Raw genomic sequence first — 72,089 nt, 5'->3', positions numbered from 1 at the left:
TATTCCATGACTGAAAAGGAATGCCTCGCCATCATTTGGCTACAGCATAATTCCGCGCATACCTATATAGGAGGCCATTCAATGTGGTCAGCGACGATCACGCGTTGTGTTGGCTAGCTAACTTAAAGGACCCTTGAGGACGGCTGGCACGGTGGAGCCTCAGACTACAAGAATACAACATCAGTGTTACCTACAAGACCGGCCGAAAATACTCAGATGCCGATTGCCTATCGAGCGCCCCCATGGACCCACCGCAGCAAGATGAGGAGGATGACGACGCCTTCCTTGGAATAATAAGCGCGGAAGACTTCGCCGAACAGCAACGAGGAGACCCCGGGCTAAAAGCCTTAGTCGAGTATTTGGAAGGGCACACCGACTTTGTTCCTAGGCCATTTAAGCGTGGTTTCTCTTCAAAATAACCTACTCGTGAAGAACTTCTCACCAGTCCGCGCCAACTACCTTCTTGTTGTTTCGTAGGCGCCGCGTCCAGAAATACTGCACGCCCTACATGACGATGCGACCGCTGGGCACCTCGGTTTCTCACGGACGCTATCGAGGATACAAGAAAGTATTTCTGGCCGCATCTAACCGCCGATATCGCCCGTTACGTCAGGACATGCTGAGACTGTCAGCAACGCAAGACACCACCGACAAGGCCAGCGGAATTACTACAGCCGATCAAGCCTCATCACCGACCTTTTCAGCAGATCGGGATGGACTTGTTCGGACGGTTTCCGACATCAACTTTCGGAAATAAGGGGATCGTCGTGGCGATGGACTATCTCACCCCCTTCGATGAAACTAAAGCTCCTCTGAAACGCAGCGCAGCCGAAGTGGCTACATTTTTCGTCGAGAACATCCTACTGCGACATGGTGCTCAAGAAGTCCTCATCACCGACAGAGGAACGGCTTTTACAGCAGAGCTCACCCAAGCCATTCTGCAATACAGCCAGACATGCCACAGGAGGACAACTGCCTACCATCCGCAAACGAATGGTCTCACGGAGCGCCTGAACAAGACCCTCGCCGACATGCTAGCAATGTAAGTCGACGTCGAACACAAGACGTGGCATGCGGTTCTGCCGTACGTAACATTCGCTTACAACACGGCAGTGCAAGAAACAACGCAGATTACGCCATTTAAGCTGGTTTAAGGCAGGAACCCGACGACGACGCTCCACGCCATGCTGGCGCACGTCAGTGACGAGGAAAATCTTGACGTGGCTACCTATCTCCAGCGCACCGAAGAAGCTCGACAGCTCGCCCGCCTACGGATCAAGAACCAGCAGCGTACCGACAGCCGACACTACAACCTCCGACGACGCTTCGTCGAGTACCAGCCCGGCGACCTTGTTTGGGTATGGACCCCGATACGCCGACGAGGACTGAGAGAGAAACTATTGCGACGCTATTTCGGACCCTACAAGGTCTTCCGACGTATTGGCGTGCTCGACTATGAGGTCGTGCCAGACGGCATTTCGCATTCACAGCGGCGCCGCGCACGATCTGAAGTGGTCCACGTGGTGCGCCTTAAACCATTTTACGGACGTTGACGAACTTCCTTATTTTTTTGTTTTCTTTGCTACGACTGCTTTTCTTCATTACTTTCGTTTGTTTGCAGCATCGGGTGGATGCTTGTTAAGAGGGGGGTATTGACAGATGTACTTGTATGTATCAGGCGACCACGTTTCGCCGCCTAACAGGTGTTGTCGCACAGCGCGGGACGTGCCTACATGTATCCGAAGTTTCTAGAAAGTTATCCATGCTTCTATCTGCTGTCTGTTGTCGCCGATCCTTGTGTTATCTGATTTCATCGCGTGACGCGAATGGTGTAGAACTTTGTGGAAAGTACGCGGGTGCCAACGATTAGTCTGGAACATTCGACGACTGCTGTATAAAGGCCGGCGCGCTTGACCCGCTGATCAGATTTTCGACGATCAGCGACCGTGATCGTCGCTGTCGTTGTGCTATAAGTGTAGCCTCTTTTGTGGGCATAGGTTCGCCCAACAAAAGTTAGTTTTGTCGTTCACAATATTGCTACTGTGTTCTTCAATGTCACCTCCACGTGACAATATTGTACGAGCGCGTCAGTAAGCACCACAGGTGGGATGAGACGCTAATGCTCGTCAACATCATTTTCTATTTACGGGGCACAGTTCACGTGTGGTTGAACACGCACCAGGAGGAACTGATGAGTTGGGACGTATGCAAAGGGAAGATGCGCGAATTGTTTGGCCGATGGGTCGTGCGACAAATGACAGCCAGGTCCGAACTCGCGGCCAGTGCACAGACGACGACGGAATCGTACGTCGCATATATCCAAGACGTGCTAGTCTTGTGCTGCACCATTGACAAATACATGCCAGAGGCGGACAAGGTTGGCCACGTGTTGAAAGGCATAGCTTACGATGCCTTCAACATACTCATGTGTAAGTACTGCGGCACGGTTGACCCTATCATCAACAAAAGGCCGTCATTTCGAACAAGCGAAAAGCAGACGCATTACTCACTGCTTTGCCAGACTCCCGAGAGCTGCTGCGACATCCGCATGCGAAGATCCCGTGAAGCCCCCTCCGTTCTCGACGCCTACCAAGCAAAACAGGGTTGTTCGCCAGGAGCTCGAAGCCATGGCTCCAGCCGCTGATGAGGCATCTGCTCACGATCATTTGGCAACAATATCTCTCATTCAAGCCACCGTCAGTCAAGAGCTTGCGAATATGGGCATCCCACAAGCCACCTGTCACGCATCTCAGCCCTTGCGCGCTTCCGGTCCTCAGACTGAATACCGCCCCACTTGTTTCTGCTGCCGCTTCCGCTCCCCGATTCACACCCCGCTACAGAAACTCATCTGAGTGGAGGACGCCAGACGATTGAGCAAACTGTTTTTCTTGCTCTCGCGTCTACGACATTTCACCCCACTGCCGCAATCGTCGGTATTACGGACCCAGGTTCCCCGGTGACCGCCGCCAGGATCGTGGCCCGTCTTCTAGCAGATCGCTTCTCGACTACTACCTTCCGGTCCGTGAACCTCACCGTCTGTCTTCGCACTCTGCACTGACGTACGCCAATATTGCCGCTCCAGGACACTGGTCTAGCCGATCGCCGTCACCTCGGAGTCGCCAGTCGCGCTCTGCTCAGCGCCATCGCTCTACACCTCCCCCGCTTACTTTGGCGATCACCCGGGAAACTAGCCACTGCAGCTCCGGTAGGTGAGGCTGCATTGACGACAAGGACCGAAAAACCTATATTGACACCCACCCTTCAAGACGCGATTTGCTCGGTGATCTCGTCGACGGCGAGACCTTTACTGCTCTTATTGATACTGGCGCCCACATATCTGTTATGTGTTCTACGCTGGCTCTGACGCCGCCTACGAAAAGTGCTGACACCTGCCGTCTCTCCTACTGTGCGAGTAGCTGGCGGCACCCGAACACAGGTTCTTGGTATGTGCACTGCCCGCGTTACTGTTGCCGGCCACCACACTTCAGTTCTCTTCGCAGTTCTCGAAGCTTGCCCACATGTCATTCTTGGCATTGGCTTCTTGACCACGCACTCTGCTCTCATCGATTGTTCTACTGGCATTTTGCCGTGCGAACTGCCATTGCGTTCTCATGACGCCGCATAACGCAACACTCGCCGACGTTCTGTGGAGTTTCTGTGACTGCCTGTTCAGGCTGCTACTTACGTCCCTCTGTCACCGCTTCCCCCAGTACAGGATGGTGTCTATGTGGTCGCTCCAGTCACAGATCTTATCCTCTCGTGCAACATCGCACTTACTCACACTATAGTGGTTGTTGCCAACAATATAAATATGCTTCCAGTCCTCAACCTTTCTACTTGGACCCATATTCTTTCACAAGAAATTTTTCCAGCCGAACTGATCCGCATGAAGAATGTACACAATAAAGGGAAAATCAGACATACACCCATTCGTAGCAACTGCTGCAAAGGAAACCCATAAGGGTTCCTCAAAAGAGAAGCCTCGCAATTGGAGAAAAATCCTTCCTGGTGCGGGACTCGAACCCGGGACCACCGCCTTTCCGGGGCAGCCGCTCAACCATCTGAACTAACCAGGCGGCTAGCACCGCCCCAGAAAGGCGCTGGTCCCGGGTTCGAGTCGTGGACCAGGACAAATTTTTCTACACCTGCGAGGCTTCTCGTTCGAGGAACCCGTATAGGTTTCCTTTGTAGCAATTGCTACGAACGGCTGGATGTCTGATTTTCTCTTTATTGATTAATTCTCTCCACCTTGCGGGTTTCAGCAGAACTATTGCGTCAAACTGTTGCCTTTGCGTCGAGTTGTTGACAAATTGTATTTCGTCCTACCATCTGCTAGCGGTCTGGTTACTCAGATGGTAGAGCGGCTGCCCCGGAAAGGCGGTGGTCTCGGAATCGAGTCCCGGACCAGGACAAATTTGCCTTCAGCTGCTAGGCTTCTCGTTCGAGGAACCCATATGGGTTTTCGTTGTAGCAGTTGCTACTAACGGGCGGATGTCTGATTTTCTCTTTATTGATTACTTCTCTCCACCTTGCGGGTTTCCGCAGAGCTATTTCGTCAATGTAGTACACAGTTTCCGAATTTGCTACTAACGATGAGACTATGCCCCAACCTGTCAAACTGGCGCCAACGAAGGCTGTTCTGAACAAAAAGATATCCCCGGACCTCTTACCTTCCCAAAGTGAAGCATTACATGCTGTCCTCTTTTCTTACCTTGACGTGTTTGATTTTATGAACAGTCCACTAGGCCGTACACATGTCGTGGCCTACGGCATCGACACTGGAGACGCCAGCCCCTTTACAAGCATCCTTACCGAGTGTCTCACTCTGAGCGCCTAGTCATCCAAAAGAACGTAAAAAAATGCTTCACAAAGATGTGATAGAGCCTTCGTGTAGCCCTTGGGCATCCCCTGTAGTGCTTGTGAAAAAGAAGGACAACTGGTGGTTTTGCGTCGGTTATCGCCATCTCAATCGGGTAACGAGGAAGGATGTGCATCCTCTCCCTCGAATTGATAATGCGCTTGACTGCCTCCATGATGCCAGATATTTCTCATCGCTAGATCTCCACTCGGGATACTGGCAAATTGCCGTCAATGACCGCGACCGCGAGAAGACCGCTTACATCACACCCGACGGCCTCTACCAATTTGCGATCATGTCTTTTCGGTTGTGTAGCGCGCCTGCACCTGAACGCAAGATGGATACTCTTCTTCGTGGTCTTAAGTGGTTGACCGGCTTATCTGGACGATGTCATCGTTTTCTCGCCTGGTTTTGAAAGCTATCTACCTCGTCTGTCGGCCCTTTCCGACATATTTCGCCGGGCTCGCTTTTCAATTTCTCAACGCTCAATTTCTCTAAGTGCACCTTTGGGCGCCGCCAAAGCAAATTATTGGACACCTAGTTGATGCTACGGGTGACCCACCAGACCCTGACAAACTCTGTGCCGTCCGCGAGTTCCCGGTTCCGCGGTCGCATCAAGTACGTAGCTTTCTTGGGCTTTGCTCTTACTTTCGCCACTTTGTTCTCCACGTCGCGGACATTGCTCGACCCCTCATGGACCTCCTCAAGAAGGATGCGACCTTTTCTTGAGGCGCAGACCAAGCGACTTGCTTTGCATCAATGATTTCTGCCCTCACATCAGCAGCAGTGCTGCTCATTTTGACCAAGCTGCTAGACCAGGGCTTCGCACCGACGCAAGTGGCCATGGCATAGGTGCTATCCTCGCCTTAGCATAGAACGGAGCTAACCGTGTGATAGCGTATGCTAGCTGCCTCTTGCCACAGTCGGAAAAGAATTACATTGTTACGGAGCGGGAGTGCCTAGCTCTCGTCTGGGCTGTTGCCAAATTCCCTCCGTACCTATATGGGCGGCTGTTCGTGGTCGCACCAGGCCATCAAGCACTCTGCTGGCTCTCAACACTTAAAGACCCCACAGGGTGGCGCAGCCGTTGGACATTACTACTACAGGAGCAAACGTTGTTGGTTGTGTACAAATCTGGCAAGTTACACACTGACGTTGACTACCTATGTCGTCACCCCGTTGAACCATCCGACTCCACTGAAACAGACCTCGACATCTACTTTTCAGCAATCACAGACTTCACCCATGTGGCCAACGAGCAACGAAGAGATCCATCGTCGCTTTCTCTTATTAACAGTCTGCAATCCGGCACCCTCGACTCCTCCCTAAACATGTTCTTGCTTCAGGATAACATTCTTCACCGGCGCAACATGCACCCCGACAGCGCAGCACTCCTGCTAGTTGTCCCGCATCATCAACGCAGAGATGTACTCGTCGAGTTTCACGAAGCCCCAACTTCCGGGAGCTTAGGCGTCTCCAGAAAATAAGATCGCATACGACGAGGTTTATTCTGGAAGGGCCTTTATTGTTCCGTTCGCGGCTACGTTACATTTTGTGGCCTGTGTCAGCGCCACAAGAAACCTGTGGCTCAACCTGCTGGTCTCCTTCAGCCAATTGACTTTCCAACCAAGCTGTTTTATTGAGTGGGCCTGAACTTGATCGGTCCCTTTCCAATTTCAACGAAGGGCAACAAATGGATTGCAGTCGCTACAGATTATAACACATGATATGCACTTAACCAAGCGTTGCCAACCAGCTGCACCACGGCCGTAGCCGGCTTCCTACTGTATGACGTAATCCTCAACATGGTGCTTCACGTCACCTACTCACAGATTGCGGTCGGTACTTCCTGTTTAATGTGGTTGACGATCTACTTCGATCATGTGCATCACAACTTCACCACCTCATATGAACATCAAGCCAATGAGCTGATCGAACGCCTCAACCGTACATTGACCGACATGCTTTCCATCTACGTTTCTGATGATCACCACGATTGGGAAGTGGCCTTCCATTCGTCACATTTGCATACAACTCATCGAGTCATGACACTGCCGGCTACTCATCCTTCTATCTTTTCTTTGGTCGCCATCCCTCGACGCCTTGCTCCCTTCGGATCCGGCGTCCACCTCCACGACTTCCTATGTGCAAGATGTCATCACGCGTGCGCTCCTCGCGCGCACAGTAGCCCTCGTCATCGCAAACCCCTAAAAAGCCCTTTTATGATCGTCGACACTAGGATACTGCTTTTCCACCGGGCTCTCTCGTCCTTCTCTGGCTGCCATCTCGTCGTGTCGGCCTCTGTAAGAAGTTAATGTCGCGGTACGTCGGGCCCTACCGCGTGATGCGCCAGGTGACTCCTGTCAGCTATGAGATAACGCCCATGGCATCCACTTCATGGAAGACCGCACCGCGAGATGACATCGTACACATTTCCGGCCTCAAGCGTTACCACTCTGACAACCCATTTTGAACACTACCAGCACTGAGGCGGTGTTTCACCTGCCGGGGATAATGCCACAAACAGTGGCGAATACAAAGACGTTGTAGTGGGGCTGGGTCAGAGTCTCTCCTGTCGGACTGAAAGACATGCTAAAGCCAGTGTGCCCTGTACAGTCTTGACTGGCCAAGTGCTAGCCATTTACTGTTTAGTGAGTACACCCCGTAACATTATTATTGTTAACAGGAGGGATGACTATAACTAAGGACGTCGATCAAAGCGACCTTTCACGATTGTGAGCTCACCTGCGAGGTGGGAGTAGAGTAGGTGTATTCTGTAAGTTTCCACCTAGCGAATTTCGGTTGCCGCCTAAGCGCTCATTGGCTGGGCTGCGGTACCAGCAAGCTGGAGGCATGCGACCCCATCCTGTCTCTTAACGATTATAGGGTTTTACGTGCCGAAATCACAATCTGCATTATGAGGCAAGCCGTAGTAGGGTACTCCGGTTTAATTTGGGCCACCTGTGGTTCTTCGACACGCACCTATATTTAGGTACCCCCCCGGGTGTTCTTGCATTCAGCCGCTATATAAATGCGGCCGTCATGGCCTGAATTCGATCCCCCGACCTCGTGCTTAGCAATCCGACCATTGAGTCGTTAAGCAACCACCGCAGCTGCCCATCCTGTCTGCTTCTTTCTGCTACAGCTGCAGCCTATCAGCAGTGGCCATACCGTACAGTCCACTAGGCGGACATTTGCAGAAAACTGCTCCTTGTCATACGCATGTAAACATAGTTTATCCGCAGAAAGCTTGGAAGCAACACTTGTGTGCGCACATACGCAGGTCACCCCGACTATTACTAGTTTATTAAGACGAAAACCTTAAGTGGCTCATGGTTTCGAAAATTCGTTGTGCGCGGCGTTATAGAAAAATTTACCGTCCGGTGTTCTGCATCCAAAATTCAATGGCACCAAAACTGATGAGAGTCGAACTCACGACCATTGGTGGCAGTCGAAGCCACGACCTACAACCTTTGGGGGGAGTCGAATGCATGACCTTAGTTGTTAATTAAGAGAAAGGCAAGTAAGGTGGTAGGACACCTTCAAAAGGTAATTTCTTCTCCCAAAACCTATTCTTTAGTGTTTTTACATCAGGTATTTGTGAATATTCAGCAACATGTTGCAAAATATTACTTTCCTGTCATTTCTAGTTTGGGAGCTACAGTAAGTTTTCTGACCCATGCCCTCTTATTGCTAAGGCGTAAATCGGTACCGTTTCTTTTATACAAATATTCTAAATGCTTTTGTAATATTATGTTGTCCCCATGTAGCCACAAGAAGATAAGGAGACTCTAGTACATCTCGTGGGGGCTCCAGCTGTAAAGTTTCTGCATATAAGCCTCTGTGCAGTTTCTGACATCTTTCTCATGGTTTGAAGATTTGTCTGTTTTTCTAAAACAAGATTTTCGTCCCGCTCTTGTTATTCAAGCTTTGATAAATTTTTGAATTAAGATTCTGATATGAAATTTTTCCCGCTCATTGCAGACAGAGATTTGTGCAACGAACTACAAAAGAATTTATTCAATATTTTTCAATTTACTGTTCATTTTGTAAACAAATTTGGTCCAAAAGGGCATTTTTTTTCCTTTGCTTAGTTTTTCGAACGTTACTTTCCTAACATTTATAACGTTGCGTTTAGGCTAGTTCATAGCGCAGGTCTCCCGCTTAGCCCAATAAATACCGAAGCTTTATTCTATACAGTAATTCTTTAGATACTTCTTACTGCTGGCGTGACTAGCACTTTACGCACATTTTATGACAAAAATTACCTGCCGAGAAATATAATGAACAATTTTCTGCACTTTAAATAGATGAATGAGCTAAATAAGACATGCTTATACAGTAAAAAGAAGTTTAAATCGTGGCTTCCATTAAATTATTTTGTGTGTGGCCTACCATATTAAGGCACTCGAACCCACGAGCTATGGCGGGACTAAAATTAAATGGCACTAAAATTGATAGTACCACCATTAGTGGTTGAACCCACGACCATTGGTGGGAGTCGAACCCACGACCTTTGTTGTTAAGACAACTTTAATTAACAGCTAATTAAGATGATGTTAATTAAGGCATTCAAACCCACGAACTATGGTGTGAGAGAACAACTAATAAGAAGTAACAATTAATGCTTTCGGGTGAGAATGTTAAGTAATTTAATGGATGTCCCGTGAGCCCGCCGACTTTCGCCGTCATCTTCTTTAGCGTATGCTGAAGTGACTGCCTCCTTTTTTGACGTTAATGGGCCTCGTTTTAAACGCGTAAAATTCAAAAACTTGAAGTACGAAATAAAACGTCACAGAAATAAGATACGTATGCAAAATTAACTTTTTCAGACATTGGCCATAGTGTTCATGACTAAACTGCTAGATCGAGTTAATTTTATTGCGACAGCAATTATGCGCACACTTTAGGCTCATTTCCGCCGTTGTCGTCGGCGTCGCTGTGACATTTCGTAAGGCCAAGTGCGATAACGTCGTTGCCGTGCGCCGTGTGCTGGGAGAGTGGAAGCGTGCGAGGTTCCGCCGACGATGGTGACTGCGTCTCGCGTGCGCAAAGGAGGAAGGACACCGTCGCGCGCAAGGCACTGTGGTCCGGGGGGTGCTTTACGTCAACAGGAGAAAAAGCCTATGTCAGGCAGGCCATATGGCCTTTAGCTATTGCTTCTTGAATGAAAAAGAAATTAACTTGAATTAACAGCGCGTCGAGTGCTTCGTGTCCGCCTGCTTCTCCCCGCTCAGTTGGCGTCGAAGCGAGAGGCAACAAGAAAGTCTCGCTGATGCTGCCACTCACGCCTGCGTTCTGACAGCCAGTAGCCTAGCTAGTAGAGTGACATGTGTTCATGTTTGCTTGTGCGCGCATGACACCATGCTTGTTAGTTTAGTTAGTAGGCCAATGCTTACAAGTTTATACGTCCGATGAAACTACTAGCCTTGCTTCATATTGACACGTGCACTTGTCTATCTTTATCGGGCGACCACGTTTCACCGCCTAACAAATGTTATCGCACAGCGCGTGAAGCGCCTGTTTGCATCGGGAGTTTCTGGAATGTTATCGATGCTTCTATCCGCTGTCTGTTGCCGCCGATCCTTGTGTTATCTGATTTGATCGCGTGACGCGAATAGTGTAGAACTTTGTGGAAGACACATAGGTCCCAGCGATTTGTCTAGAACATTCGACGACTGCTGTATAAAAGCCGACGCATTTCACCCGCTGATCAGATTTTCGACGATCGCCTAGCGTGCTCGCCGCTACCGTTATTCTTTTGAGTGTGGAGTGTGTTATTCTTTTGAGTGAGGACACAAGTTCGCGCAATAAACGCTGGTTTCTATAATCACAGTTTTGCTGCTTTCTTCACCGTCACTACTACGTGACAATATAGCTGTCTCGCCCTCGATGCTTCGCTTTTCGGGCGGAACTGCGACTTTCTTAAATTACTTAAACACGATACTATAGGGCCCTCAGAAATGTGTAGTAAAAGGATGCAACTCATATGAAGAGCAGCGGATGCTTCGACAGGGTTTGTGGCATCCGTTTTAGGTTAACGTGTGTGCATACGTGGCCCAGGCATTGCTGCTTATATTAAATGTGGTGCACGTTAGCCAGTTCACTGAGTGTACCTAGCATTGCATCTCAAAGCGGCATGGCCACTCACGCATGCCGTGACAACAGAATACTGATTGTTCGGAAAGGGCTCACTACAGTTCTCAAAAAGTGGTAACATTTCTTCGCAGGCTACTGCTTCCCCTGCCAATACTATGTTTACTATGAGTGAGCTGTATCCATTCCGACAAGGTACACACCTGTGGGGCTCTAAGTCAATTTCTCTCACGCGGGGGGGGGGGGTGATATTTATTTATCGCCAAGCTTATGGAAGTGCCAGTGGACCGTCATAATGAATCATTTCCAAAAATAATACGTCCGGTCTGTACCATCTAACACACGCGGAGGTGTAATTGTGGTGGTTACTCAGCAAACCACTTAATCCAATTCAGGGACTTATGTCTGGAGGGGCGGCAACTCACTTACCGACAAATTGGTCCACGCAGCCCACCTGTCAGTTCCACTGTGCCCCAGGGTTCTCGCCAATCGAAGTGTAGGAACAGTCTTGTCAACAGAGCTGCTCGAAGTTGATGGCTGTTGACCGTGCGGAACTATGCGGCTGCTTGTTAGTACCTTGCCTGGCGACCTTTCCGATGATGCCTTTGTGGGTGCTCTAATCGCCGCAGACCTCATGCTTTCCGCCTTAAGAACCATGGTACCTGACACGAGAAAAGCGAGTAATTATTATTCCTCAAACAAATTTACGCAGCAAGCGAAAAAAGAAACACATAAACAACTGAAGGCTTTTTGTAACCACTTACTATACGTAACGAATACATTTTCGTTTTCCTCAAATTTATCAGTACATAGTGGGCCGATTATGCTTAATGCTACTGGGAGATTTGGAGCAATATTTTTTGCTCTGCCACGAAGAATCCGTATTTCACTGGCAGAGCTGGAGTGCAGCGGTGGCTGTGCGTGGTATTTCTAAACAACGCCGCGTTGCACAGCGTCGTGCTGATTCTTGCGAGCTTAACACCAGAGCTAAGCAGACAGAACACAACTCAGGCTCAGGGACACTGAGTTTGCTTATCATGCTTTGATGAGAACGCACAGAACGGAAACGCAACCCCGTTTCCAGAACCGCTTGCCCACGGTGATTTATGCTGTGATTGGGCGCGGAAGCAATTTGTTTTCCATTGGCGGATTCAGATTTCCCATGTCCGAGTGCTAACTCGAAGGTTTGGGTGACTGCCTTAGATCTGCATGCCAATGAAATTTACTATTAGTTTGCGGCGTCTTGGTACGATATAAGAGCTAATAGTGGCCAATTTGTTCATAGCAGCTGAGCGCAGTGCCTGTATTTCATTATTAGGTGAACGTGTGCCGCCTCCCAACAATTTCCTTTGTTTTAGAGGCTCGCATGCGGGCCACAGGTCTCGTCTCTTTATCAAAGGCACACCACGCGAGGCAGTCCAACGTTTATCTGTGTGATCTCGTCAGTTGGATACGTACAGTTCTTCAAGACCGTAGACATCTTTTTTTTAAACAAAAGTGTCACGGGATCCACGCGCTGAATTCTAGGTTAGCAAGCTTTCATGTATTATTGGTTTCTGCCAGCGAAACAACAGACATGACCGGTATCCGATAAAGTGTTGTTCTATAACTATCTTTGTTAGATTTTTACTTACAGAGGTACTGTTTGGGGAATATTTGTAAAATTGCACAGAGTTAAAGATTGGCCAGTTTAAGAATTCGGGGTTGCTGCTATAATATATACTTAAAAAGTAGACATGAGACTATAAAACAATGCTAATTTTAAAAGAAATGGAGTCATACGTACATAACGTCCATTTTGAGCCAATAGACAATGCAGCCTAAGAAAGATCACAGTAACTAGCGGTGGGTGAAAAATAATGAGGAAAGGTGTGAAATGAAAGTGGAACTGGTCACCCGTAGGGGCTGAACCCAGAACCTTTGTATTACGCGTGCATTGCACTACAAGTTCCGCTATGGCGCGGCCATAAATCAGGGAACTATCTTGAGTCTTCATGTGTACTAGATCTAGCCCTAGGAGTGCTAGCCAGCGCCACTCAGTAGAATGGCGGGCGAACGTAAAACATCCTTTTTTGCCTGATTGCGCCAACAAACACGTGAGCCTAGGAGTAGACACATTGCGCTAAACCCTTGTATGCTACGTACTGGCGTCGAGGCTGTCAGACTCGAGATCCTTGCTATATCGAGACTAGCGAGGGTCTCGAATCTGCCAGGATATAGTACTCATAATGGCACAACACAGTGACCGGACTGACGGCCGTTGCTGTATCACAATGGGTAGTGTGCCGCATGCGTAATGCGGAGGTTGTGCGTTCGGCCCGCATCAGGGACAGTTTCTCTTTTCCTCCACGTTCAATTAACTTTTATAGCGCAGTGGTCTCAGGCTGGTTTTCCGCGTTTCTGGATGTGCTTAGTCAATAACTATGGTGGCATCTATAGAGCTAAAATAGTGTAAGCTTAAGGCAAAATAGTATCAGTGTATGCGCCCCTGCTGCGTTTGAGGCCAGGTGTGCCAAAACCGGTCATGGATGGTGGACGATTGTTTGGGGTGTTACGATCTACGCCAACAACGACAGCGCAGCCGTTGCGCCCTCACTTACCGACGACCGTTGCCGTGGAATATGCCGACGCGCGCATTGTACAGACTGGGGATGGAATCGTTGTCGTCACCCACACGGTCATTCCGGGACGTCAAACAGGCACCTTGATGACTTTATGATCGACACGATTGGTTAGATACTCCCGGTGGACCCCAATCCCATCATCATTATGGGTGTCTTTAACGTTGATGTGTCGCGTCCCGACGAAAAGTGGTTCTTGGCGTTTCTCTAGGAAAGGTTCGGCCCTCAGTGTTAGACCAAGACCAATGTCTCCACGACGCATCATCAGTCGTGCATAGTCATAACATTCGCTAAGAACATCTCCAGTGTCTTCACAGAGCCCATGGCCACCTATCATAGCGACCATAAGGCCACGATCAGGATTGTCAAGAAATAAACGTGAATACAAATAAAGATAACGTGAATATTTGTATTAGATTATTTTTCTGTTTTATTTCCTTTTCTTTATAGTCACATACAGCTCTGCTGGTCATCCACACTGGCAGATTCAAATGACTCTGAGTATTTTATTCATTAGTTTCTACATTTCGATTTCAGCAACAGCTGATTAGCCCTATGAATTCTTGGCTTCATTGTCTGTTGCCTTTATATTGTCACGATTAACAATAAGTGCAACAAATTACAACAAACGATTGAGGGCAATAACCAAGATTGTATAAAAGTAGGGTTGAAGCTTATTGTACAGAAAGCAAAGGTAATGTTAAACAGATCGGTAAGGCAACAAGAATTCGTGATCTCTAGTCAGCCTCGAAACCCACGAAACACGCAAGCAGCTATTTGATGTCCAAAAGATGTCTTGAACGGTTAATTCAAAAGTCTATTAGCTGTCTTGATCAAGACATTTTGTAGCCATGGACGTCCAGAAGTACTTCAGTAAGCCGTGCTAACGTTACACTAAAAGTTGGCTAATGGACAGCTTGACAAGAACAAATGAAGACTTCGTTTAGACATGTTCTCAATTTTTTGCGACAGCTGTTACAGTAACACGAGGTTTGTCCATAGTTACAATTTATGTTAAATGAGACACGGACATCAGAAAAATGAAGTTTATATTGTCGGATAGAGTGATGCGCAGGTAGTTTTTCCAGATGTGAACCATGGGAATAGTGTAGTACAGCCTCGTTGGTCAATTAGTGCTTTTTACTTAGAACAACCGATTGAATGCCACCTGTCAGAATTATTTTGCAAATAAAACAGTATCTGTATTGTATGCCGATATCATGCCAATCATCTGCCCATTGATATCATGCCCACTGACCTAAACAAGAACACCTCTGCATGAAACATGTCATTATTGACAAAACTTCGCCCTGCTGGGTCTCCACAAAATTGAAATAGTTTCTAGCAGGGAAACATTTTGTCAGTGATGCTGCAGTTAAGGTAAAAATTACATGGTTTCAGCTACAGGCGGCACAATAGCCTGACATCAGTATATGAAACAGAAAGTTTTGCTGCAATGAATTGTTAAGAAATAAAAGATAGTACACATGTGGAAAAAAATTCTGCGAGCCACTCTAACTGGCAATATAAGTATATTCTTTTCTGATGTCCATGCTTCATTTAAAAGTAAATTGTAACTTACTTTGTGGGCGCCCCTTGTAAGGTAACGCCACGTGCTTGTACAGTATCACACAGAAATAATGGTCACCATGCCTTTGTTCACTCTTACTTGTTTATTTTTGCGCACATATTGCTTTTTGTCAGAAAACGTAAAATGGTACAGAAACAGAAGGAAGCATCTAGTTCTTAGCTACAATACATTCAACTACCAAGCCACTGGTGTCTGCATAAGCAGAGTCTGTGCTTGATCACCAGCAAAAACCAAGCAGTTAGGATTCTAGCGTATTGAATCCGCTTGCATCACAAAATATAAAGCTATGGTATCAGGGTTATAAATATGGATAAGGTAATTCATAAAAGCTGCCCAGCCCTAATGAGGCACCTTACCCCTATTTCTAACATTTATACCGCAGTGTGCTACTCTATTTGTCAGCTCCATTTTTATTTTGAATATGAAGCTACCTATTTAGTGCAATCAATGAATTTCAGCTATTCACAGCAATGTCCACATCATAAAAATTAAGGCTGCCGCAAATTTGCATTCATGACATTAGTGCTCTCAGGAACGCCCAAATTTCACTAGAGCGCTGTATGCACTGAAATATGTAATTTTTAAGATGTCTAAATTCCCCTCCCCGATAGAAGCATCTTCAAAAATGCAGCAAGAACTTTTGAAACAAACGATACTAGTACGAAGAGCAAAAGGCTGGTGTGATATGGCTTTCTTTATCGGGCTGGAACACGATCGGCAACACTTATGCTCAGTCCACTTCTGAGCGCACGCATATCGCATAATACGAACGCTTTTACGCCTAGTACCGCTACGACACACCACCGGGTGGGCCCGGTGACTGTGCCTTGGTGCAGTTCGCTAACCGCTGTGCTTTCGCCATGCAGATGGTCGTCTATCTCATCTCCAACCTGCTGCTTCCTGTTCTGGCATGCGCATCCTCGAGTGCGTCGTCAGTGCAGACTTCCCCTTGTCACGAAGACACCCGCCGTGGTTGCTCAGTGGCTATGGTGTTGTGCTGCTGAGCACGAGGTCGCGGGATCGAATCCCGGCCACGGCGGCCGCATTTCAATGGGGGCGAAATGCGAAAACACCCGTGTGCTTAGATTTAGGTGCACGTTAAAGAACCCCAGGCGGTCAAAATTTCCGAAGTCCTCCACTACGGCGTGCCTCATAATCAGAAAGTGGTTTTGGCACGTAAAACCCCAAATATTATTATTATTATTGTCACGAAGACGGAGCCGCCACGTGCAATCCTTTGCCTGGTTTCCACATATCGCCACCTCCATCTGCCTCACCGTTTGAATGCCACCTACCGGTCCTGGAGCCAACTTGGAAAGATTCCTCGCCATCGACAGCCCTACCAGCTATAAGGCAACAACCACCGTCGACGCAGCTCTGTGGGCCCGGTGACTGTACCTTGGTGCAATTCGCTAACCGCTTTGCTTTCGCCATGCAGGTTAGTCAAACATATGCACTTTTTGCTAAAAGATCAAGCAATTATCTTCTGGTACAGCTCCTGAGCCCACGGTGCTGCGTCGCGATTGCCACTGAGCGCATTTATGTCATCCGTCTGCTACTAATCATATCTGGTGACGTCGAGACTAACCCTGATCCTGGCAGCCTGGACACTGTACTGGCCAAATTGCAGAAACTAACCGCAGGCCAAACAACACTTGTGCAGGAGCTAAAGGGCCTGAAACTGCAGTTGACCACCACAGACAAAACAATCAGTGACCTGAATAAGCGCATGACCGACTTAGAGGCCCATTATCAGGCTGTCATGCCTCTACGCCAAGACATAGAAATACTGCAGACAACATCAACTGAAACAACTCGCCTTGTCACAGCGTTAGAGGCCCGTTTCGACGACGCCGAAAACCGATCTCGCCGCAATAACCTGATGTTCCACGGAATTACTGACCCCACTACAAGTGAAACATTTACTAAGTCTGAGGAATTATTAATTCAGATCTGCCGTAATCATTTACAAACCGACATCAACCCCACAGATACAGAATGGGCACATCGCTTAGGAAAACACACCAAAAATCGAAATCGTCCAATAATAGTAAAATTTTCACATTGGAAAACGAAAGACGCCCTTCTGTCAAAAGGCCGAATGCTGAAAGGAACTAATTATAGTGTAGGTGAAGATTTCTCTGGCCTGACTCAGAAAGCACGGAAGGCCCTTTTGCATTTCGCCAAATCTAAATCACTTGCATACTCTCTACGCTATAAAACCTTGTAAGTTGGTCCTAAACGATATATTTTTGATCAATCATCTAACTCTGTAAAAGAAATTGTGTAGCAATCATCCCGTCCTCTACAAACAAAGAATCAACCAGAACTTGCACCTAGAAAAGATCTTTCGTTTTCCGCAGTCTTTGCTAACGCACGCAGTTATCTTCTGAAGCGCGAGCTTATATCTAACATCATATCATCAACAGGCAGCAACTTGCTCATTCTAACAGAAACCTGGCTACACAATGACGTCCCTGCTACCGAAGTTTTGGCCGAGCTACCCGACTTCCATGTTTATCGAACTGACCGCGTAGGCACAAGGGGCGGTGGCGTTCTTGTAGCAGTTCACCGGCAACTTTTGTGTTCATTTATTAACATTGCATCAAAACTCGAAATACTACGGCTACTATATCGCACATCACCACTTACAGTGCTGCTGGGGGTTTGCTACAGGCCTCCCCATGCCACTGCTGAGTTCTGTGGGGAGCTCAATAACAATTTAATACAACTAACGAGCACCTACCCTAATGCCTCCATCCTACTTTTCGGGGACTTTCATTTCCCAAACATAGACTGGAGCAACTTACCATATTCTTCATTTGTAGGTCCCCCAGAGACAAGTAATTTCATCGACATTTCTTTGCACTTTAATCTGACACAATTAGTTTCGAAGCCAACGCGTGTCATACCAGAATCCGCAACTATTCTGGACCTCATCCTGATTAATGAACCCAGTACCCTCTCATCAATTACACACCTTCGAGGAATTAGTGACCATAATGTCATTCATGCTACTTTCTCTTTTCCTGTAACACCAAATAAGACACATAAGAAAACTATAAGGCTTTAAGAAAAGGGTAACTATGACGCAATTAACCGCGCACTTGAGACCTTCTTGCCCACGTTTGAAGCCGCGTATCGCAATCAGTCAATATTCCATAACTGGTCGATGTTTAAGGATAAGTTAACAGATTTGGCTAACAAATATATTCCTAAAGTTCACATTCGCCCCAATAATCAAAAACCTTGGTTTACTAACGCCTTAAAAAACTAGAAAATGAAAAACGGCTTTACCGAGTGGCTACAAATAACGGGAACTCGCATGGATGGGAAATCTACTACAAAGCTGAAAACGAATATCTGATTGCAATCCGCAGCGCAAAGCGTTCCTTTTATGGCACTACACTCCCAAATTTGCTACGCACTAACCCAAGACAATTTTGGCAAGTAATAAATGCTCATCCTGTTCACACTATTACGCTCACCAATGACTCACACGATGCAATTACGGATACTGAATGCGTGGACACTTTTAATTCCGCATTTGCAACAGTATTTACGAAAGAAATTGAAACAAACATTTCTTTACCTTTGTACAACATTGAAGATCACATGCCATGCATCACATTTTGTGCTGGCGGAATTGCATCCATAATTCAGAAGACTATGCTATCATCTTCATTTGGCATTGATGAAATTAACTCTAAACTTCTAAGAAACACAATACACATGGCTGCATCATACTTGTTCTCACAGTCACTCTCTTCAGGAAACATGCCGCGTGATTGGAAAGTAGGAAGGGTCATTGCAGTCTACAAAACAGGTAACAGGAATTCTCCATTAAAATATCGTCCCATCTCACTAACAAGCGTGCCGTGCAAAATCATGGAACATGTCATCTACTCTCAAATCATTGCCTTCTTGGACAGTAGTAACTTTTTTCACCCTTCACAACATGGTTTTCGCAAAGGTTTCTCTTGCGAAACTCAATTAGCTATTTTCGTTCATGACTTGCATACTAACCTTGACATAAATGTACAAACTGACTCAATCTTTTTAGATTTTGCAAAGGCATTTGATAAAGTACCCCACCAACGTTTGCTACTAAAACTTCAACTGTTGAACTTGGACCCTAACGTTCTAATCTGGATAAATGAATTTTTTTCTAATCGCACACAAATGGTTTTAATCAACGGTAACCTATCAAGTCCCCTCACAGTAACCTCTGGCGTGCGCCAAGGATCTGTTCTTGGTCCCCTGTTATATTTAATATATATTAATGATTCACCTGAGTGTGTCTCCTGTAATATACGCATGTTTGCAGACGACTGCGTCATCTACCGCTCTATCAATAACTCATCTGACCATACTGCACTCCAAAATGATCTTACCAGTGTTTTAGAATGGTGCAGCAATTCGCTGATGACCCTTAACGCCAAGAAATGTAAATTCGTGTCCTTCTCCCGCCGTCGCAACCCTTCCTTCTTCCCATATGCAATTAATACCACACCATTAGAATCAGTACAATCCTATACATATCTAGGTGTAACGCTGTCTCACGATTTGTCTTGGCGCGCACATGTCACTAGCATTATCTCTGCAGCTAACAAAACCTTAGCTTTCCTAAAACGGAATCTACGGCAGGTCCCATCACATTTAAAATTACTAGCATATAAGTCACTTGTCAGGCCGAAACTGGAATACGCGTCAGCCATCTGGAACCCGCATCAAGTATATCTCACCGACGCATTAGAATCAGTTCAAAATTGTGCTGTTAGATTCATTCATACCTCATATTCATACGACGTCAGCGTTTCATCACTGAAATCAGAATCCGGGTTGTCAATACTTTCATGTCGACGTCGTATTTCCAGTCTTTTACTGTACCACAAGTTCTTCTTTCTTCCCTTAATTAAGAGCCTTACATCACAGCAGCCGCACGCATACCTCATCGCACCAGCCATCCACTTCAAGTGGCATGCCCACGTGCACGGACAACCACCTTCGCAGACTACTTTTTCTTCCGTACCGCCACAGATTGGAATGGTCTTCCCGCCAACATCGCTAATACGACTTGTCCATCTTCGTTCACAGAACTTGTAACCGACAATTTTGTTAAATAAGTACTTCTGACGATGTTTTGCTATCTTCTAAAAACTCACCCCTTATGTAATGCCCCTACGGGGGACTTTTAAGGTAATAAACTGAACTGAACTGAACATATATATCACGATTTGTATCTTGCGAACACATTTCGTAATAGCAAAAACACAGCTCGGACGTCGCAGTCCCCCCGGCTCATCGCAGCCGGCAAAGCCAATCACGAGCCAATAAAGCTTATCGCAACTGACAGTGTCATTACTTATGAAAGTTGTAAAGGACTGGCATTCACCGCTTCGCGGCAACGAAACGCATACACAAAACACATACCAGTCACGTAGGCTGGTGCGCCGATCAGACACTTTTCATTTCGCCGCACCCTGAACATGTGTAGTGCTCAGAATGCACATGTATGTGATGGACATCTCTTTTGCAATGCACACGTGAAGCACAGCCTAAAAAAATCACGAAGTGAATGACTTAAAATATATCATCCGACGCTCTCGTAAACACAGTACACACTTCCTGCGCTCCGTCTCTTTCTGTCGGCAGCTGTGCGCACTGGTGAGGCCTGGAAGAGTACACCGGCTTGCTTCCTTCGATGGCTCTCTCCGTGGGGCTGCTGGATAACTCTCGTAACAATCACAAGAACGAGAAAAAATAGACTGCTTCTGACGCAACTGTAGCTTAGGCCTCGCGTCCTCACTTCGCTTCGCGTTGAGCAAGCGCCATGTCTGCCGTCAAGACGCCACATGCCGTCCACCTCGAACCAACCAGTGAGAGACGAGCAGGTGTGCGAATGGCAAATTTGCGAAGGGTCGTCTGCCTGAGGTCCGGACACCGAGACGGTGATCTGGAGGCGAGTGGACGCAGGTGGAACGGACTGGCAGATTAAGCATGTTTCGGCCTTACGCAAGACGTATTGAGGAGCGTTTTCCAAAATAAAATTCAAAGCATAAGTCGTGTTCCAAATGTTTAGAGCGTAAATATTCAGGTCAACATGTATGTATAAGAATCAAGTTCAACATCCTAAAGAAGTCCAAGGTCCGACGGCAGCTCGTCTGGTCCAGATGACACACCCGGAAGGATAAAAAAGCACGCTGTGCCGACCGTCATAGCGGCAGGGGGCGTTGTTTAGCTGAACAAGGCTGTCGTGCGCGGGAAAAAATAATTTGTTAGCACGTTCTTTTTTTTTGCCATTATCCTGCCAAAACAGCACTCCCGGCTTTGAAGACGTCATAGTGTAAGCTTCGTGTTAGTTAAGCCTCTTCAATTGATGAAACATCCCAATTAGGTGTATGCGAAATGTTTTCGGCACTCTGCCCCCGTGAGCAAGCGATCGCTGCAGACAGTAAACGGGCACTTGACCTTTTACTATGAGGCCATAGCGAGTGAGGCACCATGATGACCAAAATCTAGCTGCTGCCTGGTTTTCAAAATTGCCATAGCCATAGAATTCATTTAGCAGAACTGGTAATAACGACCATTACAATGGGTCAGCATTAAATTACATGATCGAGAAGACATATTCCTTTATATGAAGCATACCTAGGTCACAGCTCGCATTCCGTAGTGCGCATTGTAGAAACACACAGTAACACTAAAGTCTAGGAGGCAGCTGTATGTCAATTCTCGTTTAGCTATTTTGGCGATTTTAAAAGTTACGTGGCAAATGAATGTGCACCGAAGTGTCTGAAGAAAGTGCGCATTTGTTCAGAAACGCAAAAGGCGAAAGTACACTTGCACTACACCTGCCTACGAAAGGAAATGAGGGAATGACAACTGCGGTTTCAGAAAGTGACTGAAGCTATAAGTTACGTGCTCGAATGACAGAAGTACTGAGCAACGAAAAACAAAGCGTTACGCGCGCACTACTGCAGAAGAGGAATGAATGTACTCACGTTTGTAATGCAACCGCCTTGAAAAGAACGTCGCCCTCCTACTGTGTTACTACTTCTTCTTTCTCCTTCCTTTTTTAATTTCCGTTCGGTTGAATAAAGACCGCCTAGCTGGGGGGCTTCATTTTCAGACATCGTGATTGTCGTAATATACACCGTGCTTTAAACAATACTTTCGAGGTTCTTTGAAAATATAAAATGTGGGATAACTAAGTGATTTCCCCACATTTTTTTGATCACAGATAAGTATATGTTATAATGAGACTTGCTAGTAATTAGAAAAATATTTGAAATATTTACACCAGTTTCTAAGCAATACTGTTTGGCGATCACCGGAAAGCTTCACAAAAGACACCAAAGAATCGTAGGGCAGAAGAGGTGATAGGCATTTCCAGACTTGCAAACATTTAATGCTGCTATATTCTTGGAAATAATAATATCCGCCTCTTTTCACCGAGAAAACCGAAACGCATAACTGGCGAAGTTTCGCTCGCCCATAGCAGACGTCGTAGCCTCCGCCTCGCCGTCACACCAGCGGGAACAAGCGTCACTCTCAAGATGTTATCTCTTTCATGTGTTGCCCGATGGTGAGCTGGAAAGAGTGACGCCACTGATGGGCATGTCACGCTAGTTCCCATACCCCCGCGTTCCTCTGATCCTAGAAGGCCCCACCCGCCAAGAGCAGGCGTCACTTCGAAGAGTTAGTGTGAGTGCAGCTCTCACATATGCCATGTGCGCACAGTTAAGACAGATCGGCAGCTGCTCGTTCTCTCGTGCAGCAGTGTCCGCGGCACACCTGCATCGTATATTCCATGGACATAGCTTGCCGGGCAAACGGGTCGTCGATGTCGTGGTGGCCGTATGCATATTTACTCTTAACAAAGTGAGAGAATTACACGGTGATATTCGCGGAACGCCTCACGATGCTTTTATTTTTGAACAAACTGATGCTTTAAAAAGTCATTGATGTTATTAAGGCGCATGCCTAAGACTGCTCATGGGACGAAAAATCTCATGTCCGCCGTTACGCCGTCCGGCGTTATGGCACCAAAATTCCCCAAATTCATAGCAAGTTGAACCCTCGAGCCTTGGTGAGAATTGAACCCACTAACCGTGGTGTTATTATGGTGAATTCACTGAAGACCCACGACCGTGGTAGGAGTGGAACCCACGACCTTTTGTGTTGGTTAGGGCGAATTAGGCTACTAATTTCTTTATACGAAAGCGTGAAGCCGAAGCGAAGAAGAAGCTTCAGCATGGCCGGTGTTGTTAATTAAAGCAAAGTTAACTAACAGTTGAATGAGATGTAAATGTGTTTATTAGTCACCTGCGTTTGAGGTCAGCAGTTAGAGCAGCGCACGGACTCGCAGCACGAACGGCATTCCCGAGCAAAAGCCCTGAAGAGCACGACCTACTATATCGTTCCAAACTTTCTCTACATTTACCCCGGGAACGAAAGGGAGCCACCCGGCGACCTAACAGCTTCTCACTATAAGTGGGTCGGTCTCGAGGCGGTCGACGTTGACAATGTCTCGTCCACGACGGCGCACGTCCGAAGACGGTTCAACCGGCTCGATCATACAGTTGACCGGAGATGTGCGTTCAACTGCGTGGTAAGCGCCGTCATACTTGGGCAGTAGTTTCAACGAGAGCACAGGTGCAGTGGGAGGGACCGAGAGCCACACAAGCGCTCCGGGGAGGAACATGGGCACAGAAGTAGTGTCACCGAGAGCGGTCGTTTGGCGCTCTTGGTCATTTGAAACAAAGGCCCACGCGAGATCGCGACACTCAAGCAGAAAGGAGGCAACTTCGCGCGCTGCAGCCGCTGGGAGACCGATAGTTCCGGCGTATTGCGTGAGGTGGTCATCAGCCACCGATGGCCCAGCGGTTACCAGCAGATGTCAGGGGAAGTGTTTATAGCAAATGCGTCCAGTCGTGCATTGCACTATGCACTGCAGTTCCTCCACTTACTTTAGCAGAAGGTCAAATGGGATAATCAAATGACTATTATATGATAATAAGAAATAAAATATTAAAATATTATATATTTTAAACATAAAAATAACCGTTCGACGTAATAATTACTGAGTACATCACATCATAGCTAATATTATACGAGACAATGTATCTTTTCATATGTCTATGAAGCGACATCAAATATGTAGCTGCTTTGCACTAGCAAACAGTTATAAGAGACGCCAAATGCGTCGTTACCATGCACATTATAGTGTAGAACAAGGGAATGGTAAGACAGAGACATTCTTTGTTATAACACTGTCCATTACTTCAAGCCTTTATCTTCCTATGAACTTCCTTTTTTGTTTTGGGCAGTATAGCGTAATGCTGGAGAAAAGGCAATAGTGCGAAATTAGTAGCAGCAGCTACAAACATTTCGGTTTCTTTTGTTGTGACAATATGGATTTTAAACTGCCTGAGCAGCTCAAGAAACTAGCGCTGTAACTTTTTATTCTCAATCCCACGTATGATAGTGGTACCAGCACATAAAACCGAGTGGAGTCATTACACATCCTAGTAGTTGAGCTTACCCAGGGACGTGACCAGTTTCTTTTTGTCCCCGCTCCTTGGTCGATTCTTCGGGAGTACTATCGCTCGGGATTTTGGCAGACGCAAACGCGGCCGTGGTACCCTTGAAGCCATATAACGCACGAGAATGCACCTTGTGTGCCGCCTCCTCAGTTGAGGTTGAATTTTCCTTACAAATGACACTGATATCTGTGAGGCTGTACCTCCTTTATTGCTTCGCGTAATTTGTCGTCGATAAGTTTTTCCTCCATATCGGATCGGTATCATGTGCGGACAGATATGTATCTGGTAGTCTCTGTACCTCCACTCTAGTTATTTTTGGCCGGTGCGGTAGCTTGTAGGGGCACGTCCAGACTCTGTATGACATTTTGAATCGCCGACTGCCAACGTGATATCAATGAAGTGGTTCCAAACAGTGTTGTCTTAGCCATGATGTCAAAATTAACCTTATGTGCGTGTGTACGAACAAGGTGCTCTGACAATTGCCTACAGCGATGACATTGTTGACGTGCTAATGTTTAACCTTCACTGCAAACATGTCCAGCGCGCCTGCAACGCCGGCACGTGAGTCGATGACCAGATGTAAGTTCGACAGGAGCGAGGCATTGTCATTCTCAGCTGCACATGATGTGTCATAATTTTCTCTTAACTTAGTACCTCTTAGCAATAAAAGAAAAAGACTGAAGATGAATTTAGTCATCTTTAAAATTATGGGACACTTCCATCATTTCTCTCCGCAAATATTCCGATCCCTAACATTTAAAACACTGCTGTAGACCTGTGCTCATGTTTAGGATTTGATCGCAGATGCTGTTAACTTTACATTTTACGTTTAGGGAGCTAACTACATGATAACTCTTCCATTAGTTCGCCACAATGGCTGGTTTCCTGCCTTTCAGCGCCGCTCACACATGCGACTACCTAAAGCATGGTTGATTTGGCGCTCTCCAAACGAATTATGTCTGCTACTATCGAAACGTTGCTGGGGACAGGGTACTTCGCCACTTTGAGGTCAACTAGCGAGAGCACAGAATATGGGTACCGGTGGGACTGTATTTTCGCGTTTCACTTATCCAGGGTTTAAAGGTAATCGGCCAAGGACCCATTCAGTGTTTTCATTAGATGACCTTAGACAGCAGTCATTCAAAAATGAAATTCAACCAGTCATACATTCGCACTTTTCTGCAATTTTTTTTTCAATAAGAAAAAAGATTGATTGATTGAATCGCTTAGCATTCAGCGCCTATAAACGCGATTAGTAGCTTATATCTATGCAGGTTAAACATGATGGTCTCGATGATGATAAGTACCGCTTTAAGCGCAATCATTACCTACGAATGTAAGCAAAGGATGTTAATAGATAAGAGCGCCAATAATGCCAGTGAACTTGAAATTTATGTGAAGAGCAATGAAACAACATCTATATACCGCTCCTAAGGTATGACCGCAATAGATATCAGTGTGTATTGGTGGAGTGTGCACCTCGCATACATTTGAATATGTACAATATGGTAACCAAGTGCTTCGTTAGTATTTTTCTTCACTAAAAGCCAGAGCCTTCTGTGACTCTATTGAGTTCGTCATGGAAGTGCTGCAGCAATATTCTTGGTTAGAGGGCGGACTTTGGGGAATCTGTTCCTGCATCTCTTACCAATATTTACAAATTTACAATTTAAACGTTCTTTATGCCACTACATCTTGATCGCGAAGAAATTGCGTCACTGACCATGTCAAGGTGAAAATACCACAGACGTTTCGGGACCCGTACGGGTTCCTTGATCCCACTAAGCGACCTCACCGGTTGATCGTACCGGTTATCAGGTTGCCTACACCAAGTGCTAGGCCAGCTCGCCGGCAAGAAAGTGACAGACATCTTGAATTCTTCCGCCTTCGTGGGGAAAGTCCGCGACATATCCCTGGATGAAGACGACATTATGGTGTTATTTGACGTGAAGTCGCTCTTCAGTGTCTGTTGACCTGGCCGTAGCCACGTGCAGAGATGTCCTGCTGGCAGACAACACGCTCGCTGAGCGCACACCATTGGAAGTACAGGACATTTGCGAGCTGTTAGACTTTTGTTTGAGCAACACCTAGTTCACTTTCGACAAACAGTTTTGCAGGCAGATCAACGGAACTGCCAAGGGTGCTTCTATTTCCTTTACTACCACCAACTTGGTCATATAGGTCATTGAACAGAATGCCCTCGCTGACTTCGCTCCCGCGCCGAAAGTTTTTGTCCGCTACGTAGACGACTGCTTCTGCATTGTGCGAAGGCAGGACGCTTCACGCCTCCTACGTCTCCTCAACTCAGCAGACGCAGCCATACAATTTACTACCGCATACGAGTGTGACAATAGCCTCCCCTTCCTTCACGTACTCGTGTGGCGAAGTGGAACGACACTCTCATTTGCCGTGCATAGGAATGCGACTCATACCGGCCGGTACTTAAACTTCAATTCATGTTACCCGACTTGCCACAAGCAATCCGTTGTCTCATCTCTCGTGACGCGGGCCACACGCATCTGCTCAAGTGACCACGAAATGTAGAACGAACTGAAAACGATTGGTCACGAATTATTTATTAATAAAATGGAAGCTGGTATCCTCCATCCAAAGCCGTCTCAATGCAAGTCGTTCACGAAACGCGCTGGCGTCCCATATGTGCCTGGCGTCAGCGAAGCTCTTAGCCGCGTATTCTCAAGATACTATCTTAGAATAGCACACATGCCATCCAACAAGCTGAAAAATCAGCTTGTTGACGTAAAGTATCGGCTTGATAGCAAGAATTACCCTGGTGTCATCTACAATGTACCATGCGCAGACTGCAGCTGCAGTTACGTCGGCGAAACCGGCATATTCACGAGAAGATTAAAAGAGCACCAAAGGGACGTCTCCGACAAGAAAAAAGCCTCGAACGCCCTTGGCGAACACGCCGATAGCCGCATTCACCGCATCGATTGGGAAAACGCTGCTATAATAGTTAAGCAAAATAATTCGATGACGCGACTCTTGTTAGAATCTTTATCTATTCAGACTACTGACAACAGCATCAATAGGACTGATGGAAATCTGCCTGCCACCTACACCCGTTCCCTACGTCACATTTTGGCATAAAACGACTTGCGACTCTTCCCGCTTTTAGTGTGATCAAGAAACCCGTACACGTCCCGAAACGTCTATGTGTTATTTTCACCCTGACTTGGTCAGTGACCGCAATTTCTTCATCATGATGTTACCTGACCAGACGTACTTTCGTCGAACTCTTGACTACATCTTTATCGCAATGTTATACCTGTTGTGCTATCGAAGCACTTCCATACTGAAAAAATTGTCAGGGGAGAAGAAGATTGTGATTGGTGTCGGCATAAATAAATGTTCTGTCTTCTTTTGTGACATCTCTGCAATGAACGCTGCGTAACTATCCCCACGCCACCAAGATATTCACGCCGTAAGGCTGGACTGATTCGCGTTACGTTAGTTTTTTAACTCTGAAAAGCACACAGAGCCACTGTAGGCGGGACGGCTGAGTAATTTACGTCGTGCGCTCGAGCGAAATTACTGTGTCGCACATGGTAGGCAAAAAATATGCTTTTATGCCGATGAATACTGTTCATCCTCTATAGTAGCACTGGTTCTCGGGGATGCAGTTTCCGTGTGCCGTCCGGATGAATCCACGGGCGCAGAAGCACCCGCTCACGCACTGGTACGTGCAGAAGGTGCGTGCTGGCCGTCCACAAATGCGCGGGCAGGCAGTGCCGCACTGGAGGTACACCTCGCGAGGACTGCATGGGCGTTCCAGGAAACCACCTGCGTACACGAATGTGTGACATCAGCGCCAGGGAAAGCGCAGTACGACGATGCTGCAGTTAAAAAGCGCAGCTTTCTTTGGCTCTGCCTTCGACATTTTAACTGCTGCTGCTGTCGGGAACACCGCGTCAGGGGGGCGTTCAGAGCATGTATATACATAGCAGGAGCGTGGCAGAGAAGAAAAGCGACGCTAGGAACTTGTTTGGACCTTTCCTTCTCGTCGCCACAACGCCATCTTTAGCTCCTTGGGCGTCACCAAAATAGTTTCTAGACTGCTCCACTTATCTGTCAGCTCCCTAAAAAAGCTTTCCACGCGCTGTAGCGATTACCTTTGTAGTGAAGCGCAACACTCCAGAAGGAAGGCAGTTCGAGTGATAGAGAGGAGGGAGGCAGAGCATGGGCACAACCTGTCGACCCGGAGCCGTCGTGACTGAATAACAGCATTGCCACTCTTCACTCATGGCCGGCCGTATACGTGGGAGGAAGCATGAAAGAGAACAAGGCAGTGTAAGAAACCAAGGCCACGCTGCTAGTGGACGCGGCGGCAGTTGTGGACAAACTAGATAAAGCTAATCAAAGGCAGTGCGTTTCTACCATTAGTTAAAAAAAGGCCCCCATGCAAATTTGTGACGAGGACAACTGACGCAGGGCTTGCAGAGGCAAAGCTCCATTAAAGCGCCGAAGCGTCTAGGCGTCAATGCGGCCCATCAAATCAACATCCCTGTACCTACTGCAGTAGCTTTGTGGCTGAGGCGTTGCTAGAGGTTGCTGGTTCGATCCCAACCACGGCAGTCGCGTTTTGACCTGGACGAAATGCATACTGCTTGCGCACTTTGACATAGGTAAAAAATCCCAGTTGGTCAAAGTTATCCTGGAGTCCCACACTACCACATGCCTGATCATGTTCTGGGTTTCGCACATAAAGCCTCATAATTTTTTTAAAGTTCATCACTTTCGCCACGATGCGTTGCGCCATGTGAGGCAACGACAATGGTAAACTCCACGCTCGCTGTGAATGATGGCGCCGGCAAACACAAGTGGTGCACGCAAAGTAACGTTTAACGTCAACTCACCAAGCTCTTATTTTAGGAAACGCCGAAAAGTTCCCCGTAAACGTGACCGCCACTTATCGCCAAGTGACGCAAGCAAGGAACCTTTGTTTACATCGGTTGCCACAGTGCGTAGGATCCGCATATCTTTTTTCCGAAACACCCGTTTGTTGAACACACGCGTCTACAGACGGGTGTTTAGAAAAAAAAATATGCGGATCCTACGTACTGTGTGAACCGATGCAAACAAAGATGTATTGTTTGCAACTCATCTCAAGAACTGCCAACCGACACTCTGGAATGAAAGAAGCCAACCTCATAAGATTGGTACAAGCCTTCGTGCGCAGCCGCATCACTTACATCATACCGTAGCTCTGCCTCAAAGCGACTGAGAGAAAGAAAATAGAGGGAATTACCCGGAGGGCCTATAAACAGGCTCTTGGTCTACCTATAAGAACGGCCAACGCTAAATTGCTAGCCCTAGGTGTGCACAACACCCTCGAGAAACTTGTGGAAGCGCGCTTTATATCTCAATACGAAAGGCTAGCTCAAAGTGCCGCCGGGCAAAACATCCTCCAGAATCTCGGCATCAACTAGGAGTCCATGCAAAGCACTAAAGTAGACATTCCTCACGATCATAGCAGCCATCTAAGAATTAATCCACTCCCTAAAGACATGCACCCCGAATTTCAAAAGGAAAAGAGGGCCGAACGGTCCGAAGGCCAACATCAGAAATTCAACATCTTCTAAGACGTAGTCTATGTCGACGCAGCAGAATACATAGAACGCAACTGTATGTCCTCTACAGTGGTGGACTCCTCAGGTCAAATACGCGCTGGTGGTTGAATCCGCACCAGAAGCTCTGAAACAGCGGAAGAGGCGGCTATCGCCCTGGCAATAGACTCCACACATTGTCATTACATTATTAGAGATTCCAGAGCAGCAGCACGCAATTTTGCGAAAGGTTGGGTCTCGGCTCCCGTAAGACACATACTAGACACCAACCAACCCCTATGACCAATCCAGATCATTTGGGCACCAGCACACTCCTCCCTACTCGGCAACGATTCCACCCACACCGCCGCTCGAGGACTCGCCAACCGAGCATCCGGATGGCTCACGCTAGGATCAGAGAGGGATCGCATGGTCAGTTACCAGGAAATAACTCAGCACTACAGGTTAGCCAGGGAAGTGTAACCGCCAGCACACAAATCGCTTAACAAGGGACAAAAGGTAGCTTGGAGACGGCTTCAGACCAACACCTACCCCAACCCCGTAGCCTATCACTACTACTACCCGGACCAATACCCTAATACATGTAAGCATTGTAAGAAAAAAGCGGATCTGTTCCATCTTATGTGGTCGTACCCAGCGGGAAATCACACAAATCACGAAATAAGTAATACTGAGCTGTGGGAGGCCGTGTTGCTCAGCTCCGACACTCAGGCCAAGGTCATCAAGAGAGCTGAAGAAGCCGCCCGGACCTAGGGGCTCGTGGCTGCCTAATAAAAAGGTCATCCGTCAATACCTTGTTTTCAAATAAAGCCTTTACTCACTCGCTTACTCACTCTAAACACCCGTGAGTAAAACGAAAACACATTGCTACACGAATAAAAAAACAATGCCGCTCCACACTAAACCTGGTGTTGTGGCTAGAATTAAGCTCTCGGAAACGTCATACGAAGCTTTTATTGTTGTTATACCGAGCGTATCATATTAATGCTATGGTTCAATGTTGCAGGTCAATATCTCTCTTTATAAAAGCACAGGAAACTTAAGAGGAAGTTTTCTCGGGGCCAACTCCGACGCGGTCGATTCAAATACTTGTAAAACGCAAAAACGTTTTTCTGAGATAACCCCTGGAGCGATATTAATGAAATTTGTTCCATTTGAAAGAGAAAGTTAAATCCTAGTGATTGTTGACAGCGGAATTTCGATTTAGGGCTTGAATTTTGTTAAAAAGATTTTCGAATAGACGACCGTTTGAAAAAAATAGAAGCACGAAGCACGTGTTCGTACGTTTCTCGCGTATAGTACGATTCTTGCATATCCATCATGCAATAAATACCATCTTAGAAAAAGAAGTCTTGAGCCAAATGGGTGAAACACTCGGAATCTGAGCGCAGGCTCGTATGTTCGAAGCTTACCACCGCGAAGGATTTTCCTTTGGAATTTATTCTTTTGTACTTTATTTTTTTATAAGGATTCGTCTCACGTGAATAAGGAAGGACGGGCGGGTTTCCTTGTTGAATAAGCATACAAATGCCTACGCACTTAAAAATAAAGTATTTTTCTAGTCATGGCATGGGAGTATACTTGATTTCCAAGCGTCAATTCACTAAAACACTTTGTCACGTCCTGGCTTATTCATGCCTGTATCTTTCTTTCATAGATTTTGTCTATAAGACGACGGGGAAAAGAGTGAACGTATTACCTCCGCGAAACTGCAGAATAAGTAGGAAAGAGGTAAGCGAAAAAAAAATATGCCACCACACTGGCGTGCTTTTCCTCTTCCTCCCTCCCCCCCCCCCCAAAAAAAAGAAGTTTTTTACAGTAATTGAAACAACTCCATTAAAAAGGACACCACAATGGAATCCGTCTATCAACCACTTAATGTTAAATATGATTGCGTCCACGCTGTCGACTTGCGGTGCTGCGCTGGTTAGTCTCCCGCAGATGCGCGCCAATAAACATGTTAACCTCTCAAATACTTGCGCTACCCTGTCTGACTTTTTTGGGCAGTCTTCGTGGGTATTCTAGCTCGTCCCGGAAATAATTCAACTTGACTAATTGTGACATGCTTGAGCAGAAGAAATTGCTTTAATTTGGCAGATCTGTCGCTTGTGTAGCCTGTCACTTACCCTGAGCGTCCGTGACACCGATGAGGATAACTGCCAACAACACAGCACATTGAAGGACGTGGGCTTCCATATTGTGTCCTGCATTCACAAAGAAGTACGCTTGCTACCAACGCGACGCACGTCCGCCTGTTTTAAGGGCACAAACCGCAGTTCATGTTTTCTAGGCTAGACGCATGCGCCCGTGGGTTTATACACAGCGCTCCCCACACGGAGCACCGCGTGTGTGCGTATGCGCCTGGCTGCGGGTGCATGTCAGCTTGCGTGTCTGGTTTTGGAAAGAAAAGCCACTGCAATGTCGGATTTTGTGAACAGAATAGAGAACATTTTGCTTTGCGCACCCTGAGTGATTCGCGCTCGGCTGACCAAATAACATCGCAAATTAAGAGGCGTACAGAACGGAATCGGAATACTGCGAGAAAGTATATACGCAGAGGGAGACGAAAAAGACGCAGCTCAATGTGTAAAAAATCAGAAAGAGCTAGTAGATTTAATATATAGATTATTTGCAAATAATAAAGTAATTTACATCGATATTTTGCTTCCCATACATCGATAATCATAAGAGCATGTCGGCTAGCGAGCATGAATAGGGCGAGCACACGAGAGAGCCCGTCTCAAATGGTGTAAATGCATGGCCGACGGTCGGCTGAGTAAGATTGCAACAATTTGCAGAAGCACCATGTCTGGTCACGGGCACTGCGAGGCATCCTTAGAAAAGACATACAGCTAATGCCCGCACTTCCTCGCCTTCAGGGCGCGTAGCCCGATACGCGATATGTAGAAAACTACGAGACACTTGCATGCCTCACTTCGTTTGCTGTTTATGACGGGCGCGTAGAATTTCCTGGAGTGTAAAGAGAGCGAAGTGATTCCGTTTTCGGAGTCTCTCGCTTGAGAAGCTAGAAGCCACCGAGCCGCGCAAGCTGAGGTGGACGCGCAGCCAGTACCGTGCGTGGTGCTCCGTGTGAGCAACCCTTAACAACATTCATTTCTGGTTAGTTTATCAAATAATCACTTACGGAATGAAGTAGCTAACAAAGCAAGCAATAATGACAATATTTAAATGGTAATGAGGCCGTGGTGCTGACTTTTTTTTTCAGACACAAAACATGCATTGATACAGGATATAACTTTGTTGCAGATTTGGAGGAATGTTTCTGCGTAACAGCAAAAAGAGAATATTTATGGGCATTCTTCTGCCGTTTACTTCCCGAAACATCCATTTGACGCAAGCAGATGCAGAACTCCTTGTATATTTTGGCACGCCTTGTCAAGAAATGGCTACTAGCACTCCAGTTTCCGGTGTTAACGCTATCTACTGATATCAAGAGATGCATCTATCTAGGCTTTTCGGCGTGCTTTTGGTTAGGATGGCGGGTTTCCCACTTATGAAAAAGTATATCTGTGTTCTCATACAAATTCGAATATAACATGCGGGCAGGGATGGACGCATACTAATTTCTTCCTTAAGAGAGTCAGAATTCGGCGAGGTTACCTTATTAAAGAGGCAGTCGGTGAATATGTGACGAAGGCTGCAAACTCTTCCTGCCTGGCCATATCACTACTTCGACTCTTGTGTACCCTCTATCTCTTTCCTGCCGTGGTGCTATACCGATCAAATGTTTATGAAATATGCTTGAGATAACACTAAGTAGGTTTCTTGAGATATTCTATTTATTTTAATTAAACGACAGCGATTCATGAATCCCTATAGAAAATGTCCGCACATTGGACGCGCTTGTCCTCGTCGCATTAGTTTGCCAACGAAATCTGACGTATCTACGTTACCCGTCCCAGCAGAAACTTCCACGCCTCCTCGCAGATTTGCTTATAGCCATTTTCAAAAAATAAGCATTGAGAAAGCTTGCCCGCTGTTCAAATGCTAGCAACTATGGACGTCTTCTTTCTGCGGTCAAGAAAACGATCGACCACTTCAGACGTCGGCAATGTTTCACGCAATACACGGCTTCTACAGGCACAAAAACGTCAAAGGCACTCACGTGAAACGGCGAAGTGTCGTAACCGAACCCGGCTGCCGAGGAAGTCGTCGGCTGCGAAATCTTCTGCGGACAGACTCTGTGCGCTGTGATGGTTGCGAAGCTGCTACCGCTTTTATTCACGCCTAGGCACGTGTAGGAAAAGGAAGTGTTCGAGATAGGCACTCCTTCCTTGCTAAGGTGCGCATGTGCAAAAAATTTATCGTCCGGCAGGATATGGACGTAACACCTTAAAGTGACTGTGGCGACCTCGTTCGCTTTTAGTAGCATCGCAATGGAAATAGCTTAGACCGCTGAGATGTAACAGTGCAGGGGCCCTATAACGTAACACTATTCCTATATGGTTTTATTCCAATCTGCTGATGTCAAATTTGCGTAACCGCGGACGCAAACATCGGGTGGTGACATGCAGAGACCAATCAAACGCTCTCCCCATTTATAGGAGGTCTCTTTTGTTTGCTTTAAAACAAATAACCTTGCCTACACTGAACGGCTTGTCTTATCTGATAGGCTGAAAAGAGGCGAGGATCACGAGAGGGATTCGATGGGGCCGAGCTAGTGCAATGAAAATAAATAACCGGATGAAGAGCGTGGTGCCGGCGTCTGCGATTGGTCCCCTTTCCATTACTTGGCTTGAGGTGGCTGGTCGAAAACTGCGGCGGCATGCAACGGAAGCTCAAGAATGACGCTGAAACGGATCCTCAGCAAAGAACAGTTTTCAGAATGAGGTCGTAAACGTGCCGAAAGTGCTCGAAAATGTTACACGGCCACGCAAAAAAATTTATTATACGCAAACAAACAAATGCTCTCCGGCAGGTGCAAGTACCCAGCGCCTGAGCGATCGGCGGCACACATATTATATTCCTTTCGGAACGGGAATATCAGCCGGCGGCTATACAGAAAAAAAAAATTCAGTTTTGTTCGGCATATTAAGGCAACTTTAACTCTTACACGTCATTTTGACGCGGTGACATTTCGTGGTTTTGTGGTGTCGCGTGGCAGGTAGGTGAAGTGGGCGATGCCCGATAGCTTTTGACCAATAGCCAAGGGCTAATGGCTAAAAGGCGTGCAATCAGAAATAACATTTTTTTTTTGTTTCGTCCAATGATGCATAATCAGTGTGTACGCTTCATATCAGATGGGGAGCTATCGCGGTTTTCGTTACCTCGCGTGACAGACAGGCGAAGGTTCCAAATACTTTTTGACCAATCGCGGAGGGCTGATTGCAGAATTAGAATAGAAAAGTTTGGAATAGCTTTACGTTATAGCGCCCTAGCATATTCATTCTCAGCACTGCTTCAAAAGCTCCATATTTCAAATCCTCGTGAAACATTTTGGTACGCCTATTTCGGCAATGACATTTTCCGCTAGCGAAGTGTTGGTAGTGTAAAATTCTAGCTCCTCTATAAGAGCTCATATAAAAATAAAATCGTAAAAATCCTGATATTTAGCGCGGAAACCCAAATTTATAACTAATGTGGCAAACTTACATTCAGGTGCCGTGGTTTCGAATCTAAAAGCAGAAGGCCTAAGCACTTCTTTTGCAGAGCAGTGCAACACCATTTGCGCCAATACGTTGGAATATGCCTTGCTTTTTGATTTCAGGAAGCAGTGGTGTCATGCGGTTTTCTCAATCCCCACCCTGCCATTGACACCAATGTAAACCGTCATTACGAAGCTCAAGGGCCAAACTCCCTAGTCTGACGATATCTGAATGTTTATCACCATCGTATCCTCTTTCACTTGTGCAGTGGAATCTGCTGTTGTTTCTAACTTAATAAGATCGTTATGAATAATTTCACGAACGTGAAATGACCACACGAAAAAAATACCTCGGAGAATATGTGCTGCAAGCAGTACGAGCCTTCCATCGCCTCGTACGCCCGGCTTGTAGTAGAGGAATGTATTTTTCTGGCCCCGTATATGTCTATACCATTCCATGCATATCCATATATATATGAAGCGAGCAGAGAATGAAGCTAGGCAAGTACCTGCCTTGATTCTTTTGTTGGCTTTCATCATCATCATCCTCAGCCTAGCTACGCCCACTCCAGGGCAAAGGCCTCTCCCATACTTCTCCAACTACTCCGGTCTAGTGCTAATTGTGGCCATGTCTGTGCAAACTTCTTAATGACATCCACCCACCTAACCTTCTGCCGCCCCCTGCTACGCTTGCTTTCCTTGGAATCCAGTCCGTAACCCTTAATGACCATCGGTTATCTTCCGTCCTCATTACATGCCCTGTCCATGCCCATTTCTTTTTCTTGATTCCAACTCGCGTTTGTTCCCTCACCGAACCTGCTCTCTTCTTATCCGTTAATGTCACACCCATCATTCGTCTTTCCAAAGCTCGCTGCGTAGTCCTCAATTTAAGTAAAACCCTTTTCGTAAGCCTCCGTGTTTCTGCCCCGTAGGTAGGTACTGGTAAGACAAGCTGTTATACACTTTTCTCTTGTGGGATAATGGCAACCTGCTGTTCATGATCTGAGGATGCCTGCCAAACGCACTCCAGCCCATTCTTATTCTTCGGAATATTTCAGTCTCATGATCCGAATCCGCGCTCACTACGTGCCCTAAGTAGATGTATTCCCTTACCACTTCCAGTGCCTCGCTACCTATCGTGAACTGCTGTTCTCTTCCAAGACTGTTAGACATTACTTTAGTTTTCTGCAGATTATTTTTAGACCCACCCCTCAGCTTTGTCTGTCCAGGTCAGTGAGCATGCATAGCAGTTTGTTCCCTGAGTTACTAAGCAAAGCAATACATCAGTGAATCGGAAGTTACTAAGGTATTCTCCATTAACTCTTATCCCCAATTCTTTCCAACCCAGGTCTCTGAATACCTCCTGTAAGCACGCTGTGGATAGCATCGGAGAGATCGTATCTGGCTGCCTGGCGCCACTCTTTATCGGGATTGTTGCTTCTTTTTTTATGCAGGACTGCGGTGGCTGTGGAGCCGAAATGTCTTTGAGTATTTTTACATACGGCTCGTCTACGCTCTGATTCCGTAGTGACTGCTGAGGTTTCGACTGAATCAAACGCTTTCTTGTAATCAATGAAAGTTAGATATATGGGTTGGTTATATTCCGCACATTTCTCTATCACCTAATGGATAGTGTGAATATGCTCTATTGTTGAATAACCTTTATGAAATCCTGCCTGGTCCTTTGGCTGACAGAAGTATAATGTGTTCCTGATTCTATTTGCGATTACCTTAGTGTATACTTTGCAGGCAACGTACAGTAAGCTGCTCGGTCTATAATTTTTAAAGTAGTTGGCGTCCCCTTTCTTATGGACAAAGATTATATTGGCGTTCTTCCAAGATTCCGGTACGCTCATGAGGCATTGCGTATACAGGGTGGCCAGTTTTTCTAGAACAACCTGCCCACCATCCTTCAACAAATCTGCTGTTACCTGATCCTTCCTACATGCCTTCGAAGGCATTCTTTACTTTTTCCGGCGTTACTTGTGGGATGTCAAATTCCTCTAGGCTCTTGCATCTTCCATTATCGTCATGGGTGCCACTGGTACTGTATAAATCTCTATAGAACTCCTTAGCCATTTGAAATATCGTATCCATATTAGTATTGATATTGCCTGGTTTGTCTCTTAGCGGATACATCTGATTCTTGCCTATTCCTATTTTCTTATTCACTGCTTGTAGGCTTCCTCCGTTCCTGAGAGCGTGCTCAAGTCTTTCAATATTATACTGCCTTATGTGAGCTATCTTACGCTTGTTGATTAGCTTTGACGTTCTTGCAGTTCTATTCTAGCTGTAGGGTTAGAGGCTTTCATACATTGGCGTTTCTTAATCAGATCCTTAGTCTCCTGCGATAGCTTATCAGCATCCTGTCTAACCAAGTTACCACCGACTTCTATTGCACACCCCATAATGATGCCCATAAGAATGTCGTTCATTGCTTCAACACTAAGGTCCTCTTCCTGAGTTAAAGCCCAATACCTGTTCTGCAGCTTGATCTGGAATTCCTCTTTTTCCCCTCTTACCACGAACTCATTGATGTACCAGTTTCTTCCTTTCCATCTTACCATTCTATGGTCAGTGCAGCGCCCCTAGCTGAGCACGTCCATGTCTTGTATGATGTCAGGGTTAGGGCAGAATATGAGGTCTATTTCATTTCTGGTTTTGCCATTCGGGCTTCTCCTCGTTCACTTTCGGTTCGACTATCGGTTATCCCGCTTGCGGAAGAAGGTATTCATGATCTGCAAAATATTTCGTTCTGCAAACTCTATTAATAACTCTCCCCTGCTATTCCTATAACCTACGCCATATTCCCCCACTGACTTGTCTCCAGCCTGTTTGTTGGCTACACTGGCATTGGAGTCGCTCATCAGTATAGTGTATTTTGTTTCGACTTTGCGCATCGCCGATTCCACGTCTTCATAGAAGATTTTGAATTGCTGGTCATCATGACTGGATGTAGGCACGTTGACCTGTACGACCTTCAATTTGTTCTTCTTAAGTTTCATAACAAGACCTGCCACCCTCTCGGTAATTCTTTAGAATTCCTGTATGTTACCAGCTATATCGTTATTAATCAGAAATCCAACTCCTAGTTCTTGTCTCTCCGCAAAGCCCCAGTACCACAGAACGTGCCCGCCCTTTAGCACTGTATGTGCTTCATTGGTCCTCCTAACCTCACTAAGCCGCATTATGTCCCATTTATTGCCTGTTAATTCTTCCATAGCACTGCTAGACTCGCCTCACTTGATAACGTTCTAGCATTAAACGTTGCCAAGTTCATATTCCAATGGCGGTCTGTCCGGATCCAGAGATTCTAAGCACCCTCTGCTGCGTCACAGGTCTGACCACCGCCGTGGTCAGTTGCTTCGCAGCTGCTGGGGACTGAGGGCCGGGGTTTGGTTGTTGTATTCATATAGGAGGTTGTGGTCAAGTACTGCATCAGGGTGGCCAATCCTGCTCTAGTGAGGGAGTGCGTTACCGGTTCTGGTCGCCGGGATCAGGCCGCACTCCAGGCCTTTTTATGCAGTTTTATAAACACGCGTTTTCTTTGTTTTTTTATACCAGTGGATAATTACGCGGCACCGGGATGTGGACCACGGCTCTCTTGGACGCGAGGCGGATGTTCTACCTCTACGCCATCCCTGCATTGTGCTCGCTTTGTATGACCCTAATTGAGCGCGTCAGGTGTACTTCACTCCTCGGAGAGGCATGACGTGTGTCGAGAGAGAGAGAGAGAGAGCGACAAGGAGGAGGATTTGAGTTGGGGGGGGAATGTTGGGGGTGTTGGGGCGTGTCTGCACACATAAACTGTGCAGTAACGACGCGTGCACCGCGCAGTGAGGCCAATGACGGGAGTAAAGCGCGGGCGACACGAGCTGTAGTTCAGTGAGTGAGAGATGGCGGGCGCGGATATGCGTCTACTCGCGAAGTTCCCGCAGGCCGTTTGGGAGTCGGAGTGTATACGGCACGTGTTGTACTCGCGCAGCAAAGGCTATGGCCAAGACCATCTCTTCCGCTTCGAGGACGTCCCTGGTGCTCACGGCCAGGGCCGCTCGTTCCTCGAGGGTCGAGTCGGCCTCACTGCCCGCCGCAGCGCTTCTTCCCGAGTGAGGGGAAACATCCGTGTACAATGCCGATTCGTTGCGCAAGTATCGTCGCTGGAGGCCTTGCGCTCGTCCCTGATGGTGGGCTGTGCAGGGTTTTGGGTGCATGCTGTGCGGTATAGGACCCATGCGTATGCGTTCGTAGGTGTGCGTTGGTAGCGCGAGTGTCGTTTCCTGTCCTTGCTCGCGTGTGGGAGATCCTATAGGCGTGACTCCGCCTTAGCCCCAGCCTCTGTCGCTGACTTTAGTGGTGTGCTTCCATCAGGCGGCGTTGCGGACGCGCAGTGCCATGAGTTTATTAGAGGCTCGATTGCGCAACATTTGGACGACGCACACAGAGGAGAAAAACACACCAGAGAACGCTCTCTTCTCTTCTGTGTGTCGTCCAAATGTTGCGCAATCAAGCCTCTCATATTCTATAGCAACACGCCCAGTCCACAACCTTGCCATGAGTTTGCTAGCTAGCAGGTGCACAACTCTTTGCGATGTGGTGAACACAATTTAAATAATAGATTCGCGACGTCAAAGACGTGCGATGCAATGCAAACGAATTTCTTTCCCTGTTACCGCTAAATGGTCAGCGAAATTATTGTTCCTAATATGCGCCAATCATATCGCACGTAATGCTTTTAGTGTGCATTACATTGAATATACTTGCACATAGATCGAATTGCACATAGATCGCAAAAGGAAATAAAGGGCTAAACAAAACAAGTTCTGAAATAAAAACGTAGGTTCATACTAACCGCTTACGAATCAATTCTATCAAAGCTAAAGCAAATGTTTACGTGCCGAAAGGAAACCAAAGCCTAGTTCTATAAACGTTTACATGGGTTGTGAATTATAGAGCTCGTAGATTTTTTGAAGACACTAGGTGTTATATTTCCAGAGCATTTACCATGGAATGAGCATAATCAATACATTAAAGGCGAAATACTTCCTGTAGTTGGCTAATTGCGTGCCTCAGGCACATTCTCGCCGTTGCAGTTAACCTTTTACACTAGGGCATTCGCTTATGCAGTATTGTGTCACTCAGTGGTGCACCGCGGGCGGCATAGATCTTAGTTACACTTACAGAAAAAAGTTTGTTGTATTGCAAACGTTCCTCAAATGTACCCCACTAAAGAACATTTTGCCACGCGCGCTATTCTTTGAGTGTTTTCGTTGTATGATTACAAGCGTAATATTTGTTACAAATCTACTTTACACAACATTCCAAATATTACTTCTTTGGATGATCTGCAAGAGAAGACGGGTGCGAGGATAACTAGGCATAAACAGCCCTAGATGGTCCCCATTTCTGGGGCCTATTTCCTATTCGAACCGTTCTTGCGTTACTTAGCACCCAGCCCATCAAATTACATCTTCAAGGAAAACTGTGACTCTTATTTTCACAGCGGCGATTTCGTAACCAGGTCACTCCGCAAAAACAAATTGTCGCGGCAGTGAAAATGTGTGACACCGCAAGCATTTTATGCACTTCATATTTCTCGCTTGGATTATTTTCCCCATTGTAAATATTACTTCGATTGCAAGTATTACTGCTACGCAAGATTAAGAATTGCCTGCACTTGCATTAACTTGAAATACTTTGCTTATTGTAAATATTACTTTTTTGTAAGTGTTTCTTACAATGTGTCGTTTATTGCGAAATGTATAGAATGTACCCAAGCTGCACTGTTGCCATGTAACAAAGCGCCGCGACGTCGTTGAAGCCGAAGTCGCGGCCTTTCTTTTAACAAAAGAAAAATAAACTTTCAAACTTTTACATTAATCCGTTTTCCCTCAGAGCCTGAACGACTACAATATCGGCCCACCGGTAACGGCATGTGCTCGAATAAGTCCAGGAATCCGGGAACTCTACTACTTTGGCAAAGCCGACTCTGGGGCGATGCGGTCCTGGTAGCTATATGGCAAGCATTTTTTAAAAATCGTATAATGAGCAATGCATGATTTTCGGCAAATTGCACTTTAGGCCCTACATCCCGACAACGGTCTCACGCTATGTGTGAAATTTAGTTTAATTCCGCTGGCTGCACATTTTTTTATGCTGGCGCACTTTTGTAGACAAATTTAAAATGCATGGCTTACTTTTCACATGCGACTGCAGTGCAGCGAGAGCTCGTCCGCCAACTGCACTCCAGTGGTGTATACTCGAGGCCTCCCTCTGTATACAGGTCCACTTTGGCTTTATTCCTCTCGCAAATATTTTCGTCTGGGGCGCTTCTGTTCACTACTATGCGGCGAAGCAGCACTACAGGAGCAAAATATGCCTCCGTCGTTGTATTGAAGGGAAAGGGCTCATGGGCTCGAATGTGCAGATACGATGCACATTCGTTCCTAGATCTGCAAGGAAAGCTGACAATGCCAGATCTTGCAACAAGCAGCGGACCGAATTGCTTTATAGAATGGCAACCAAGCATTGATGCCGCCTACGCGCGCTATACTTTCTAAACTTTCGGCGTATGGTAAATTGTTTTATTTGGTATTCAGAAAGATAAACATTACGCTCTAGCTTAACTTATAAAACCCATAAACAATTACACTGAAATAATGAGCAATTAGCTAAATAATTACGCGACAAAGCTTATTAGTACACTATATTCACTACTGATCACAAGCTTCTTACCAACATACTAAGCTATCTCGCTTTTACACAACTGTAATGTCACGAATATCAAATGAAATAATTGATCATTGATGCCAGCTGGAATATAATATGCTGAAGTCAATTCTGATAATGAATCATCTATTTTAGTGGTACAATGGCAGTTTTGATTTGTACACGACGTCATTGGGTTCATTAACACTTCAATTCATTGCGCATTCTGGTTACCATTGCTAAATATTAGCGCCCAGTCTACCTTTTATACAGAATCGTCAGTGATATCAATCGAAAAGTCATTCAAGGAACATTTCTTTGGATACAGCTGCTCACCGAAAATACCGGCTTATTAGTCATCAATAGCGATATGCTCAATTTGATGTTCTCGTATTTTGTACAGTATAGCTTAATGGATATCAAATGAAAGATATAAACCTTGATACACATATTTCAACTAAGGGTAGTAGGACAGCGTCACTAGCAATCACAAATCAGTTTGTTCAGTATGGCAGTGGTAGCTTTCATTCGCGCACGTCGTCATTAGTATCAATCAAAAAGTAACTGCATTAGTATTTTTAGTTACCATTATTACTGATGATGCCGTGTTATCAGTGGCCAATAGTGATACTTGCGTTCAATGTGCTCGTACTTCTCAGCAGCATATAGCGCCATGGATATCAAACGACAAGTTATAAAAACGGTAATTCAAATATTATTTCAAAGAGATGGCAGGTGTGAGCCACTAGCGATAACGAATCGCTTTGTGGTACTCTTTTTTCTTTCATTGTCGTTTCTTTGAATCAATTTCATGAAACTTTATTTTCTGATTGCATAGCAGACATGGTCAAAATACTGGCGATCACTAGGGATTAATTACGTGTGCTCGCCTATTTACAAATCTAAACTTCATAGATATCAAACAAAAGGTAATTTAAAGCTAACTCAACCGTGATAATTAGAAACAGAGAAGTCTGAGGCACACGTGATTACAAAGCACTTTTTACTATGATCATCCTTATTTTTCGCGTTGTCGTTGGGTAGGACTAATGTCAATAAACAAGCTGTTAGGTGAACAATATTACGAATGCCGAGAGTTACTAGAGATGGTGATACTGCAAGTTTTCTGTCGTCGGGTATATACAACGCATAAGTTTATCTGCATCAAGTGAAGAATTGGAAAATTGCATTTCTGCTGTGGCAGTCGTTCAGTTACAGCAGTCGTTCGTCCTCGTCGCCAGCGGAAACTATTGAAGCGGCAAATGAAAGATGACTAATATAGCGAGTAACGCCTAGTAGCTAGTGATCACTCATAATATTCAGCATTTCAATATTTTTGAAATATGACAAAGCATTGCCCATAGATATCATTTCAGGAGTCAATGAATGGCTAATTCATATCGTATAAAAGGAAAGGGCGCGTTGAGAAAGGAGCCGCAACACGCAGCATGCCTCGCAATGACTGATGTCAGCAGAACGTCGCCCCGAGATACGCAGCTATGCACGTGTGGAAGCCCTCAGTTTCTGTCTCGCGCGCTCTGATAGCCGAATTCTGTCATGCCCCAGTTCCACAAGCATTCGCGTTTCGTTTCCGGATCTAAAAAATGAAATGTCGTGTACTTATAATTACTACAGAGATCTGGTTCGAATAGCTCAGTTCAATAAGCCAGCCCAAATAAAAGTTTAGAATGTATTTGTGAGAGTTTTATGGGTTAATAGTTAGCAATTGCTTCGTATCACCTGAAGCACGTGGTCGCAATGTCTCTAAAGGAAACGTCGCTTTGTTTCAAAGCGGGTATTTTAAAATACTACTGGAACTCATCACGGAAACGCCCTGCACCGGCTCACACGCAGCAGCAGCATTAGTAGTAGTAGTAGTAGTAGTAGTAGTAGTAGTAGTAGTAGTAGTAGTAGTAGTAGTAGTAGTAGTAGTAGTAGTAGTAGTAGCAGTAGTAGTGGTAGTAGCAGTAGCAAACTTTATTTGTTATTTTCCATTGAAGTCTCAGAGGGTGGAGCCCTCAGTCGAGAGTCCCATTTGCTGCTGCTATCCGGCTGGCCCGGTCAATCAGGCATCGCTGGTCGTCCAAGGTTGTGCTGGAAAGAAGGGCATCCCACTGGGAGATGGGGAGGCGTTGGGTATTGTAGGAACGCCGGGTGGTTTGGAGCATTCCCACGTAGAACGGTAGAGGTTTCCGTACCCTCCACAGAAAGGACGTTTGTTGGGACACTCGGTAGGGTAAAATGTGTGGTGGAAAGCAAGGCTGGGCGAGGTATTAGTTTGTAGCTGGCGCCACGCAGTTGCATCTGCACTGTATAGTGTCACGTGGGTTGGAGGGGACGTTCTACGGGATAGTGTGTAATGCTGTAGTATATGCGTGTATGTAAGTGGTATCTTTTCCATATTATCTGGGTTCGACTGGCCTTTCACCGGCGCCTGGAGGGTGAAGCCTCGTCGGGCAGTCGCATGAACGCACTCATTGCCAGGAAGGGATGCATTCCCAGGTGTCCAAACCAGGTGAACTAGGGGACTGTGTTGGTTCTCGCGTAGTATTTTATGAGCCGTCGAGGAAATCCGACCTTGTGCGTAGTTTCGACATGCTTGCTCGGAATCTGTAAGAATATATATGATCTTCTCCGGAGGTTGAGCGCTGATGGCGAAAGCTATGGCACATTCTTCCGCTTCCGTGCAGTTGGCGGTCCGTATTGTGGCTGATAATACTGTTTCGCCCCTCCAGTCGGCAAGCGCTACTTAAGCTGTAATGTAGGGTTAGCACGCAGCGTCTGTATATGTGTCGCGGTCGTAGCTGTATGCTCGGTGCAGTGCCATTGTACCTGCAGCGCGCCTACTTTTATGGTGTTCGGGGTGCATATTCCGGGTATGGGGGCTACTGTAATGTTTTCTCTGACGTTTTGTGTGATTGACAGAGGCTCGCGTGGGGCAAACTCTGATGTTGGGTATTGTAATTGAGTATGTGACGCGGTCTATGTACGTTTTAGTCGTTCACTCGTATTGACTTGCTCAGCTTCGATGAATTCGGCCATGGTGCTCTGCAAACCAAACTGTAATAGTTCGACTGTTGAGGTTATGCAGGAAGGCCTGCCGCCGTTTTCACCGCTGTGCGTATGGGGTCGTCTAGTTGGTCTGTTTGTTTTTGGGTGAGTGCGTGGTAAAGTGCGTGATAGAAAACGCAGTTACGATTAAGACGCATATGATGCGCATATCATCGGATTCGTTTAGGCCGTGACGGAGGTTGGTGAAAATACAGATCATGTGGGCTACCTAATTAATTTGTTTCTTCAGCAGCGTCAGGGTATATGTCGTCTTCGCGTTGGCTTGGACGTGGAGTCCCAGTAACCGTAATTTGTTTACCTTATTTACAGGTTCACCCTTGAAAATCACCGTTATCTCAGGGGGTAGGTGATCTTTCCTTTGGAGTTTTTTTACTCAAAGCAGTTCTGACTTTTGAGCTGCGCACGTAAGTCCTCCTGATTGTGCATATTACTGGGAGACGTGCGCTACTGCTTGTAGTGCGTCCTCTATTTCACCATCTAAGCCACTGGTGGCCCAGGTGGTGATGTGATCAGCATAAAACGAATGTCTAATTCCCGGTATGGCATCCATTAGTGGAGGTAGTCTGCTCATAGCTATGTTAAATAGAACGGCGGGAAGTGCTGACCCTTGTGGCGTGCCTTTTCCCGCAAGAGCGATGGAGTCCGAACATATATGTCCTATACCTGTTCTTGCTGTGCGATCTTTGAGAAACGCCCGGATGTAATTATATATAATCATCGGCCACATTAGGTCGCCGCTAGTATGACATCGTGACGTACGTTATCAAACGCGCCTTCGAGGTCTAATGCAAGGATGAATTTGGTATTTTTGGGTGCCGAATTGGTCAATTATCTCTTCCTTAATATGGAGCTGTACGTCTTGAGTGGATAGCCCCGGTCGGAAACCGAACCTTGTGTTGTGCGGAGATAAGGCTTGCTCTTCTGGGTGCGGCTGAAGCCTAGCTAGGACGACGTTTTTGAATACTGTACCTATGCACGATGTATGAAATGCCCACATTAAAATATCGTGGCTCGTTCACTGTGGCAAACAACATGTATTAAGTCATAATAGCATTCAGACATAGCCTGTTACCATTTCACCAAGAAACCAGGTGAACCAAAAACAATTCAAATTTTCTTGGCGCGTAGTAAGCTAAGCACGCACAAAAAGATATGAATATATTCTGCATAAATCTCTAGTTTTTTCACACTACAAAGTATGAAACCATGTACTTTCTTCATGTCAACGTGCGCTGATGACTCTGTTGATGACCACATATTCATTCTGACTGGTTAAATAGTTTTGTAATATGTCACGTGCAGTGCCTCGTATGCCAAATTTGCTCAGTTTAAGTAAAAGAACGTGGTGTTACACGATGTCGACCGCATTGCGTAGGTCAGCGAACCGTCCCGCCGTGTATAATTTCTTCTCAAGGTTATCTGTTACATGAGTACTTGTGTTGAGTAATGCGAGCTCGATCGAATTGTTGCTCTCATTGATAATGCAGAGAAGAATTGGAACGACGTAGTGGGTTGTCCTCTGCAGCGCTTTTGCTCGTGAATGCCGCTCGAGCTGGGAGTCCGTGCCCTCCTCTAAAGGTCGGTCCCAAACGCCGGTGACTAATAAACGCCTTAACAATAACGTTATATTTATATTGGAATTATAGAGCCTAACATTTATTGCACTTTGATATTGACACGTGTACTCGTTCATCTTTATCGGGCGACCACGTTTCACCGCCTAACAAATGTTATCGCACAGCTTAGGACGCGCTTGCAGTATCAGAAGTTTCTGGAATATTATCGATAGTTCCATCCGCTGTCTGTCGCCAAACCTTGTGAAATCTGATTTCATGTATGCGTGACGCGAATGACGTAGAACTTTGTGGAAGACATGCGGTTCCCAGCGATTACTGTGGAACATTCGATCACTGATGAATAAAAAGAAGACACGCTCGACTCGCTGATCAGATTTCCTAGGATCGCCGACCGTGTCCGCCGCTATCGTTGTGCTTTAAGTGTAACTTGCTTTCGTGTACACAAGTTCGCCCAATAAAATGCTAGTTTCACCATTCACCATTTAGCTTTCTTCACCATCACTACCATGTGACATCTGGTGGAAGTGCTAGTGCGTTCATGTACCGAACGCCGCCGTAAAGCAGTGATCCAAGCCCGAACCACGAAGACAACACCACCGTGGCCAAGGACAAGCGAGCTAGCCGCAGGCTGCAATGACTGCCCCCGGAGCACGGATGTTTGTCTGAGACTTCCAGGAACATTATTACCAAGTCAACGACCACAAAGGAAGCACCAGTGATTCAGCGTGCTTCAACAACTTAGAGAGCCACCTACATACCATGGAGCTTCCTAGGAGGATCCAGAAACCTGGCTGGAGTCTTTCGAACGGATCTAGGTTTTCGACAGCTGAAGCTCTGAGGACAAGCTGCGAAATGGAAGATGCCGCGAAGACGTGGTTTGAGAACGGGGAGTCGACCCTTACAACATGCGAGCTGTTCCGAAGGAAATAGCCTTGGGGACCTTCTCGAGCATCGTCCGGAAGGAAATAGCCGAGCTTCTATTGGAATCCCGAGTGCAGCTACGAAACGAAAATGTTGCAGTCTTTACAGAAGAAATGAGACGCCGACCCTGAGCAGAAGAAAGTCCGCCTACTAATGCATGATGTGGAGGAGGAACTTTTCTAGAGAATGGCTGCAGCCCACCGAACACCGTCGACAAGTTTCTTCACGAGGCCACCAGCATCGAGAAAAGATTGGAAATGCGGAAACGGCAATTCAACTGCCGCACGAACTCAACAAACTACGCCGGAGTTCAGTCACTGGCCACCGACGACATGCGCGAGACTAAGAGCGTTCGTGCGGGAAGAGCTACAGAACCTGGCCCATTCGTCACAGCCTCACGTGGTTTCAATTGCCGACGTCGTACGTAAGGATCTTCAACAAATAGGAGTAGCCCCTGAATCGCCGCAGCCTCAGCCGCAAGCGTTGACGTACGCTGCTGTAGCCCGCCGTCACGTTCGCCCTCCTCGTGCACGGCGGGGCCCAGTGACGACACAGTTCCGTCATCCGCCACCACCCGCGCCGTCAGCAAGCCAACCCATTACCCCACGGAGCATTCCAAGCAAGGCTGACGTTTGGCGCACCCCTGACCAGCGTCCGCTTTGCTATCTCTGCGGAGAAGCCGGGCACATATATCGCCGATGCCCATACCGGGAGATGGGACTCCGAGGGTTCGCAGCTAACGCGCCGCGACTACAGCAAGGTGAACGCCCACGTGACATCGCCGACTATCTCGCTGCCACACAGTGGAGCCCTCGACCACCGTCCCGTTCGCCATCACCAGGACGTTGGTGATGGCGAACACTGGCCAAGGCCGGGTCCAGTCCATCAGCCCATACCCGGAAAACTAACGGCAGAAACCAATGGAGGTGCGGTTGCCGACACCGACGAAGACGCAGAAAAGACTTTTTTGACGACATATAAACAAGACGACACCATACCGACAAAGCCTGAAAGTCAAGAATACGCCAACAAAAGACGACGTGACGACGCGACGTTCGAACTTCAGTTCAACACTACGTACCCGTGATCCATCACCAATACCTAATTGCAACGGAAGTCAAAGAACTACCGATCTCGACATGCTTCTCGATGGCCATGCAGTCACCGCCTTAGTGGACACAGGAGCCGACTACTTCGTCATGAGTGGATACATCGCCGCCCTATTGAAGAAGCTAAAGACTGCATGGGAAGGCCCGCAGATTCTGATTGCTGGAGGACATAGTAACGCTGACTGGAATTTGCACCGCAAGAATACCCGTTTACGGTTCATGACCGGGCTTACCCTGCTACCTTCGTGATCGTCCAACAGTGTTCACGAGATGTCATTCTCGGTGTGGACTTCGTGAACCAACACGGCGCAATCATCGACCTGAAGTCGAAATCGATAACGATGTCGGAAATCAAGCGATACCACCAGAGAGCTCTCGTAGTCACCCCGCCTTGAGTGTGCTCGAACATCAAGAGAGCATCCCGCCGCGCTCGAGCATTATTACTTCCGTCGGCCCCGAAACAGCCGCTGACGTAGAAGGCGTCTTCGAGGAGGGCGACCAACATCTACTACTCGATCGTGAAATTTGCGTCGCGATAGGGATCACTCGACTCCACGGAGGGAATGCGGAAGTGATGCTAACCAACTTCAGGCAGGAATTCAAGCACATCAACAAGGGCACGACAGTCGCGTACTTCGATGAAATTTTGGAAACCAGCAATACGTTTGTCCTCTCGGATTCTGCCGCATCTACCTCGACGACCATAGTTCCCGACCAGACTTCGACATAAATCTCTGTAATATGTAATATTTAATATGTAAGTTGTAGTATGTAGTATCGTGATGCATTTTTCGGCTACAAATTCCTGCTTTGTGTTTCACATGATGGTTGTTAAGTCAGAGTTTGTGTTATACTTATGTATAATGGCACGCTGTGACCGGCAAGTATATGTATTAGCCATACAGTGCTGCTTTACGTAAGCCATGATGCGTTTTGTGCCATATTTGTACCCCTCCCCTGTAACGGCCGAATCGGCCAACAGTACCTGCAAATAAAAAAAATAGTTAAAACAAATCCAAGAATCCCCATAAGCAAGAAGCAGCAGGTCAGAACTCTTCTCCGACGATACAAAGACAATACGTCTTTCGTTTATGAAACTGCACGAGGCACAGATTCTAAGAAAGCTTGTGAAGATCGTTCGCAATAATTTTTACTAAGTTCTGAAATGATTACGCGCCAAGGCCGCGTGTGGTTGAACAGCAGAAGCAAAAAGAAAATTGGCAGTGGCTTAGCTCGGCTATACCAGGATATACGTAGCAAAAGCTAAGGCATAGCATGGTAAGCCTTGGTTAATCTTAATTGCAAGTCCAGGTTAGTCTGGCTGTCTAGCTATGTTCGGCGTTTAGCCAGTCGTTCAGCGTGCTGTTCGTCTGTCTCCTGGGCAATTCGTTTCCCCTGCATCTCGTTCCGATGTCGATTCCAGGCCTCCGCCTGTTTACCATAATTGTCGCCGTCCATACTGCTGCCTCAACTGTGGTTGCGGCGCACGCGAGCTCTCCTTTTCAATCCTCCGACACGTTATCAGGCATGCGACGCAGCTGGCGAAGCGAGCAGAGGCGAGCGCAACGACGAGGAACGTAGTGCGACGTCATACCAAACGGCGGCGGCGGATAGGGGCGAAACACCTGTGGCTCGGTGCTACTAGTCGCGCATGCGCAGTAGAGCGACAGAGAGAGAGAGAGCGAAATAGCCGCGGCAAGGCGCGCGTTGTGACGTCATGTGCCTCCTCGGAGCACCGCCACGGTGAAATCGCAAGTTCGCGGCCAGTAAAGCTTCTTTGAAAGAAAACCGCGCCCATCAGAGGAGCCGGCGTGGCGTGTACCAGCTGGTGTTCAAAACGCGCGCGCCCAATACCGAACCGGGTGGCGTTAATCCCATCCGCTTGGTGCGCTACAGTCAAATCGGCCACTGGGCTCTATGGGAGTGTCCGCTCTTGTTGAATTTCTTTCTCTATGGTGGCAGCGCCACGATAGTGGAACGCAGCAGCTCCCCGGCCGTTCACAGCGGCTTCAATTTTTTTTTTACCAAGACTATGCGTCTTTAGAGTAGTGGGTACATTCAGCTGAGTACAAAACCGAAGCGAGAAGCGTTCAAACATGAATGCAATCAGCCACTGTCGTTCTGGTTTGGAAACGTCCGCATTAAAGTCTTTCAGCTTCTGCTTTGCGCATATACCAGCCATTGTATTTTTTGCTTGCTTACGGGGATATGAGCCAACAGATTTTTGCGAACAGGCAAGGACTTTCAGGCTAGATATAGACGAGCTTCTCCTGCAATATTAACATGCGTACTCGCATCTTTCTTGGGTGACCGTTTTTCATCGTCCAACAAATCTTACCGCAAAGCGCGGGACACGTCCGCATGTATTGAAAGTTTCTCCAATGTAATGGATGGTTCTAGCTGCTTCTCTGTTGTCAACGAAGCTTGTGTAATCTAATTGCATGCGCGACGCGAATTGTGTAGAACTTTCTGGAAGACACGCGAGCATCAACGATTGCCGGGGGACATTCGGGGACTCGTGTATAAAAGCCAACGCACTTGACCGGCAGATGATATTTTCGACGATCCCCGACGGTGTTTGCCGCTATCGTTGTTTTTTGAGTGTAGCCTGTTTTTAGGGCACAGGTTCGCCCGATGAAACGATAATTTTGTCATTCACAGTTTTGATGCTTTCTTCACTGTCACTAGTACGGGAAAATGTTATTGTATTGCGCGCACAAGATGTATGAAATTTGCCGGTACTCTCCGTCATTGTTGTTCTTGTGTATGAATAATGCTGCGCATCACATCCTTTGTGAAAGCATGTATAATTCCTTAAATTCCTTATTTATTTATTTATTCATTTATTTATTTATTCATACACTCAATTCTAGATACTCCAAATGCCCCTGGTGGAGGCATTTGGTTGAGGTGTGGGCTGTTGCATTCATGCGAGGTCTTCGATGAATGACGTAAGATGACTAGGACAGGAGCGATGCGCAGCGTCAGTAGACAGACGACTCCAGTTGTTCCTTGTTCGAATGAAAAATTTGTTGAGGTGCGCTGTACTGCGCGCAGGCAGTGGGTATACAACTTTCGAATGACTGTTGCGGAGGGTAAATGCGATGAGCCGCTATGTTAATCGCGCGAGCAAGTTAAGAAAGATAAATCTTGCGGTTGAGGGACAGACGCGCTATTTGTCTGCGTAACTCAAGAAGGGCAAGATTAGCTGTACGCTTTAGTTCAGAGACGCTAGACTAGTGAATAATCTGAGAAAAGAAATCTAATAGCGTGGTTTTCGACGGACTCGAGAGCCTTTTGTAGGTTAATCTGATGTGGGTTCCAAACTGCGCATTCGTATTTTAGCTTGGGAAGGACAAACGTGTGAAAGGTTTGCAGTTAGTTATACATGAGAAGGGATAAACTTAAGCTTATGCCGGACAAGAACACGGTTAGCTTCGTTTGTTATACTTACTGTATGTTGCGACCAGCCGAGGTAATGAGTCACTGTGATACCCATCATCTTGTATGATGACACTGAAGATAACTTTGAGCCAGAAACGGCCTACCTCTGTGCTTGGTAGGAAGCTCGGTGGTGTAACGCGATCGGCGAAGTTTTCTTGACATTTATTGACGTTGACCTAGTTCTGCTACTAAATAATTTTGAAGCGCAATGTTATCGTGGAAGCTATGGTCAGGACGGCAAATGACATAATCATCTGCGAAAAGGCGAATGCATGAGGATATGTTAGTCGGTAGGCCATTGATGAACATTAGAAAAAGTAATGATCCAAGGACGATGCCTTGAAGAACTCTGGATATAACAGGTGCTAACGAGGAATTATGCCCACTAGCACAGACAAACCGTTTACTTTCTGTGAGGAAGTCACACAGCCAGTCAGATGCAAAGAGATTAACATTTAGCGGCGAGAGCTTGAGGCATATACGTTACTGTGGCACCCGTGAAACGCTTTCTCGAAGTCCAGGAACGGGGCGTCCATGAAAATATACTGATCAATGCTCGAGCTGATGTTATTAGTTAATAGTGCAGGCTCCCTCTCTCAGGATGAACCTTTTCGGAAGCCATGGTGAAAGGAGCCAACAGAGATTAGAAACTTGGTTATAGGCGAGTAAATAACGTGTTACATTCATTTTGAGCGTACACTTACTAATGAAATGCGTCAATAACTGTTACCTGATGATGTAGTACTTTTCTGGAACTGTGATAATCTTGCCCACCTTCCAGTCCTGTCGCATGACATGGACTATTGCAAAATACGAGACAGGATGACGCTTGTAGTATGTTTCGTATTGTTTAACACCTCAGAGTTACTTCCATCGATACCCTGTAGAAAACAACTTAAAATTGACAATTAGTTTACATGAGGACTGCATAGCATGTCGGGCATAGTACGATAATTAAACTCTATAAAATTATGGGGTTCATAGGTAACTAGAGAAAAAAAACAAAATGCTATGGAGTACATTAGGAACCTCTGCTTCAGAAAGAGGGCTATTGTTATCGTCGCATAAAGAGCCAGTTTCATGGCGGCATGATTTTCTTGTTTTCCAGAATTGCTTTGGATTATTCCGCAACACTGTAGGTAATGTCGTACAAAGAGATCGTTACTTAGCTTGAGCAGCAAAGCGTGGAAATGCTTTTTCTGCCGCGTTGTGTCTTGCCGAAGTGCATGCGTTCTTTGAATTTTTTGGCAGCTCCAAAATCTTATTTCTTTTGTTGCTCAGACGTTTTAAGTTTTATTGAACCGTGGGAATGATACGGGCTCTAATATAAATGGCTGCTTTGTATTTATTGATTAGGTGACACCTTTTATTTTTAAACAAGAGCAAGTTTGCGTCATCTGACCAAACGAGAAAGTCACCTAGCGACCTAATGGAGAACTCAGCTAAGTCTCTATTCATGCTCGCAGAAACCCCTTTATTATAACAGTGCCAATGATTCCGCTTCTTTTTCAGGCTGTAATAGTTTGCATTGAATGGAACTGAGAACTCTTACGTGATGATTCAACCGAGGTAAACTTATAGTGACGAGACATTATCAGGATGGGACGTCAACAAGAGTTCTAGTATGTGCGTGCTTTTATCAATAACTCTCATTGGTTCCAAGAATAGCTGCGTAAGACCAAACGCGAAGCACGTGTGTTGTATCATTATTGTTTGCTGATGTTTCTTTGACCATGGGTTCCAGGCCACGACAGGCTGCTTTGTGTGCAGCTTTTTATGCCGAGCCTTTTTCTCTATGTCAATTGATTGATTGATTGAAAACATCTTTATTTGTAGGATATTCGTAGAACTCGTGGGTGGGCCGCCTATTCCGGTAGCCCACTGGTTACTACTGCTGCGCTGGCCCTCCCCACCAGCCAGTGCTGACGGTCAGGATCATCGCTGAGCAGAATAGCCTCCCACTGCTCTTTTGAGGGATTTGGAATGGGGTCAACTATGGGATTAAATTGGCAAGCCCACACCATGTGGTAGAGGTTAGCTACCTCTCCACAGTGTGGGCATTGCGGGGAGTATAGTGTAGGGTACCACTGGTGTAACTTAGCTGGCGTTGGGTATGTATTAGTTTGTAGTCTCCTAAGAGTGTTCTCTTCCAACTTATCGAGGGATTTATGTGGTGTTGGGTACTCCTTCCTGGCTGTTCTGTATGGTGCGAGATTGTCAGCATACACTGCTAAAGCAGTTAGGTCCCAGCACTCTTCACGGTCATCAGGGGGAGACGCCCGGTATAGAAGAGCTCGGGCATGCCTGTGAGCGGCTTCGTTTCCTCCTGGTAGTTCCAGGTGACCGGGAAACCAGATGGCTGAGGCTTGGCTGGGTGGATGCTTAGTCAGCAATGACAACCCTGACCTGTGAATTAATCCATTATTGAAGTTGCGACAGGCGTTCTGGGAGTCAGTGAGCACATCGGCGTTGGGGTTAGATGCTATAGCTAATGCAATAGCTGCTTCCTCTGCGTGAGTGGGGTTGGATGTTTTCATCGAGGCGCAATTCACCATCAATCCTGAAGGCGTTGAGACCACAATAGTCATCACTCCATTCTTTGGCCCTGCGGCGTCCACATAGAAGGTGTTAGGTTGCTCGTCCCTTTTCTTCTGCAGCGCTTCCCCTCTTGCTTTTCTCCTTTCGATGTTATATGCGGGATGCATGTTCCGCGGAATGGGGTACACGTTGATGCGTCTCCTCACATCACGTGGTACCTCTTCCCTTTGGTCTATCGTATAGGGCAGATTAATATGGATCTTTTCGAGGAGATCTCTACCTGGTTTTGTGAGTGCGAGCCTATTGAGTTGTGAGAGGTATTGTGCTTCCCACATCTCTTTGAGGGTATTATGTACTCCTAGAGCCATGAGCTTTGCCGTTGGCGTGGAGTTTGGTAGCCCCAGTGCCGTCTTGTAGGCCTTCCGGATCAGTGCCTCCAACTTTTCAATTTCCGACTTGGAGAGGTTAAGGAATGCCGTCCCGTACATTATCCGAGAAATCACGAAAGCCTGCACCAAGCGGATGGCGTCCCTTTCCTTCATGCCATGGTGCTTATTTCTGATACGATGCATCATCCGGAGGATTTGCTCGATGGATGTTGTAAGCTTCTTCATAGTGCTGGTATTCTGTCGCCCCTGCGGGATATACAGCCCTAGGATCCTGATCTCCGTGGGTTTCGGTACTGAGTGGTTGTCTATATACACCGTGATGTTCTGTGCCAGGGGTGTCCTCGGGTTCTTCAGGATGAGCAACTCGGACTTTTCCGGCGCACACTGGAGGCCTCTTTCCCTGGCGTACTGGTCCACCGTGTCCGCTGCTGCTTGAAGACGCTCCTCGATCTCGGCGTCACTCCCCGAGTTGCACCAGACAGTTATATCATCCGCATACAATGTGTGTTTGATACCCGAGATTTCGGAGAGAAGGCCTGGTAGATCTTTCATAGCCAAATTGAACAAGAGGGGTGACAGTACCGCCCCTTGCGGAGTTCCTCTAGGGCCTAGAGTGATGGGATCTGATTTTATTCCACCGAAGTTTATAGTGACTTGCCTTGCTGATAAGTTTTTGACATAGTTGTAGGTTCTGGCGCCACAGTTGGTGTCGGCGAGGCTTTGAAGAATATTTTTATGCAGAACGTTGTCAAACGCTCCTTTCAAATCAAGTGCCAGGATGGCCCTTGTCTGTGACTTGGGTGGTGTCTCAAGGAGATCCTTGTACAGGTACAAGAGGGCGTCCTGGGTCGATAGGTGAGGGCGAAAGCCGAATTGAGTGTTAGGTAGGAGGTTGTTCTCTTCTAAGTATCTACTGAGTCTCGTGTTGATGACTCTCTCTATGAGCTTGCCCAAACACGAGGTCAGCGATATCGGTCTAAGATTATCCAGTTTAAGGGGTTTGTTCGGCTTCGGAATGAAGCGAACCTCGGCCGTCTTCCAGGATATTGGTAGCGTTCCTGTAGCCCAATGCTGCTCGTTGAAGCATTCCACCAGCGAGGTGATGGTGTCATCGCTGAGGTTAAATAAGAGCTTTGCTGTTATTTGATCTGGACCTGGAGCTGCATTTTTTCTCATGGCCGCAATTTCTGCTTTGATCTCTTCTTTCGTGAGTGGGATGTCCAGCTTCGCATTCGGTAGCCCAGAATACTCCGGTTGTTCCACGACTGGGTCCGTGCACAGATACCTGGTCTTGAGCTTTTCCATCAACTCTGTGTCCGTACCCGGGATGGTGTGTACAATCTTCGTGAGCCTGTCTTTAGTGGCCGACTTGCTGCTGCTGGGGTCGATTAGGACGCGCAGGAGCTTCCAAGTCTTTGACACACCTAGCTTCCCCTGAATACCATCGCAGAGCGTATTCCAGTTCTGTCTGGCCAAGGATATGGCGTAGGATTCTGCCTTTTTGTTTATCTCATCTATTTTTTTCCTTAGTTTGCGGTTAAGCCGCTGTCTTCGCCATCTCTTTGTCAATGAGTGTCTTGCTTCCCATAAATGTAGAAGGTGCGGATCGACCGCTGGGCAATCTTCTGTCGTGCAGACCTCTTTCGTAAAGGCTTTCAAAGCTTGCACCTCACCCTTAACCCATTCCTCTAAGTTTGTAATAGGGTCTGCAGTAGATGCTCGGGCCTGTCTCCACCTGTCCCAGTTCGTAATTCTTGCGATACCTATTTTGCGTTTGCACGCGTTTGTGCTTATCTCCAGAGAGAGGATGAAGTGATCGCTTCCCAGGTGCTGTTCGGTATTCGTCCAAATCGCGCTGTTTATGCTCTTGGTGAACGTCAGGTCCGGACACGTATCTCTACTAACACTGTTTCCCAGCCTCGTAGGGTAAGTGGGATCGGTGAGGAGCGATAGCCCTTCTTGCGTCACTACTTCCAGTTTTCTGCCTTTTGGTGTCGCCGCCGGGTAGCCCCATGAAGGGTGCGATGCATTGAAGTCGCCCCCAATCACGCAGGGGGCATGGCCCGCTAAGCTCAGAAATTTCTTTATGAGGGAACCCAATCTTGCGTGCCTGTCTTTGGGAGGGCTGTAAACATTCAATACATGCGTGCTTGTTGCTCCTCTTTGTAGAGGAAGAATAGTAATATAGCAGTGCGCAATATCCGGCTCGAAAGGGTCGTGCAGTATGGCAGTGTAGAGTTTGTGCACTAACGTAGCAGTTAACTGGTCTTGCTGATAAGTCACATAGTCTTGGAGTTTGATAGGTATTAGGTGGGGTTCTTGAATTAGGATAGCTGCCGGTGGGTCAGATTCCTGAGATAGTAGATTAAGAGCCGCCTGCTTTCTCCTGTAGCCCCGGCAGTTCCACTGCCAGATCTTTATTCTAGGCTTGGCTGGCATGGTGAGTCCGTATCAGAGGGCTCGTCCACTTGCATTGTACGAGTGAATTTGGACTTATGTCTTTTATCCGCATGTTCCTTCCGAAGTGCAGAAATTGCCGTCTCCGTGTATCGTCTGTTATTTGCAATCTGCTCTCGAATTTCTTGGAATTGGGCGTTCACGTAAATTGGAAAGGCTCGAAACTCCTCCTTGAAGGATCGGAGTTCTTGGATAATTTGTTGGTAGACCTCGCCTAAGGCAGGTTGGGAGCTAGGCACCTGCTTTGTTTGGCTTTGAGGAGTAGGCTGAGTTACCGTCGTTATTGCATTAGTAGTGGATCGCTTAAGCTCTTGGTTTTGGATTGTTAAAGCGCTGACTTGTTTTTTAAGACTTTCTATCTCTTTTTTGAGTGCTGACAACTGCGTGTTATTCTGCGGGGAGGTCGAGGGGAGGGGAGGCCACTCTGCAAAGCTCACCTTCGAATCTGAGAGCTGACTCGAGGACGTCTTCTTCAGCGCCCCGGTGGTCTTCGTGAGGTTCTCCTTCCCTTGTTCTTTACCCGCCTCCACGTGACTGGCGTTCTGGTCGGAGCCGGTTGCCCGGTGTCTCGAGTTCGAACGGCCGCGAGAGGTGGAACGAGAGTGAGAGACTGATGACGACGCCCCTCGCCATCGCTGTTCAGGCTGCTTTTTCTGCCTCGGCCTGCTCCTACCTTCTTCAAGTTCCGTTGTTGATGCCGCGTTTGATGATGTGGCACTAGCGTTCTTGTTCAGCGGTCTATGGAATTTCTCCTTGCAGTCCCTTGAATAAGTCTTGTGCGGACCCTTGCACAGCGCGCAAACGGGTGCGCACTCGTGCGTCTCATCTGGACTCGGCGTTCCACAGTTCTGGCAAGCAGCCCCCTTGGGTTTCGGGCAGACGTCTGCTCGGTGACTTCGCATTCCACAGTTGATGCAAGCCGCCCTCGTTTTCCGGTAGATGTAGCAGCGGCGCTCTGACCACCCGTAGTTGACCGTGAATGGAACTTTCTGGCCGGCGAAGACGATGACTGCCGACGTAGTCTTGCCCAGACGGCGCGCTCCCATGATTGTATGGCTGGGTGAGGAGACGTCTTGGAAGATAGAGTCATCACCCACTTCAGGCTTGATATTATGTATTACACCCCTGCAAACATCCTCTGGCAAGGCAACGTAGGCGGTGACTGTTATACTCTTGCCGTCGAGGTGCAGACTATTAAGCTTGGCGAGGCGGAACGCATCTTCCTCACAGTGAGTACATATCATTATAATGTTCTGCTGGCTAACAACGCGCAGAGTTGGCTTTTCTTGTAGCGGTGTGTCGAGGGCCGCTTGGATCCCTAATTCGAGATCGAAGGAGCGTGGAGCCACAGATTGCAAATCCACCGTGGTTTTAGGTCGGATGATGACCTTGTATGGAAAATTCTTTAAACTGGGTAGACGCGGAAGTCTCGGTGCGGGAGGCTCTCGGCGTTCTTTCTGCTCCGGCTCTTGCTTGGGAGCTGTCGATTTAGCTTGCGCCGCTCTTTCGTTGTTGCGCCGGGACCATATGTTCCAGCCATGGCTGTTGTCTTCCTTCGGGAGATCCTGCGGGGGCATCAGCTGCTGCTGGGATGTTGGTACAGGACTGAAGTCCATCTCCGTCGGGTCGTAGCCTCTTAGGGAATTCATAGTAGTCGCGGTAGTCATGAGTGAAGCGGGAGCACTCACCGGCGAACGTCGTTAGACCCAGCGTTGCGCGAACGCCATGCCGCGCATCCGCGGGCGCACCTGCGTCTCCGCTGCGGTGATGCACCCAAACCACTCGGCCGTTAGGGTTAGCGCTCTCCTCGTGGTGCTGAGAAGCCAGACTGTCTTTACCGCCGAGAATATGGCACTCACAGGTTCACTGGTGGTACCAGGCGATGCCAGGCGTTGAAGGGACCCCGTGGATGGTAAATATACGGTGATCCAATATTGTAATCCGCCGCAATCGAAGATTGTCAACGGAGCCCACGCGTCCAACGTCCGCTCTTGACGAACGCTTGCAGCGCCCCCACCGCACCCTTCGAACTGCCAACTGGTGGAACACCTTCTCTATGTCAAATGAACCTTCATCTTCAGCTTCGACTTCGGCCACAATAGGAATGCGAAATGGGCCGTGGCCGACCCCGTCAAAAATAGCTTTACGTTACTCATCTATTTTTTTAATAAATTTCAGAACCTTGTGAACACAATTATTTTGCATCGACAGTCCACACGTGCGACGGCTTTCTGCACACGTGCGTGATTATAAAATTTTCTAATCTTGTCTAGTAAAAATGAAATACTGTCAGCCCGACTGCTTCCCCTCCCTTATATATTGATGATAGATTCTCAGAACGCACCCAGCGACCGTCTGCAGATAGAGCAGTGCTAGAGATGCCCGTTGGTGTAATTTGGCGTTAAAAGAAAAGTATAGGCCTCTTCATTGTTTACAACGCGGCGCAAGCAGACGCAATTGGACTGATGCAGTAATTTGACATTGGGTGCGTATCATTTTCCTCATGCTTACCAGAAGAAACGCACCTGTTCACGGTGGCTCCAAGGAGTTATCTTAGAAAATACGCACACAGATATATTCCTGGTCATGAGCTGCGACTACAGCCCTACTCCACTTCGGCGATGTCAAAAACCACCTCGAACCAGCCGCCTCCAGAGTACTTAACGGCAACGACAGGTATCTTGACTCCATGTACGTGCCGCTTTGCTGGTTTGCCTTGCATTCTAACTATAGTAACTGAGTTCAGCATAGTTTGGCTCACCAGACGAGAACCATCAAAAAACAGCGTGCTTGTCCAAGTATATTTTGTGTTTGTTGTCTAACCACCACTGCGCGCTAATTAGGCTTGGTAGAGCGCACTGCGCTTAAGCACTGTACTCAGATTGAGGCAAGTCTTTCCTCTATCGTCCAGAAGAACTTTAATAGTGATCTCACCAGGTGGGTCAAAAGAGCTTGAGTTTGGTCTGGTTGGTGCCCTCGTCTTTATTAGAAGTCACAAGGCGGACATCTTGGGAAGAGAATTTCAGATTTTCGTCACCAAAGATGCTTTAATGCTGATGGAAAGATGAGGCACGCGAGCTTTTAATTAGAGTGCATGAGTGGTAGGAACGAGGCACTCTTGGCGAAAAAAGAAGAGAAAACATGATTACTCGAAAGTAATTATTCTTGTCAAGAAGATTGCTATCTAATGGCTTCGCATCGCAACATAGGGTCGACAGTACAAAAGTGTGCTATAATAGTCTGGCTTCGAACTGCACAGCTTCTACTGAAGTGCACAGAAAGACCTCTGGATGCCGCTGTTAGCAACGCCTATCCGAATGGTCATTCGCTAAAACAAGCTAGCCATCTAGATCTTACTGTTTTACAACATATGCAACAATGAACGACTTATTACGATAGGTGCCACTTGCCGTTCTTGGGCTTTCATTATAATTGCTGTTCCGCATTTACTTGGCGAGTGAAGATGCTGCTCGGACATTTCACCCAAATTAGCAACAGCCGCATACGTATACGTATACGTAGCATACGTAGCAACGTATACTGCTGTAGGCAATGCATATATTTATCTCGCGATCAATACCAAGCGCCCATCGTAGTATGCGTCCTACACTGATCATAGAGATGTAAATATCATACTGAAATTAAAAAACATCAAAGGCAATGAAAACGAACTAAGAGTACAATGCACACCGGCCTAAACCATACAGATGTCCAATAACCGCAGATAATGGTAAATAAGATGTAGAATTAGAGAAATAAAAACAGGTGCAATGTGAAAAGTATGAAGTCACAGGGGACACAACAGACGGGCATAACCACAACCGACGGGCCTTTGTGGGAGGATGAGGCTTGTGCCACGACAAGGCAACAGAGCGAGTCCGTCGTGGTCGCAAACGAAAGGAAAACACTTCATTTGTCGCCAGGGCTCTGGGCGCTCACATGGGAAATACGGATTATGCCCCATCCTATGCCATAAGAGACCCGTCGGTGCCGCAGCTCTAGAACGTTTTCTTTGGTGCCTTGGAGATTTTCGACCTCTTCGGCTTTAGCTTGGGTGGCTGCGGCGGCTGCTCATCCGTGGGACCTGGCGTGGGCACGGCGTTTGAGGGCGTCAGTTCCGTTGCGCTTTTGGTCGAAGCACGCTCAGATGCAGTCCTGGATGGCTCCATGCTCGAGGGTGTTGCAAGCTGGGAGGAACATTCGTTCAGAATATGTAGTTGAGAACATTTTCTCGACATTTGCAATCTTCTGTCAATGCTAGTACGTACAGCTACAGGGGAACAGAAGTTGCTGTGTATATGGACGGTTGGTAGAAGGAGTGTGTAGAGAGAAACCAACATGTTTGCATCGAGAAGTGGTTAATCGCTCGCTTTCTCACGTACTTCAGGTGTCCGAAAGAAACAAGAAATATAGGGCTCTTAAGCTTAGCCTTTAAGAGCGGAACGCGATAACATTCAAAGATCCCTGACTGCTTCTCACTGCAGCTTATGTAGCCGTAATATTTACCGGGAAACGTTGGTGGCATATTTCATGCACGAGGGCGAGCTGTGTGGTAGAAACACGGCCACTTGCATCGGCCGAACCCCGAGGTAGTGCAAAGCCGTGCCAAAAAATTGCATCATTTTCAGGTACCTGTAGTTGTTCCGCACTTATAGTATTTAAATCTGAGAAGATTTAACATCCAAGGCATGCGCTGTCAGTGTTTGGTTTTATTACATTTATTTGTGGGCTGTCATTCTCAAAACTCGAACGAAAAACTTTGTCAAGAATATAGGACAAAGGTAGAGCAAATTTAGCGCTAGAATGGCGTGGCAATATAACACACATATACCGCGTGTCATATAACAAGGCGTGGTATATACATATACGTAAATATATGCGCTAATCTTCCCTCCCGGAGACTACCGCGCCGACACCGGATTTTTCGTGACACGGGGCCCTTAACGCTATCGCATTAAGAACAAGGTCATGGCATTGGGTGAAGGCGCCAAGCCCTCCGGCTTAAAGCACGACGGCATGATCGTCAGACTATTATCCGTTTCCAATGAAACCGACTAGAGGACCCGATGTGGTTTTACGTTGTTTTTGTCTGTTCATGGTGGCTCCTAGCGGACGCGTCGTGTATGGGCTCCTGCTTCAAAGTCTACAGCGACCGGACGTTTCGAGCTGAGGCTCTCGATATCACCACCGTTGTATCCGGAAAGGTGAGCCGCCTATTTTGAGCCCATCCGGTGGTCGCTATTCGCCCGGGTCGGATTTAACGGCCTTTTCTCTGTCTCCCTGATGCACGCCAGACCTAGGCCTGTTTCTGGCCTAGCCTCCGTGGCCCCCCACCGCCCACTCAGCCATGGAGTACCAAGTAAACGGCACTGACGTCGACCCCGCCGAAGCCCTAACCGGGGAATGGGGACCCTCCTGCACTTCTGCAACAAGTACCGCCCGGTCACTCTCCCCAAACGGAACCAAACAGCGGCAACGGCCGTTCTACCGTTGAGAAATCTCGAGCAGCGGCGCCGCCAGCTGCGCACTGCCAGCTGCGTCCGCGACGCACGCTTCTCCCGCAACTCCCGCGCGAAGAGCTCAAAATTGTAGTTAGACCACGCGGCGGTTCGTACTTCACCAAGGAGACCCCTCGCACGCTCTTCGCAGCAACCTGTGTTGCGACCTAAATCCCCCTGCAGGAAGCGCTCGCTCAGGACCAGGTGTGGCTGCATCCAACAAACAATACCTTGACAATCAGCACTCCAGAGGAGGCTCGAGCTCGGGCTTATGCCCAAAGCACGCCAATTCGCATCGGCACGAGCTCAACTGATGTTACTGCCTATCTCGCTCCGCCCGAAGGTGCCGTGAGGGGCATCACTCATATGGCCCACAGTGGTAAGTCACACGGTCAAATCCTAAAAGGACTTGCTCCCTTCAATCCTGAACTACCAATTATTGAAGCTCAGCCCTTTGGAAATAAGCGATCCATTATTATCACTTATGCAGCCACGCCCCTGCCCAAAGCTGTCCGCTTTTGGGCTGGTATTCACACTTGCTTTCCTCATCGGCCCAAAATGGAGGCTTGCTACAACTTCCCCCGTATCGGACACCACCAGGATATCTGTCCCGCCCCAACTAGTGGATGTTGCCACAATTGCGGTGACAAGCACACGCCGCCAAGCGCATCGTCTGTGTGGACGGGCATCACATTGGGAATATTCAACGTAATTCGTACCGGTACGCCCGCCCGCCACCAGGCACTACCCAGCTAACCGCCGGGCGCCAGCCAAGAACCCAGGAGCAGAAGCCCGCCCCCGCAAAAATCATCGCGCAGTTCAAGCACTGCGCGCTCCATCTTACGTGACCGTAGCCGCATGCCGCGGCAGGAACTTACCTGGGCTGACCGTGGAAGGAGATCGCCGCCTGCCCCCGCCGAGATCCGGGCCCTGCGGGACGAGGTCAGGCGCTTCACAGCCCTTACTTCCCTCTCATAATCTTTCTCTCTCAACTTCACCTCCTAGTCTATCACAAACCAACACCGCTCCCACTCAATCAGCGCCCACCCCCCCAATGAAACAACGTATTACTTCCCGACCCCTGGCTGCGGGCCGATCGATGTCGACTCCAAACTGAAAGACCTCTCGGACCAATTCGACAAAAAAACTCAAAGATATTGAGGTTCGCCTAGAAAGCAAATTCAACGCCCTCATCTTTGACCTCACTACGAAAGTGGAGGCGCACATAGAACGCTGCATGGAATATGCGCTCCAGAAAATGGTCGACCTCCTCGAAGCCCGCCTCACGCAGCTCCCGCCGCTCTCTATGCCCCTTATCCCCACAGCACAACCTACCTCCAAGGAACCCCACATCCCCATGGACGGAAGACTAACCCCTCTCATCCATCCCCCTACGCTGCAACATGGCGCGACGGGACAACAATAACTCCCGTCACGTCATAACCTGGAACTGCCGTAGCTTCCGGGGCATGCAAGCGCGCTTGCCTCTTCTACTTCCTACACTTTCCCCAAAGCCCCAACTGATTCTTTTCCAAGATACCGCCAATCAGGCCACACTCCCCAGTTACAACTCCACATACCCTGACTCCACAGACAGACCCAGGGCGTCCACACTTGTGCACAGCACTCTAACACACAAGACACATTACATCTTGTCCGAGATGCCCTGCGTGATCACTGAAATTATCTATCACACACATACACTGCCACCACCCATCTTTATTGCCAATATCCACCAACTGCCCCCCCATCCCTACCCATGGCCTCGTTGGACCGATGACCTCCGAGAGCTACACCACCCAAACAGGGAAGCACCCCGTACTAATCGGTGGGGATTTGAATGAATGAACTTTATTCCCCTTTTAAGAGAGGGGAGAGGCCGGGAGGGAAAGAGGGAGGTCTAAGTACTCCAGCCCCAGCGGGCGTCCATCATCACACTATGTGAGTAGACGTCCTTCTACCAGTCGTGGTAGGCCTCCGCTACCTCCTCAGCCCACCTCGGGACTCGGTCCTGTAGGGTGGGATCAGAGCGGCGCAGGGCAGCCTCCCATAGTTCCTGGCTACTAATTAATGGTTTAAGCGTGCGGGGGGTAGCTTTGATGGGGCATTGCCACATGATATGGGAAAGATCTGCTATTGGGACAGGACATAAGCGACACTTGGGTGTCGGGTATATGGCGGGAAAGAATAAGTGCAATTTAGATGAAAATAAATCTGATTCAAACCTTTTATACAACAGTTCTCTCGAGAAAATTATTGAAATTTACGAACATTCTTTTCCTTTGGTAACTGTTAGAAAGTTTAAGAAAGCGAGGAAACCCTGGGTTACCTACGACTTAGTCAAGAGAATGAAAGCGCGAGATAAGCTCTTCAGCAACTTCCTGAAATATAAGGACGCAGAAATTTTTAAGGAATATAAAAAGGTCAGGAACAGGCTAAATGCCGACATAAAAAAGTCACGTGTTGATTACTACGCTAACAAATTTACGGACATTCTTTATGATCCTAAAAAAACTTGGCGAACTCTAAAGGACCTATTGCGGCACACAAAAAATAGCATTCCCCAGGAACTTACGTACGGCGATAAAGTGCTAAGTGGTAAATCCCTCCCTGAAGTATTCAATCAGCAGTTCTTGTGCTTTGGCTCCTTTGACTCAGAAGGCAGCAACAACTTTAAAGACTATATTAACACCAGTTTGCAAAAGACTATGTATCTTCGTCCTGTTACACCTAGAGAAATAGCACACATTATTAGCAATTTAAAGAACAGCTCTTCTTGTGGTTATGACGGTATTAAAATAGCACCAATTAAAGCAGTCCCGGATTTATTATACAATGTTCTTTGTGACATAACAAATATTGTGTTTTCTACAGGCACATTTTCGGATAACATGAAAATTGGTAGGATCGTCGTCTTGCATAAAGGTGGCGCAACTGATTGCATCACTAATTACCGGCCCATATCCATACTTCCAGTTTTTCTAAAATTATTGAAAAGGCCTTAAATTCTAGAATAACTGGACACATGCAAAAGCATAACCTTATATCCCCGAATCAGTATGGCTTTCAAAGGGGTAAATCCGCTGAATCTGCGTTACTTGAAATACGTGATGAAATTGTTATCAATATATAAAACCAACAATACACAATAGGCTTGTTTTTAGACTTTAATAAAGCATTTGATTCAATTCAACATGACATACTTTTTTCTAAATTACTCTTTCATGGAATTAGAGGCATTCCTTTAGACTTACTGCGTAGCTATCTATCACACCGCTCCCAATTTGTGGAAATCAACAGCATAAAATCAGATTTAGCAGACATTCGGTACGGCGTCCCGCAGGGTTCTATTATAGGTCCTACGATTTTCCTTCTTTATATCAATGATATCGTGGCAATACCAGAAACACCCGATATTGTATTATATGCCGACGATACAAACTTTTTCTCCTCTGATAACATCTCTACTCTAATTCCTCTTATTAACAACTGGTTAAATTCCCTTTCAGTGTGGCTATCGGCTAATCAGTTGAGCCTAAATGTTAAAAAGCAAAGTATATTGTTTTTACTCCTATTAACAAACCAGTTAAGTTCGCATCTTCTTTAATATTTCAATCGCAACCACTTGAAAGGGTTTCCCAGTACAAGTTCTTGGGTGTACTCTTCCTTGAAAATCTACGGTGGACGCATCACGGAAGTTATATTAAACGTAGCATAGCACAATTAATTGGTATGCTCAATAAGCATCGCACGCTGTTACCTTTAAAACTTAAACGTGAGTTATACTTTTCTACTATTCATTCTAGATTCCACTATTGTCTACTTATCTGGGGCGTCACTTCTAAGGCCAACTTGGAAACTCTATTGCGAATGCAGAAAAAGTGCGTTCGTATTATTCATAACCTATCGATGTACGAACATACCTCTGAGTACTTTCACCAGGACAGTATTTTGAGTGTCGGTAGTCTATATAAACAAAAGTTATCCGAAAAAGCTTTTTTAGAATTCATAAGTAATCGTGAGAACTTTTTTCTACATATACTAATACCACAACTAACTACACTTTAAGAGCTAGGAACTTTATTAAGGTGAAAACTAGAACAAACTACGGCAAACAGCTTTTACAGTGGCAGATTCCTAATTTACTTAATTATGAGCATGCTTTATTTGATATCATGCAAGATTCCTCAACCATTTTAATATTCAGAAGGAAATCAAAACTGTATTTTTCCAACAATTGACACCTGTTTTTCGTAAATTATTTTCCGTTTTTCGACAGATATGCAATTTCATGCGTTGCAAGACTTTTTGTTCCCATTTGGCTTTTGGCCTTCCTGTATCTTTCTATACGCACTTTATTTCTTCATTTTCATTATTTATACTTATTGTGTTGCATTGATTTCTTGTATGTATAATTGAATCATTCGTATATATAAGTATGTATATGTGTGTATTATGTGTATATATGTATATATTTTTTGCACTGTTGTCTGCTGTGCTCGTGGCGCCAGGGGCCTAGTCAGGCGTGTATAGTCTCGTCGTTTGCTCCGGCGCCATGACAATCTTGTATTGTCAAAATTGTAATAAACTTCAAAGGGCGCGGGGTAAGAAAAGTGCGAGTTTGTAGTTGGCGCCATAGTATTTATCTCTGGCGTGTTCTAGGCACAGACAGAGGTGGGGATTTGAACAGTCAGCAAATTGACTGGGGATACGAAACAACCACACACAGAGGTCGCAGGCTCCGGCTGCTCATGCAGAACCTCCAACTTTCCGTCCACAACAACTTTCAGACGCCTACGCGTATCGGCAACAGTGTCAGCATGGACACTAGTCCGGATCTAGTGATCAGCCGCTCCCTCCGTTATATAACCTGGACGAGTACACAACACACACTGGGCAGTGATCATTACATGATCCAAGTTACCGTTCCATTCAAACCACCCCGGCACACCTACATGACACACAAACTCATCAACTGGGATGCTCTCCGCACCGTGCGGACTCTACTCCCTCACAACCCAATCACCGACATCAACGACTGGGTAGAATCTCTTTAGACTGGCATCCAACAGCATACGCAGGAAATTGATACCACCACAGACACCTCAACACTAGACACATGATTCTCTCACCTATGGGAGGCCTACCGCAGCCTCCTAGAGATGTGAAAGCTGGGCAAAGAGAACAGTAAAAAAACGCTTAGCCGCTTTACAATACCAAATTCAACTACATTAGGCGGAGCTCTGCCGCTCCAATTGGGGGCAAGTATGCGACGGCATCGCCGGCAAACTGACCGCCAAACGGGCGTGGCGCCTCTTCCGACACCTCGTCGATCCATCGAAAACAAAAAAAATACCCAGCACCACGTCGCCCGGCTCATACATGCATTTGGACAACTGTGATGCTCTCTTGGGTACACCGCGCGACACATAGACCTCACCTGGCATACCGTCTCCTCTCACCTCATACGCAGGACAGCCGAACCCCAAACTCGACACCGACATAACAGAGGCGGAGGTCAGAGCAGCCCTCATGACTCTCCGCACCAATTCCACGCCCGGCCCCGACCAGGTCACTAACACAACGCTTTGTAATCTAGAAAATCAATCGATTGCTCGCATCACGGAGTATTTCAACAAGTGCTGAAAAGAGGGCACCCTTCCCCAGTCCTGGCGACACGTGAACGTAATCTTCATTCCGAAGCCCAACAAACCACTTGCACGGCAAAACATTCGCCCAGTCTCGCTAACCTCGTGTCTCGGAAAGCTTTTGGAGCGTGTGGCAACAGCGAGGCTCACATTGCACATGGGAGACCATGACTTATACCCTCACAGTATGGTGGGATTCCGCCCCCATTTGTCCACCCAAGAAGCCATGTTGCAAATCACCCATGACATCTTCGATGTGCTCATTCCACAGCACACCAAGGCAGTCCTGGCTTTGGATTCATCCAAAGCCTTTGATTGTAATCATGACTGCACTCTCCCCACTGAATGTGGGCGCACGTACGTATACCTACATTCAGGCATTTCTCACAGCACGCACAGCTGATCTTCACTTCGGCTCACTCGACATACTCTCTAAAAAGCGTGCAGGCCCGCAAGGCTCCGTCCTCTCTACTTTCTTATTTAATATCACTCTCATCCCCCTAGCACAATTGGCAACCGTTCCTCACCTGAAACACGCTCTCTACGCTGATGACACTATGCTACGGACTACCCATGGCAATGATGGCGCCATACAGGACACCATCCAAGCAGCCACCAACCTGACCAAAACTATGCAGTTAGCGTAGGATTTTCTTGATCCCCAGAGAAGTCCGCGCTACTGTGCATTCGTCCCAAGAACCGCAACTCGCCCTGCTCCCCCATCTTCATCGAACTGGACGGCAGACCGGCACCAGAGGCCGAATCCCTCAGGATATTTGGTATGCATATATGCAGGGTGATGGAAAGCACACGACATTTCGGAGGCTCATGCAGGTAGTAGGGGCGATCTCACACCTAATCCGCCGGGTCTCACGCAACCACAAAGGCATGAGGGAGCGTGATCTCTGCTGCCTGGTTCACGCCTTTGTACTCACATGGGTGCTTTACTCCACACCCTATCTCCAGCTCTCTCGTCGCGAAACTGACGCCATGGATGCTTCAATTCGGCCCGCATACAAAGTCGCCCTCCACCTTCCCATAAATACTCCTACCGGCCAACTCTCACGACTAGGCCTTCACAACACAATCGGGGAACTTGTAGACGCGCACCCCCAAGCACAATACCTTCGTCTCACACAAACCAACACTGGCCGGTACATCTTGCATTCTCTTGGAATCCGGACGCCAGCCAATGAACCGATATTACGCCCCATATCAAAATCCTTACATCGCGAACTGCTCATTAAGCCACTCCCCCATAACATGATCCCCGACCACCACGATAAGCGCCCCAGAGCTCGAGCTGCAGTACTCCACCATTACGACTCGGAACCGGACGCCGTATGGCTAGACGCAGCCTGCAAGGGTGATGAAGCGCTCGCTGCCGTGGTGGATCGCACTCTCTCTGAACGGAACGCATACACTCCCCCGAGACACTTCCCCCAAAGCTGCAGAGGAAGCCGCCATTGCCCTAGTCATCATCCACAGAGAAGCATGGTAGTTTTATCCGACTCCAAAACTGTAATCCCAAATTTCGCACGAGGGCGAGTCCAGTATGCAGAAAGCAGGGACGTGGACTCGGCTGTTGCACGTCCCTGCCGAGTCCACGTCCCTGCCGAGTCCACGTCCCTGCTTTTTGCATATTAGACTCGCCCGTTGCACCCCCGCCCCGTCATGTAGAGCTGATTTGGGTGCCCACGCACTGCGGGAATCCTGGAAACGAGGCCGCCAACCTCTTAGCCCGAGGTTCTTTAAACCGGGCTTTTCCGGCCTAAGATCCGGGACTCACGAACGAGCGCGCGCACACTTTCAACGCGCTGACGAATCGAATGCCTCCAAGGCGGTGCGTCAGCTGTACTCCCCACCGCACAAATCCCTTAGCAATCGACAACCAACGCTTTGGCGCCAATTACAAACCCACACACTCTCATCCATCGCCTCTCACTCTTTCTCATTATCACCCACTTTTCCTCACATCAGCCCGTACTCTCTGTCCCGAACCTCACGCTTGCCGCTCTCCATCTCCTTTCTCATTGCCCGGCGGATTCTGCCCCGCAGGGCCTAGAGCCCCTGAAGACCTGGGAGGATTGGGAGACCCTGCTGTACTCTGGAGACCCGGTCGTGCAGACCATGGCTACTGATCTGGCTGCCAGCGTTATGGATCGAAGTATCATAAACGCTTGAGTGCAGTTGGGTTGTGCGGGGGCCCAGGAGCATGTCTGCCCCAGACTCCTCAGTCTGTACGATAAAGTTTTATGTTGATGATGATGTGATTTTACGCACCCAAAAGTGGGCTTTCAAGTGAACATTTGAACTCCCGCTATCAGTCTGAAATCATTGCTTCTAAGCCCCTCCCACCAACAGCAACTGCCATTTTGGCATTTACTGTGTGCTTCCAGGAAATGCAGGTTCATCGCTTTGTCTGCTCCTAAACGTTTCGAGACTCCACCAAGTGTTTTAGTCCGCACGTTCGGGCACCCAACGGCGGAGCAAGGGCATCGCCATTTGATTGTCCCTGCAAATCTCGCACTCGCGTGGTAAAAAGCAGCAGCCAACCGTAGAGAAGCACATGCAAAAACAAGACAACGCATGATGACGATGACGCATTTCCAGCTTCTGCAATCTCTTCCTATGCTTTCAGTAAAAAAAGGCACGTTTTTTGAGATAAGCTTCCCTTACTCCGAGGGAGCTGTTCGCCAAGGTGCGATATCATGTCTCCATATTGTGTTGCCACAGTGGTGTCACCGTTTAGTGCTGCAACAGTAATGTTGCATTGCGGTTCAACTGCGGTAAAATTTTGTCAGCTTGGTTTGGGATCAACGCG

The 72,089-nt window shown here is 47.2% G+C and overlaps 1 protein-coding gene across 2 annotated transcripts; it reads right to left on the bottom strand.

Annotated features, from left to right (window-relative positions):
• Positions 1–28,283: 28,283 nt before the first annotated feature.
• On the bottom strand, positions 28,284–34,533 carry LOC142573213 (chymotrypsin-elastase inhibitor ixodidin-like). Of its 2 annotated transcripts, XM_075682804.1 has the most exons (3): positions 34,429–34,533; positions 32,429–32,506; positions 28,284–28,518 (listed from the first exon to the last, which is right to left on the bottom strand). In XM_075682804.1, the coding sequence occupies exons 2-3, from the start codon at positions 32,496–32,498 to the stop codon at positions 28,322–28,324; spliced, it is 267 nt and encodes an 88-aa protein (XP_075538919.1). In that variant the 5' UTR covers positions 32,499–32,506; positions 34,429–34,533; the 3' UTR covers positions 28,284–28,321. The 2 variants fall into 2 exon arrangements, with proteins under 2 accessions (XP_075538919.1, XP_075538918.1); XM_075682803.1 differs by lacking the exons at positions 32,429–32,506; positions 34,429–34,533 and adding an exon at positions 28,848–29,674.
• Between the last annotated feature and the right edge of the window lie 37,556 nt (positions 34,534–72,089).

This window comes from Dermacentor variabilis, chromosome 2 (assembly GCF_050947875.1).
Source record: "Dermacentor variabilis isolate Ectoservices chromosome 2, ASM5094787v1, whole genome shotgun sequence".
In the NCBI taxonomy this organism is placed as follows: Eukaryota; Metazoa; Arthropoda; class Arachnida; order Ixodida; family Ixodidae; genus Dermacentor; species Dermacentor variabilis.
The sequence above is the reverse complement of the archived record's forward strand: the minus strand, read 5'-3'. Positions and strand labels throughout refer to the sequence as shown.

Excerpts from the sequence above, each read along its gene's own strand:
- LOC142573213 (XM_075682803.1), bottom strand. The coding sequence starts at position 28,962 with ATGCTGTTATTCAGTCACGACGGCTCCGGGTCGACAGGTTGTGCCCAT. Across the intron at positions 28,519-28,847 it reads TGTTGCGCTTCACTACAAAG|GTGGTTTCCTGGAACGCCCA; the intron begins GTAATCGCTACA and ends TCGTGTACGCAG.